The sequence below is a fragment of the Melanostigma gelatinosum genome, assembly GCF_949748355.1.
Source record: "Melanostigma gelatinosum genome assembly, chromosome: 12".
In the NCBI taxonomy this organism is placed as follows: domain Eukaryota; kingdom Metazoa; phylum Chordata; class Actinopteri; order Perciformes; family Zoarcidae; genus Melanostigma; species Melanostigma gelatinosum.
Genome location: NC_136645.1, coordinates 12,974,485 through 13,035,432, shown reverse-complemented (window position 1 = coordinate 13,035,432; position 60,948 = coordinate 12,974,485). Strand labels below are relative to the sequence as shown.

At 42.6% G+C, this 60,948-nt stretch overlaps 2 protein-coding genes across 2 annotated transcripts in view; one reads left to right on the top strand and one right to left on the bottom strand.

Moving 5' to 3' along the window:
- Positions 1-8,141: 8,141 nt before the first annotated feature.
- crtac1b (cartilage acidic protein 1b) lies at positions 8,142-25,487 on the top strand (the record flags this gene model as incomplete). Its single annotated transcript, XM_079279774.1, has 15 exons — positions 8,142-8,177; positions 10,739-10,929; positions 12,276-12,472; positions 12,837-12,973; positions 15,162-15,318; positions 17,416-17,550; positions 17,678-17,820; positions 21,154-21,290; positions 22,654-22,736; positions 22,954-23,054; positions 23,148-23,316; positions 23,888-24,033; positions 24,785-24,827; positions 24,936-25,079; positions 25,360-25,487. Exons 1-15 carry the CDS (start codon positions 8,157-8,159, stop codon positions 25,485-25,487), a joined length of 1,932 nt encoding a protein of 643 aa, XP_079135900.1. The 5' UTR covers positions 8,142-8,156.
- A 9,503-nt stretch (positions 25,488-34,990) lies between these two features.
- golga7bb (golgin A7 family, member Bb) overlaps positions 34,991-60,948 on the bottom strand; it is a gene marked incomplete at both ends in the record, with an annotated part of 27,319 nt that continues 1,361 nt past the window's right edge. Inside the window, 5 exons of the mRNA XM_079280175.1 lie at positions 34,991-35,080; positions 36,103-36,204; positions 39,816-39,968; positions 40,859-40,984; positions 45,835-45,879. Of these exons, the coding sequence (XP_079136301.1) occupies positions 34,991-35,080; positions 36,103-36,204; positions 39,816-39,968; positions 40,859-40,984; positions 45,835-45,879 (516 nt within the window). The remainder of the gene's footprint in view (positions 35,081-36,102; positions 36,205-39,815; positions 39,969-40,858; positions 40,985-45,834; positions 45,880-60,948) is intronic.

The window sequence follows — 60,948 nt, the reverse complement described above, 5'->3', positions numbered from 1 at the left end:
TATCCACTCAGCTCCACGCCTCTCCAGAAGCCGGACTTCTCCGCCTCTGCACAAATAAAACTGTCTGCCAAGTCGCATTAACTCTGCATCCTTATCGCCTTTCTGACTTGAGACATTTTATGAGCGGGATCCTTCAGCCCCCTCAGACTCCAACAACAAGAAGAGGCATGCTTTATGCACTGCTGCATCACCGGCACCACTGTTTACTAGACACCACTATCATTTAACTGCAAGTACACTACCAAAGGTCACATTTTGGACTCCAGTTTTATATCTCATAACATGATATATTTATAATGTAGCTCTAAAGCTCTTCCTGAGCTGGGGGCAGGTAGAACTGAGCAATGTTGGTGAAGTTAAACAGGCTATGTTGAATCAGCAGGCCTACTGTGGCCTCTGCTGCTGGCCTAAACCAGCTCTCTGGCCTCTTAACGTTTCTGCCCACACAAACACTGACCACACTGGCAAGGCCTTTATGCTTACTGAGGAGAAAATGACTCAATTGCGTGCCAGGAATGTGTGCATATTTCCACAAATATCTTATAAAAAGTCAAATAGTGTGAAAGTATCTCATTTTAAACCCACGAGCCAGTGCCATGTTGTATATTGGTCAACATGCTCCACCAGGACAAATTCATTTCATGCTCCTATAATTTAAATGTTTGGTCTGATAATTCTTGCTTTTTAGTATGCATCCACTGTTGCCTAGATCAACTTGTATTCATTTCAGCAACATCGCTCCAGCTTACACTCAAGTGCAGCATTAGCATATGCAAAACCTCATAATCATGCTGTGGCTTTGGCCTCTTGTGGTTTCCACAGCAGTGACTTAATTCTGCTTCACTAATCATAATAATTATAGATATAACAGTATCCTTGGTAATTACTGTAGAGCACTGGCTCCTATCTTTTAATGGGTGCTTAAACAAACAGATTTCAGACAAGTTTGGGAAGAAAACTAATCTATGGCCTCTGATGGGAGATCAATCAGGTGAAGGGGTTGGGGCTGGGAGGGTGTAATAGGGTGGGGTTCAGTAATTAATACAGAACGCAGTAAGAGATGGAACCTGGCTCTTCCTTGTTTTTCAATTTGCTTCCCTTTCATCCCTACATCCCTCCTTCCCTCTGTGCCTTTGCCACATTATTTATCTCCCCTGTCACACCATTGTTGTGATTATGGATGTCATGCAGCCGTAAAGCGCTCCACGATCAATAGGCCTGAAATTAAACCAAAAAATGAATTTCCGCAGTGTCGGCCACATGCACTCCTGAGCAGGAATTACCTTGCAGGAGAATGGCTGATTATCCCACTGAGGAGACAGCGACAGAAACACAGGAGGAGGAACAGTGCTTGACTGCGGCTGGCAGGACAGTTTTACAGCTTTTCTTTTTTCACAACTACAGCCCACAGAACACAGGGCATATATGTTGAAACTTTGTTTAGCCTCCCAATGTTAAACTAAAGATCATTAGTGTTCTCATAGGTATATATAGCGTCAAAAGGTTAAGAGGCTTTGCATATAGAGAGCAGGTTTGTTAGAAAAGTGCAGTAAAGATGTGCATGAAGTTATGTCAGGGTCAGCTTTACAGCCAAGTCATTTGACAGCTGCAGCCTTTTTAGAAAGCAACAAGCACAGTATGAAACCTGCAGCTCTCTTTGTTTTGGGGAATGTCTCTGTACCCACTTTCACTTAGCGATCTGTCTTGTCCACACCAGAACTTGCTATTTATCTTTAGCAGCTGACATAGCGCAAGGGAGAGAGAAGACAGGGATGTGAGGGGAAGTGTTTTCATGCTTTTAAAATACCTTGTATAGCTCTCTTCAACCAGCCTGCCTTCCAACATCTTCGCATCTGCACATTCCTCCACCGGAGATGGACGCATCCTTTTGTTTCTCCCTCGTTTCCCTCGTCCCTCATTGAGAATTGATTTGCTATTAATGCCAGAGCATCACAGAGGGAGGGTGACAGGGGTCGAGGTGGGTGCAGCTGCTTGACAGGCTTCTTCATCTCCGGACAGGAAGTTTGGTTTACATCAGCCATGGGGCGGGAACTGTCATCAACAGACCTCAGGGCTAATGAGCTGGATTTATGCTGTCCTCTCCTCCTCTCAGTGCAGACCAAGTTGGAAAAAGTCACTGATCTGAGGTCTTTTCAGAGTTTTCTTCCATGGGTTATGGTTAAGGTTTGGAGACAGACAACTGATGGACGATCTACTGTATGATCTTGAGAAATACTAAAATTATGATTTGTTCCTATAAATCTGATCTTAAATCCATGCACAGTTATGACTTTAATACGTAACATAAAGTCAAGTGTACTGAACCTCACCTCAACTAATTCCTTTCTTTTTCCCTAACTTGACATGTCAAGACAAATTCTATCCATCACTCCCCGAAGGAGCCTGGTGCTGGGCGATAACCACAGTTCTGTTTTCACATCAATTTGACAAATCCTTTGAGAATTGTAAAGCAGTCTTAGAGCAAAACTAATGGTCTGCCACTCTTCATTAGCAGAAAAGATGTGACTCAAGACTGACATATAACCATGTGGCTTCTGGGTTTACAGAGGAACATCATGTCCTGTCACTTATGACGTTGCGGCAAGATGTCAACAATACACAAAGGAATATACCTGCAGGCAAAGTGTATTATAGCTCAATGCACCAGCTTCATCTAACAGTGATGGAAACAAAATGTGACGTGTGCCCTGGTTTTAGTTAGTCTTAAAGGATACAAGAGAGGAAAGGTCATTCTAGTAATGAATTCATACTTTGTGGATGAATTGAATGAAGCGTCTTTAATTTGACAATATGCATATGAATCGACAGTATTCATCTTTTATATTGTATAAGGACATGCTGCTGTTTCATTCTCTTACTATTCTATTCCTGTTCTTTCCTCCTCACTCCGTCTCTCTCCCGCCCTCGTGAGCATCGCGGTGACTGAACTGATTCTCAACTATTTATTTGCTTTATTTCCTGAGATCAGCTATAAAGAACAAACACTATTAAGCCAGCCAATAAGGGAACATCAGCGCTCTTACCCCCACCCCCCCCCCCCCTCTCTCTCTCCACAAAATAGATTTATATCTTCTGCCTGAGCAACATAAATCACATATTCATACATTAAATTAAAAATGTGATTGATAGCAACGCAGAGCGTGTGTAGAAAACCTCATGATGTAAAAAAACAAACAGATATTAGTTGGGCACTGCGGAGGGCGAAGAGGAAACAAACAGTTTTTCAAGTGTAATTCTTCACAGTCTTGTGAGGATGTCGGGTTTCAGGAGATGAGTTGTTGTTTTAGGAAAAAAGAAAACTGACACTTGGTAAAACTGTAGCTGCAGAAGCAGATCATGCAAATAATTACCAGCATATAAACTCAAATATGAACTCAGTGCTGCTGAACATTTTTTTTCCAATAGAAACATTAGCTGTAGGAATATCTAAACGGCTAACTCGGGGTCTGAGAGACATTTATCTTGACTTTAGAGGAGCTGGTTCCAGCCTCCATCCTCTGCATGTCATTCTACAAGGCGAACTGCATGTGGAGAAACAGGTTCATTCACACAGTGACACTTAATGGGATATATACAGATTGTGTCATGCATTACAGGGCCCAGTGGTTATGGGAGCATTCCCGAGGAGAAAGGCAGAAAAATATGGCAGCATCCATCAGAGGCTCGACCAGAGAGGAAAAGGTGCAGGAACAGAGAGGGGACGAGAGCTGGGGGTTGGGGGGCTGCCAAGGACATTTAAGAGAGCTGTCAGGGGAGGCTGATCTATGAAGGACCCTGTTGGCTAAACCTATATCCCAGCACGAGGGTACGTGTGTGTGTGTGTGTGTGTGCTGTAGAAAGTGCATAACAGCAGCTGTAACACATGCGCTCACACCCTGGAGGGTATAGTAGAGTCGTCTCTGTGCACAGGTTCAGAGATCAGAGATGGAAATCATCCACACAGAAAATCAAATGTTTTCAAAAGTATTTTGAGCATGAAATGAAACAGAGTATGAAAAAGACTGTAGGAGGGTGATGTACTGTTCAGCAAATGTTTTCCGCCAAAATAATACAAAGTTGAAGTTATATGTGTCATTGTTGTGTCATGCAGCAGTGTCAAGTATGCACGACACGTTATTGAACAAATCAGACACAGAAAAGTCCATCAATGGGGTTATCAATGTAAACATATCAATCACACAACTTTACATAACCAGATATCAGACATTTGTGTCCACAACAGAACACCTACATTACTAATAAAACACAATTATGTAACCATCAAAAGAAATGAAATACTCCATCTTGGCTGCTTTTGAGACAAAGTAGACTTCGAGATTTCATACAATAGAAAATGGGACTCACTTTCCACTTCTGCGACAGCAAACAGCTCACAGAATCTATTTCCCTCCACAAGATTTTTCAATCTGACAACCTCAAATAGCTAGAAGGAGGAATACCACTTCTTAAAAGTGCTCACTATAGGGATCTTTGCTTACATCTAAAGGGCGCTCCCCCAATTTCATATTTCACACAGAAACAGCAATCTGAAATGAAAGAGAGACCGATTTTGTTCAGTCATGTCCCTTCTGCCAAAGAGCCCTGAATAAAATACCTCACTAGGTAATGTGTGATGTGTCTCTGTGTGTGTGTGTGTGTGTGTGTGTTTTGTCAACCAAGTGCTTTCGCTGCTTTTCCTGAACAGTAAAACGTAAATGTTGTGCTGTTTGAGAGTATTCTTAAAAGACCTACAACTGAAAGACTGCATTCCTTTGTGGGAAATTAAAGTTTCACATATGATATCAAATTGTCGAGAACACATTCTGCATCGAGCAGCTTCACTAAGCACTGCTCCAGCAGACTCTGAGGTCTCTGTGCTGTAGGAAGCCAGCAGGCCTGTTAGCCAGAGGAGTGAATGCCGGGCAAACCCTGCCAGAGGGGACACGGCACTGGGACCATTACTAAAGCTTAATGATATGAAAAGTGTTCTCCTATCCACCACAGAGGGGATTCATCATCATGCTGTAGCGCTATACACCTTTCAACAGCCCTTAAAGAGGAAAGAGGAGATTTTTTTCCTGCTGTAGTAAAAAGAAAAAAAAACTCCATTCTTCCCTTGAGCTTTCTACATTCCTCATCTTCACTTAAAGACGCTCTAGTTTAAGATCATCACGTCTCAGGAGGGAGGGGTGGCGTGACCTTGGCGACGGGCGAGGGTGAAACAAGGTGGTGAGAAGCACCGGATGAGTGTGTGTCGAGTCACAAACCACAACATCTTGCCTGGGATTTGTCCCAGTGTGCCCCGGGGGAAGGAAGACACTCACTCTCCGCCTCAAAGTCACACTATACACTGTCACCGGCTTCAGCTGAGTGCTGATAGATGTCTCTTTGTCCCCTCGTAAATAAAAACACTCTGGTCTCTGCTGTGAGAGACTGTAGATCAGGGTGTAAATAGCTGAAGGTATCATGCGCTGCAGTACGTCAAGCGTGGAGCATTTTCTTTTTCTCTAACCCTTCACATTTTGCGACCGTGTCAGAGAACAACCTGCAACCTGTAAATCACGGTGATGAACTGTAACGCAAGAGCAACGGAAACAAGTAAAAGCAGTGTTCACTTTGGAGCAATCTTAGCATAGAGATGCTTAACATATCTGTTGTAGTATTTGCATTGTTTGAGTCACAGCCACCTGCCTGTGGATTTACACCAGTAGATCACAGACAATAACAGTAAAGACAGAAGTGCGCTGGTTTATGACTTCAGCACTTTCAGTTTGAAGGCTTCCAGCACCAGTGAGTTTAAATTATGGTGGGAGACGTCCTTGGGATGTGAACATCTCATTTCACCAGGCTGTGCACAACCACACACACACACACACACACACACACACACACACACACACACACACACACACACACACACACACACACACACACACACACACACACACACACACACACACACACACACACTCTCTCTCTCACACACAACTCATTTCGTTGGGGGTCTCTGGGAGGCTGGACTCAGTAGAGCATGACATAAGGATCTGGCAGCAGTAAACCGGCAATCTCACTCTCTCTCTCTCACACTCACACACACACACACACACACACACACACACACACACACACACACACACACACACACACACACACACACACACACACACACACACACACACACACACACACACAAGAGTGTATGTGAGTGTTTCCTTTAATGTCATTAATTACTTCAGTAAGGTTATTAATACATCAAACTGAAACCTTTAGGGGCAAATATGTTGTTTTTGTCAATATAAATAAGAATAGGCAAATGTCAAGAAGATTTGACTTTCTGAAGAAGAAAAGAAACATTTTGTGTTCATAAACTGATTGTTGTTGAACAAAGTATTCTGTTTCATGCTTCATTTACAAACTACAGTGTTTGTAAGGTGGGGCCAGATATAATTGCATAACGTAAGGACCCCCTAAAACCAAGTTACGGTAACATCACACAACTGCATACGCATCAAGAAGTTAAAGTTAACGTTGTTTTTTTTACCTGAAGTTATAGTGATACGCCCACAATACTTTATTTCTTACACTTTGATTGGTCACATTTTATTCATGTGTTAATTGTTAACTATTCCTTTCATTTGTAAAAAAATAAATGGAGAGAGAGAGAGAGAGAGAGAGAGAGAGAGAGAGAGAGAGAGAGAGAGAGAGAGAGAGAGAGAGAGAGAGAGAGAGAGAGAGAGAGAGAGAGAGAGAGAGAGAGAGAGAGACGGGATTAATCAATTTGTGGCCATCATTTGATGATATATATGCTGGTCCACATGTAAATTAATACTTAAATACAAATAAATAAAGACGAAACAGAATGTGTCCCCAGCTGCGCCTCGCTGACATCATTTTAATGAGCACCTGGGGACACGCCCACCTGCTGCTATCCAGCGCTGTTATTGGCTGTGTGTTTAAATATTTCACAAGCTGTCCGGCGATTGGCTGAAATATCACACAAGTAATTTCATAAAGGAAATCTTTTGGAAGTTGTGTAAAGGGAATAAGTGGGGAAAACCCTTGAGATAACTGCGGCATCCACCGCACAATTAACTGACTATAACGTGATTTCCCTCTGCCTCTCCTGGCTGCTGGAGGATTTGTCGGAGTTCCCGAGCGTCTCTGCGTCTCTGCGTCTGTGAGTACCTGAGTTTGCTTGCTGCTGGAGCTGCTGGAGCTGCTGCCTTCCTCTGGGTCCAGGATGACCACTGCGCTCCGCAGGGATCTGCTGCAGAGAGAGCGCCGATAGAAAGTTGATCGCCGTCCGGATTTGCCTGCAACTTTCTGCACAGAGCAAATACTAATTGAACAGATTAAGATGCGTGATTGTCATTCATTCAGACAGCTCGTAATAGCCTCCTATTTTATTATCACCTGCACGGATGAATCACTGCTTCAGTGGATTTTTTTTCCCAAGAGTTTCTTATTTTCAAATAGTTGCTTTTTGCTTTCTTACTTTTATTCATTTATAATTGTGAATTTGATCTATTTACTGTTTGAAAAATACAAAAGATTATAGACAGCTAGATGTAATAATAATAATATTAATTATTAATGTTATTATTATGCATCCTATTACACCTCATACATTCAAAAGTTCTACAGTGACACGTACCACATTGGTGAGAAATTCAAGAGTGTAACTTTTTATAAAAACTCCTGCAACTATCACAACTGAATAATCATTTGTCCGTATTGAATGTTAAAAGATGTCATCAGTGTTTGGTCGTGAGGCAGTTGAGGCTCTGTAGTGAGTTGCTGCACTGTCTTTGCTGGAATGAGGTGTTTTATTGTGTGATATCCACTTTGGTAAATGATGGATGAATTGGAGCTGAACATTAATGCTCAGTGTGACTGCTAAATGTATTTCACTGGGACTGGTGCAGCACTGTGTGTGCGTGTCTGTGTGTGTGTGTGTGTGTGTGTGTGTGTGTGTGTGTGTGTGTGTGTGTGTGTGTGTGTGTGTGTGTGTGTGTGTGTGTGTGTGTGTGTGTGTCCTGCAGTGAGGGTGTCCTTCACAGAGAAGAGCCTCTGGAAGCGTGTTTGAAACTGAAGATGTGGCTCTTTGTCGCAGTGTTATCAGGATCAGAGCCGGGCTTGAACGCTCCAGGAAGCACATGCTGATGTTGCACGCTGTGGTAATGGCCTCTTAATGCCAACATAAATAACCAAATCGCAAACATCGCTCTGCTTCAAACAATGATTTTTTTTTCCAAGGCTATTTCATGGCTGTTTTACTACAAATGACTTTATTTGACGCTTCCTGTTCTTATAGTGGAACTGTTGTCGATCCCGCAGATGTAACATCCGAGTGCATCAATTGTTGAAAAGTCACATTGCAACTTTACTTGGCGACTCAAGTGGGGTGTCCTTACCTTACTGCAGTGAACGTGGGGCAAAGCGACTAAATGTCCTTGAATGGATGATGTAGTACCCCACCATTTTATCTGGCCGGTACCCAATGGTTCCAATCTGTCCTTTTTCTACATCCCTCTTCTCAGTTATTTCTTCTTATGACTGAACTATTTGGAATATTTTACTTTTTCTCTTTCAGACAGGTGAAAGACTGAAATATGCTTCAGTTGGAGTTGGTGATCACAGTCCGGTGGTTCTACATAACTAACCAGCCAATTACACAAGTTCGGTCCGATACGCTTCTTTGTGACCACGTGGACAGCACTTTAAACTGGAATATTCATGTTGACTGGGTATGTTCTTGGAAACTCCAGAGAATAGATCGCGTCCATATGGAGTCGTATGTTTTTGTCTTATCAAGCTGTTCCGCAGAATGTCACCAGGAGTGGAATAACTGCATTGTTCTGGATTCGTCATGTGTCCTTAGAATCAAAGTTATCACATTTTGGTTTAGACCTGCGATGAAAATCATTGGTAAAAAAATATCAAAATCATATTATAATTCTGTACTCAGTGTGAGCAGCCTCTGGCAGACAATACAGAGCTCAGTGCTGCAAATTGAATTGGTTTAAGAGCTCCTTTGTGAACAGAAGCCTATAAGTGGAGGGTACGCATGTTGTACTGGGGGTACACAAACTACACACTGCTGCCTCAGGATCATATATTCGATCCTTATTTGTATGGACATTCAATTTCAGTTGCCCACCTGTGACTATAGAGTAGTTGTTTGCTTATCTAATTATTCATCTTAAAAGGATTGTCCAAGTGCATCCTCACATCAACACAAATACTGAAAGAGCGAATCCTTTTCCACCACCCTTTTTCTTTTTACTTTTCCCTTTCCTTCTCTTTTAATTTATAGCCTGCAGCCCCTATCGAGCATGGCGTATAGGAGACAGTCTGTAAAGCTGCGTTCTGTAGTTGGGAACTGCCCAGCCCATTTGTCATTACATCCTGCTCTAATGGGGAGAAACTGCCTCATCCTGAGCTCCCAGTGTTGTTAATTAACCCTTGTTGCTATAACAGCCACAGTCTACACATCGCTACCAGCTCTCCAGCCAGCGTTATCACTGCGCCGCCTGCCAGCAGAGCTAGCATTAGCCCGGGCCATATTTCTGCAGGTGTCAGCGGAGGTGCTTCCTCTCCCGGGCCGACGTGCTTTTGAGAGTATTACTCAAACGCCAATGCGGTTTTTATCTTAAATTGAATTGTTGAGGGAGATGTTAAAGAGCCATACATCACCCGGACACATGCAGAAGAAAATGGGAAATTTGCAGCAGTACGGAAGCAGAGAAGGGAACGGCTCAATGGCATTACAGATGGAATGAGCGCTATGATGAGGGCTGCGCACATAAATCCACTGGCAGAGCAAATGAAGTAGTCAGCTTGTAAATGGCATTAAGTGTGTTTGAAGTTTTGCAGCGCTGTTGGTGATGAGTGTTTTATTTTAGCCTTAATGAGGTGACCTTTCTCTTTCCTTTATCCCCTCAGTCAAGTTTCTCTGCTCTCTTTTTCCAGTTTGAGCATCAGAAAGCTCACCTCTACCTGCCTGCACTTCACAAGTCGATTGGATCAATTCCTCCATGTTCACCTTTTATCTACCGGCCACTAAAAGGACACTTACACATCACACAGCCCTTTCATCCAAAAAAAAAAAAGCCTGCCCAGTTTAGACTTGGTTCTCCGTCTCTGAGGAAACAGCACCTCAGTTCTGTTATATCCCATCATTGGTTTCCTCTGTGTTCACTTGGCCTCTGGCTAATGCCCTGCTCCATGTATGGATTTCCGGTCCTGTAATTCCTCAGCCGTCTGACTGTGATGGGTTGTTCAGATCTAACCCTGCAGAACGCTGCTGATTGTGGTGGTATATCTTTATGTCTGAGTATTGGAGGAAGCTGTGCCAACTACCCGCTGATGTTTGCCTCACGATGGATTTGGAGAATTAGCAACAAGAGCATGTGTTGCAGTTTGCAAGTGTATGACTTACAGCTTCTCAGATTCTCATTTGCCTCGACAGCCAGAATAACAGTGCGCTGTAGTTCAGTCGAAGAGTAATGTGTGTGAATTTGTTGGATGGGAATTGTGATGATTTTATGTGTGTGTGTGTGTGTGTTTTCTACAGATAAACAGCAGCAGCATTGTTCTAATTTTTTAATTCAGACCTATTAGTGCTGCACTTTTGCTCTTTGTAAAATGCATTTGAGAGGTTTTTGAAGCAGCAAAATCGACAAAGGGCATGACAGTGTTAACACACTGTTAAAAACAGTGTGTTTTTTCCTTTAAGGTGAGGATGTTGTTGTGGCTGGTTATGTTCCTGCCTGCCATCTCCTCGGCTCAGCGATCAGAGCCCATGTTCTCAGCTATAACCAAGACCGTCCTTCCTCCCGACTATGACAACAACCCCACCCAGCTCAACTACGGCGTGGCCGTCACCGATGTGGACGGGGACGGAGACCTGGAGATTTTTGTAGCTGGGTGAGAAAGGGGGAGGCAGGTTGTGCAACAGCAGCCTTTTGTTATTTTTCATTCAAGCTTCGTGAATCCTAAATCACTGATATCAAAAGCACAATTATTTTTTTTCATACACAATGAGAGCAATTAATTAAGTGATGAGTGATATCTAACTCTAAATCAAGAGGCCGAAACAAAAGGACATTGTCATTTTCCAAGCTAAAGGTTGAAGACAAAGGCAAAAGAGTAAAAGACAAGAGACGGTAGTGTGCGCCGAGGCTCACTCAGCTGATGAAAATTGATGTGATTGGATAGAGCGCCATTGATGGGAACAGTTTGGCAAGCCTGCCTCTATCCAGTGAAGCGGCAATGAATTTCCAAATGCTTAACAGAATATAGATGGGCCAAAATGACCCTGTTTAATAAATGTCATTCAGCCCAGACACGCTATTCAGCATATCCTGGACAGGAGGGCATCGCTAAACCTCATAGAAGATGTCATTTCATTGGGATTAGAAGAATCATAGGCTAGAGTGTTTCAGTTTATGTTGCTCCTACACTCTTTATTATACAGATGAAGGAGGGACGAGCCACGTGAAGTCACTGTGGTCCCACTTTTGTTTGACTATTCACTCACAATCAGTCAGAACAGAGTGTTTAAAGTGTTGATGGATCAGATTTTGAAGCCTCTTTTTTTGTCACTCTTATTGTCACGAACAGATTATGTTAAACATACATTCTTGGCAGTCTGGCCTCAAACACATACTTTCATCCAGGGGATCGGCGTTCGTGTCTCGTTTGAACAGGAATTAGTCATTTTTCCTGACGACGTTATGTGACGTGATGCTATTTCACTGGCTCACATTGAGTTGTATTTATTTTTACCATGTTCTTTTTTTCGAACCCTAACCAAGAAACTTGAATAAATACAGTTGTTTGACGGTTATTTTTTCACTGCAACATGAAATAGATATTACAGAGGGAGTTATGATCTGTTTAACTTTGTAACACTCGCTCTAAGCAGGTTATAATACACAAGTACAACTATCAATGACAAGAATTTCTTTTTAATCTAAGCAAGTCATTAAATAAAAATACAATCATTTATTTCCTAATCATTTGAATTATAACCAAGTAAAAGGACAACATTTCGATATTGCTGTCAATTATATTATGAGTTTGTTTGGCGATTGTCAGTAGTGGCTCGTGTAGTCTTCATCTACAGAATAAAAAAAACATCAACATTGTTTTTAAGATTAGTCACTACTAATGATTTGTCGATCAAAAAAATTCCACTCCATGATTTAGTCTTCAAAATTCCTTTTATGTAATGCAAATGTAACAGCTGTGCCATTGGTGCCTGTTGACAGTTACAACGGCCCAAACCTGGTGCTGAAATACAACCAGCAGCTGAAAAGGCTTGTCAACATCGCGGTTGACAACCGAAGCTCCCCGTTCTACGCCCTGAGAGACCGCCAAGGCAACGCCATCGGAGTGACGGCGTGTGACATCGACGGAGACGGTCGGGAGGAGATTTATGTCCTTAACACCAACAACGCCTTCTCTGGTACAGTCCACGCTCTCACACACACACTGGTACACTTTCACAAAAAGAATGCATGTGTGCCCACACTCTCACAAGGGTCGTGCCTCTTTTCTTGTACGGTGACAAAGCAGGAGAATCAGTATGCAGATATTAAGCCTATCTTCATCAGACAACAGCTACGCTTTGTGCTGCTATTAATCAATCGGAGAGCTACAGAGTGCACACTGTCAAAACCACAACACCTCACATAAAAATGATAGAGGTCACTTTCAGCCCCAACAACCTCTTGTGTTTCCAATCACCTGAGGTTCTTGCATTACAGCACACCTCTTTACTCTCTCAACAATCTTTGCCTCTCCTGAACTCTGCCTCTCTCCGCATCAAGGTCGGGCAACATACTCTGACAAGCTGTTTAAGTTCCGAAATGGACGCTTTGAAGATCTGCTGAACGATGACATTAACGAACACAGAGATGTGGCCAACCGAATGGCTGGGCGCTCAGTGGCCTGTGTGGACAGAAAGGTACTACACACACAGACACACACACACACACAAACAGACACACATAAAAGTAGAGTATATGCAGATCCACACCACTCACACACTCCCCAGAGTGTCTTCTGCGTACATGCATGGTTGCTTCTGTTTGTTTACCAGTGATAACTCATGCCCTGCCTGCGCCGCCCTTCTCTGCATGTGCTATGACAGTTCATTTGGCGGAATGGTTGTGCCATTTTCTCTCTTCTGTCCATCGCACCAGTGTAATTACAGCAGCCAGGGCTCGTTTGTTTTATAGAACATCGTACGAGGGGAGGAGTGATGACTGCACACTACTGCTTTCTGCCCATAGCATTTTCTCTCAGTCTCTTTTCCATTGTTTTCTTCCCTCTTTACCCCTCCTTTACTCCCTTTTTTCTCTCTCTGACTGACACACTCAGTCTTTGTCTCTTATCTCACACACGCGCATACAGTTCTCACTTCCAATCACGGGACGGGATAACGAAAGCGATAGTTGGAAGAGGACAGTATGGATTACAATAGATCTTTTTTTTATTTTTTTTTAACCAGGGTCCCATCTCACTGAACATGAATAGGTTGTGCAGCTGCCAGACTGATTGGAAAGATATTTGCTTTTAATGGCATAACGCTTTTAGAGGAAGCCAAACCCCTGATGTGTGTTCTTCCATGCAGACTGACGGAAAGAGAGAATACATTTTCCTATTGCTGAGCAAGTATTATTACAACAGATTTGGAATGAGGACAGAGGGTTGCATAGGCCAAAACCGAAGCAGGTTGTACAATCGGCCAGGTTGTGTTGGGTCTTGCTTACTCATAAATACTGTGTTATCATTCAGAAAAAAGAGGAATAATTGGTCATCCAACTGTTTCATCCCTCCCAGTCTCCTTGAAAGTGACGTCCCATCACTAGTCTTATACAAAGTGATGAATGTGACATATTGAGGGGACTCACTTTGAACTGATTGATCAGTTCACTTTGCACTGGCAGGCAAGAGCGAGATTCTGATAAGTGGATTTTAAAAAGCCAGATCAATTGAAATGAGCTCGATAAGAAGCACCTTTCGAAACCAAAAAAATGGAAATGCTACATTAGAGGTAATAGCTCATTCAGGCTTCTCAGTGATAGCCGTAGAGACTGATGTAAAGGGCACACAGTCTCATAGCCCTGCACCCGCATGCACTTTGCAGGCATGCACGCCACACTATTCACAATGCCAATTCCGGTGACAGAAATTAGCCTTGGGTGAAGACTTATTGAAAAATCATTGACTTTTAAGTTTGTTAAGTAACTGGCAATGGCCTTCAGGTCTTTCGTTGTAGTTCATTCTCATGTGTGTGAGTGTGTGTGAGTGTGTGTGTGTGTGCTCCCACCTCAGCAGGCCATAATGTGACGCTTCATGACAACGAGACTCATTTACTTTTCTTGTCTTGTAAAAATACAGCACAGTTATCAGTGGACTGGTGTGTATATATATGTGTGTTTGCATATGTGCATGTGTTTGTATTGATTGAAATATGTTAGGCCTGGTGGGAAAGCTCATTGGAATCCAGTGTGTAGTCTATTAGTGTGGTTCCGTCTGTGAGTTTGTGTCTGCAGGGACTCTGACTGATAATGGAGTGTGAAATTAATCTCCAAAGGGAGGCAGAGGAAGGAGTAGGGAGAGAGACTGAGACTGAGAGAGAGAGGGTGTAAAACGTAGGAAACATGGTAAAAAGGGAGATAAAGGGGAAAGAAAAGCATTGATTGGGAGAAGGTGAAACCGTGCATAATATTCACAAACATAGCCCCAAAAAATAGATGTTCAAATAAAATAATGTAATCATGTTTACTGAGAGCTACTGAACTCAACTTTGTATTTGGCTACAATTGAATTTTCCAACAATGTATCAAACAACGATTTGAAAGCAATGCAACAAATTTGACAGAAAAAAAAAATCAGTTTTGAATGAAAGAATATCTAAGATTTACATGCTGGAGAGCCACAGAAAAGGAAGTGGAAGGGAAATGGGGGGGGGGGGGGGGGGTCACAAAAAGATTGAGATGATGTTTGAAATGAATGACCAGCACTTATACAGGCTACTGTATGAAGCGTGTGCATATGGCTCTTTGTCTGGCGGGAGGAGCTGCAGGTATTTTCAAATTCTGGAATTTTCAAATCTAAATGTAAACCCTTTTGTTTTTTCCCTCTAGGGTACAGGCCGGTACGCCATCTACATAGCCAACTATGCCAGTGGCAACATGGGTCCTCATGCTCTTATTGAAATGGATGAGGCAGCCAGTGATCTTTCACAAGGCATCGTGGCCCTCTCCAATGTGGCAGAGCAGGCCGGAGTCAATAAGTTCACTGGTAGGTATGCTGAAATGACTGTGTGTGTGTGTGTGTGATGTAGACCTTCATCCAGCACTACTGGACTTTCATTCTGATTTACACAGACATCTGTAGCGGATGCTAAGAGCATGTGCTTGCTGCACCCATGGAGTCTGAAATATAGGACTTCAGTGCAGTGAGGGTGCTGGAGGGGTGCCAGGTGAGGAAAAAAAGAAAGACGCAAGAGATGAAAGAGAACAAGATGAGTGTAAGCGTGAGAAAAGAAAGAGAGAGAGAGAAAACTGTTAGTGGGCTCTTTTGGCCCTGTCAGCTGTTTACTCCAGCCAAAGTCACACGGAAGCGAAGGCGAAGGGCGACACACACATACATCAGACCAGCTCAACGGCCCAGAGATGGCATCCATCACAGCCTGCTGTGGTTAACCCAGACGTTTAAAGGTGTGGATACAACTACCTACGTCACTACAACACAGAGTATTGTATGTGCATGTCATCAGCTCAGTCAGTTTGAAAGTGTTCCGGCAGAGATTAAAGGTTTTTAATGTTGACAGGAAGTGGCTGATGTTGTGTCAAAGAATCTCTCCTGACCCTCCTGCTGATTGGTTTGAGTCGCCAGTAAAATCACTGGTGAGAAACATCCGTCCCTGTCGGACATTTCTAGTTGACAATTCACCCGAAAAGCCGTATCTATTTGAGCAAGTTCACATAATCCTCTCTTTAAGGAAGATACAGGCGTCTAAAAACTAAGTGTAACAATTTCATTTATTCCATTTGCACACATGCCATAAACTGCCTCTCACGCCCACCGAAACCTTTGCACCATCATTGATCATTTGTTGTATTTTTATTGTTTGCATTGTCATCACTAAACTAACGGCTGCTCTTGTCTAAAACGTTGAATGCGCTTTAATTGTTTTTTTACGATGCAAAAGCTCTTGTTTTTGTGAGAAAATATAAATCTGAACTGCCATTTGAATGCTTTTGAAACTAAATGGATGACCTTGAAATAGATTGTTTTTACTTCACACATAGCACTGAAATTCATCACCGCACCTCTGCTCAGTTGGATCAACATTTCACTTAACCCTGTGATGGATACCTGTTTTGGTATCGAAAAGGAGAACAATAAATGCCAAAATGAATGATGTCACTGTGATTTGTGTCTTTGATAATAGCGCTGCCGCTGTGACACTTTATTGTAACCACTGAAAAGTCCTTGACGCTGATGTCCAAGTCAATTTTGGAAATGGGAGACGACTTTGTATTTGAGCATAACAGAATCAATCTTCTTCATCAATGGATCGTTTTACATTCAAGATGTCATCGAAGCCACCAGAGGGGCAGGGTGAGCCGGCCCACAGTTGCTGTGAATGATGTACGGTGGATGGCTTTGTCATCGAACCGCCGTTAATCAGAGCAGAGCGATAGGCAGCGAAGTTGCATATCAAATGGTTACATATCTCTGGAGGGACATTAGTGGTTTATGGCCATAGGGGGCGAGTGATATTTGTCTGGGCTGATGGAGCGGGCCAGTAAATCAGTAGCGAGTCCTGACTCACAGCACTGACTCTGCATACTGGAAGGGCAATCAAAGCCCTTTCAACTCCATAATTAGACTCCGCAGGTCCCAGATGAGACACTTTAGGGAGACACTTCACTTCATAGAATGTCATTGGAAAAATCCTGGAGCGATATTGAGAGTGTAGAACAGTCACAAAGATCTTTTCATAAGAAAATTACTGTTAGCTTTTGGTTAACACAAAAGATTCTCAGCATGTGTCGCGTCTTTACATTCCTTTTATTTGTTTGCGCTTGAGCCGAGACGTGTTGATCTGTGTGTGTGTGTGTGTGTGTGTGTGTGTGCGTGTGTGCAGCCTATCAGAGTCAGTGTCTGTGTCAGCAGAGACCTGCCATGCTTAGAGGAAATGGTCTGGAAAGACATGTAATGATCTCTCGCTGTTCACTTTTGTTGTGGTGCTGATCTCTCTCCCTCTGTTCACTCCATTGTTTCACTTATCCTGCCTCAATTTGACTGAAACAGTCCGTTCACACTCCTTTTAACGGACTCGTTTTCTCTCACCCGTTCAGCCTTGTCCTTCTGTCTCCGTTTGTGCAGGAGGGCGAGGTGTCGTGGTGGGGCCCATTGTCAGTCAAACCCTGTCCGATGTGTTTTGCGTCAACGAGTACGGTCCCAACTTCCTGTTTAGGAACAACGGAGATGGAACTTTCGCTGATGTGGCGCAGCTGGCCGGTAAGAGGAACATGTACAGTTTAACAGATCATAGCCTTGGATCAGTTAATCACAGACGCATGCTGCAAAAAACAGAACACGAGGTAGGCTTTATTGTTTGATAGAGTGTATTACCATAACCCTGTAGGCGTGGAGGACCCAATGCAGCATGGCAGAGGGGTTGCTCTGGCAGACTTCAACCGTGACGGCAAGACAGATATCGTCTATGGGAACTGGAATGGACCTCATCGCCTGTATATGCAGCTGAATAACCGCAAACAGAAGTTCAAGGTGGGCACAGTCGATCCTGGGTATTTAACAACTGCTAATGCACAAGACGCCAATAGTTTAACGAAAACGTCTTGAATCACTATCGCTCGACGGTCTCAGTATGCTTTCAACAAACCCGGCTGGGTGATGCGCCACAATTGTCTTTGTTCCAAATGTTCACATTAAAAGGCAAGGTGACAAGGCTGCCGGTAATACAATAATGAAAAGGGATAAGGTCTGACAACTTCAGTTGCACACGCAATAAATTGACGGAAGCAGTTATATGAAGAGTGAACAAGAGGGGCTTTAGAGAAAAGTTGAAACTGTAATAACTCTCACACCTTCACACACCAGACCAGTAGCTGCGTAGATTAGGCATGATTGTCTGATTGTTGGTTTTGGAAAAGTTTTAAATTCTTCAGATGCAAATTCAGACGTTCAGAAGCACGTTGTTTGAAGCATATTGAGGCCTTTATTACAAGTTGACCCAAATTACCAAATTGTCACACACCTGACAACTGTTCACAGGTCGTTCTGTGGATAATCACGAGTAACCAGCACTCATTTAGAGTCCACAGTCTTTGTGTCGAGTGATTCCCCTCTCAGGATATCAGGCAGAGGCATTTCAGAGTGAGGTTGTGGTTCTCTCTCATCTTCTCTGTCCAGAATCGATGTCTAATCAACAAGCAGCACAAAGACGGCAAGCCCCACCGATTAACTCTGAGAATCACGAGAGTTATCAATGCTAACGGATGGCTTGTGAATTAGCCCGAGCCGGTGCTGGCTCATTTTGGGATTGAGTGGGATTTAAAGAGGGCTGGATGGTGATTTACTCAATCAACTCGACTGTAGACAACTCCAGTGAGACAGCCAGCAGTGTGCATGTGCTCGTGTAGTACGGTTAATAGCGTCTCTGCTGCGTAGGTACATCTGCGGAGGTTTCGTGCTCGGTGATTTATCTGTCAGCAGCTGCGACTGCATCTTTTCCCAAAGAGATAAACGCCACACGAGACATCTTTATCGGGGTCAAATAAGGCGTTAATGTGTGATGCTTAGCCCAGAGACAATTCCATCAGCATGACACACGCACACACATACACACACACACACACACACACAAAGACAACGCACTCGAATACACACACAAACACACAAAAGACAAATTGAATTATCAAGCCGATGTTTTTTTTTTTTTTTTTTAAACCAAGATTGTTAAATCACAAATCCACAGCACATTTAAGACCCCTTCCCCCCGCACAAGCTGACACTCCTACCAGCCGTGTTGACCTTTGGCATCTATAATGAAGCTGTTGTATCACTCCAGTAAACCGCTAATTAAATTGGGCTGAAACAGCAGCTTGCCTGGGCAGTATAAAGTGCAGATTAGGCCTGTTTGTGCTTTAATTAAAATCTATTGCCGAGGTTTACCTTGCAGTAGGTTTAACACACGTACAAAAGCACACCCACACATATAGTAAGTATTTAAAGAGATTATTCCAAATAATCAAACAGTAAGAAAGTACTATATAATACGTGCATGCTTTCAAATAAACACATTTACTATATCATTTATTCATTTAATATTAAAAAAAATGTTATTGGAAGAAATCTTATTTTTATTCTGACACCATCTCCCCTCTTTAAATTCTTTAAATCTTTGGCGAGAGTCCCTTTCTCTTTCCTTATGGAACATCTATTCATCCACCTTGTAATAAAGTAAATGTAGAGCTGGCCCTCCCTTGTGGCCCTCAGTTGGCCATCCCCTCTCCTTCACCTGAGAAGCAGAAGGTCACTGAGAGCCCTCCCTAGCCCCGGCTTCATGAGCCTTATCATTAAAACAGGGAGTAAATACTGGAGGGAGTGAAGGGCTGCTCTATAACTCTTCCCCGACTTATCACCGTGTCACTGAAGCGGAGAGATATCCGTTACTTTCTTGTGCAAAAACTCCTCTGCTGAGGAGACTTTTTCGGGACAGCAGCCTTTCTGATGCCAAAGGATGTAAAAAGAAGACTTTAGACTTCATCAGCCAGGGTGACTTACAGTGAGTGAGTGAGCAGATGACAGATCAACGTCAAACTCAAGGACTGGACCCTGATTATTGATGGACAATGTTGAGGAGATTGAACTTGTGACCTTCATGTTATGGAACGGTCTCTCTCGCCACCAATGCTGCTCACCCTACGGGTGACATAGCAAACAGGCTACAAGTCATTTTCAAAGGAAGCCGGTGACATGAAGCTGCAAGCTGACACCCGACACATGACGGGCGCGCTACAAAACAAAAGTTGTGCTGGTCTCAACTTTTCTTTCGCTCTCCAATATGATTTTGTTTTACCCCGTTCCATTCCATCTAAATCCATCTCATTCCATTTAGCTTGTTCCCAGTGCAACACAACGACATCAACGAGCGCTTGATAAACGTTTCAACGGCAACTTGCAACAATGTAGCTGGCCACGCTAGGCGGATTTAGTTGCTTTTGTTGCTTGTAGTGTGAACACAGCACTCAACTAGCATCACATAGGATGCAAGCTGTAATAATAACAGGTTCCAGTGAAAATCATCCGATACGTGAGAGTCTCTGGGATGGTCTGAAGCTTCGGTTTTACTTTCCATACGGACATGTGCTGACGTGCCACCGTGACAGGAAACTTTGGGATCTTTGGAACTCTGTGTAGGTTTGTCCTCACGGCAAAGTTCTCAATTTTCTCCCCCCATTCACATCCACGTAGTTAGAAATTGTTAGATGTGCAAATTCAATAGACCACAAGGAACCCTCGTGGAGGGCCGCGTCTGTAGGAGTGACGTGGACACTTGCGACACTCGTGGATGCAGCAAGCATAAATCTCACTTACACCCTGCGTTACACGTTGTCTATGAACCTCATCTTCCCCAGTGAAGAAATAAATACTAAAATAGAAGTTTAGAATATGCTGTCATCAGCATATAGAGTAAGAAAAAGGAAATTTACTGTATCTTTATTTTAAAGCGTTGGATTATTATGAAATAACCCGAAACCTTTCTCGAACACCAAAGCGATGATGATATATATTTAATTTACATTCATTCAAAAAGGGGGGAAAAAAAACAAAGAAACCAACTGAATAATATGAGAGAAACCAAGAAGTTTAGGTGTGACGTAAATGTCCTTATGCACAAATATGTGAAGAGCATTGCGATGAAGAAACATTTTGATGATTCATACACCTGCAGTACAGGTCAAGTCTGATTAGAATTTGGTTGTTGAAAAGGCATTTCAAGAATGAATAAAAGAACTAAATGCATGTGTTTGGCTTCTGTAAATGCACGTTTGTGTGTGTTTTACTGATGTACTGTGCGTTTTCTTTCTTTCTCAGGACATTGCATCCCAGAAGTTTTCTATGCCGTCCCCGGTTCGCACCGTCATGGTTGCTGACTTTGACAATGACAACGAGATGGAGGTCTTCTTCAATAACATTGCCTACAGGGGCCCCTCCGCCAACAGGCTCTTTAGGTTCTCACACAGAAATAACACAACACGCATACATGTATACATACACATGTTATACAAGTGCGATACTAAGGTTTAATAGCTTGTTGATCATGAGCTAAATGGACTGCTCTTGTGTCTTGATTTCATATTCTAAAACATGGCTTGGAAGCTGAGAAGAATTTAAAATTCCCAGCCAAGGATATTTATCTAGTCTGGCATCCCGCCTCCTCCTCCACACATGAATGGATCTTTCATTAAGACAGTTTTAGGTCTCTTTTTGGATAACGGTTTGGCTTCCTCGCCAGATGATATTAAAGAACTCAGCCTTCAAAATGCAATACAGTACATGAGATATGAATTGTAAAGTCTTAATAGTATTATAAACACATCCTGTCGGAATAAAAATCTGATCTGGCATATTTTTCTGAATCGGATGCAGAAGCAATGATGAAAGTTGCTGGTGGGTCAATTCATATTGAATATCAATAATCAGTGTAAGCCCCAGAGGTTTCCTGGATCTGAATATTCCTGCCGGCGAGGTCACTGGTGGAGAATTTGTCTTTCTGGACACGATGATGTCCGACAGGGTTCACTGCTCCGCAGCCTGTGGCTCTGTAGTGTGAAGATGAATCAGCTAATATAACTCTGCTCCTGGGCGCTGGAAAGCTCAAGTTATTGTGCCCAAGCTAATTAATACAATACGACGAATCAATATTTAGCTGGGCTGAAGGGTTTAACAGGCAGGATCAGCACATTATTGCACTGTGAAATGAAGTTATATAACTTGAGGAAACTTGGATATAGACATGCTTTGTCACTAAAGGTAAAGGTACTCAAGTCAATGTGTATGAATTCTTCCAACTAATGTCTGTCTGAAGCAATTTAAATCAAAGGCATAACTAAAAACAACTTTTGACCAAATGTTTTTTAGGAAGATGACAATTACAGTCCAATAAAACCACAAACAATATTATTGAAAAATAAATGAGTAAAAAAATCAATACATCAAAATCAATACTTATTTATTTAAGATAGCATATTTTATCAAGTATGTATCAACACATACTAATAATCATATAAGAAGTGGTTCCTGGTGGTGTTAAATACAAAAGAGACAACAAATGAATGTGTTTCTGATGTGAAGAGGACTGAAAATATTAAAGTATTGTCAGCAAAATGTAGCGCCCTATTAGGTATTATATTATTATAAATGGCATTAATGGAGGATTAGCACTGATGCATAAACATGAAAGCAACAATTCAATGTTGCAACTCATTGAGGGGAACTCATTTGACCAACTTTAGGTTTTGTTTGGTAGTTTACTAACAGTTTATTCTATTTTGACACTGTTTTGATGAGTAATTGCTGTGATATATTTGATAGGGTGAGCAGGCGAGAGCATGGAGACCCCCAAATAGAAGAGTTGAATGTTGGGGACGCATCAGAGCCTGAAGGACGAGGAACCGGTGAGTTGCAGAACAGAGAGCCGTCTTACAACAACCTCACACTTGCTATTCCAACACCTCACCGTTAGATGGCACCAGAGCTCCACTGGGGCTTCCGAAAAAAAGACTTGTTCCACATAATTAGTTCTACGACTGTTGAAACATTATGCTCCCCTGCATAAGGACAATAAATGTTATGAAGGTATGTTTCCTGAAGTGTTTAGTTGCATCGTTTCAGGGGCTGTAGCTACAGACTTTGACGGTGATGGCCGCCTGGAACTGCTGATTTCTCACGGGGAAAGTGCAGCACAGCCGCTCTCTATCTACAAAGTCAACCAGGTGAGTGTTTGTGAGACAGTTTAAAAGCCTCAAAATCAGCGTAGTGTAATCTTACCCATAATCCTCCCTTTTCTCATTCGGTCTGTGTTTTAGGGGACTACAAACGCCTGGCTGCGAGTGATTCCCAAGACCAAGTTTGGTGCTTTTGCCAGAGGAGCTAAAGTGGTGTTGTACACTAAAAAGAGCGGCCCGCACACGCGGATCATCGACGGTGGCTCGGGGTACCTGTGTGAGATGGAGCCTGTCGCCCACTTTGGCCTCGGTAAGTTTTAATTTCAACAAATTAGAGGACACAAAACTGTCCTGAACCTGCGGCCTATTAATGACATCTTCAGATTGCGTGTTCTTTACAATCATATCAATTTGGGAAAAGCAGCAAATTGCTTTCGCTGTGTAAGGGATGGATAGAAAAGTGAAATAGACAGAATGAACAGAGAGCAGTCTCCTGTCCCTGTTCTGTATCAGGACCGTCCAATTGGAGGGCCCTCAATTTTAATGCTTGATGAGTCCTCACAACAGAGGGTGTCCCACGGGTGCAAAACAGGTGAATTATTCTTTGGCTCTCAGGCAGAACACCTGCTGTGTAGATCCCTGCCTGGCAAAGGTAACTCGAGATCTGTTTGAATTAGAAATGCCACTTTAATTAAGGGCTGCCCTCTGGAGAGGGGCTGTCTCTATGCCTGATTAAAGTAGTTAATGGAGAGAGAAGAGTGCCGCTCTGTCTCTCACTGTGCTTGTGTCAGTGAAAAAGAGAGGACGCTTTATGAGCCCTTGAGAATGAGTCAAGGAATGTTCCTCTGTGGGTGTTGCGTCTGTTCTGTTTGTCTGACCAGGTAAGGATGTTGCCACCAATGTCGAGGTGTACTGGCCAGACGGTCGTTCAGCTGCGCGACCCCTGGAGCCTTCAGACGTCAACACGGTGCTGGTGATCCACTATCCAAGAGATGAGGAAGAAGTCACTCCCGCTGTGGAAATAGAGGTAGAGCGGTTATTCATGGTACTTAATTCTCATCATCTCAAAGATCGTTTTGCAGGTTTAGCCACTATGTGCAAAATCGGAGAATGTGCTTCTTTGGCACCACTGAAGCACAATATCAACTGACATGGTAAGTGTATTATCTGCTTTATTTACTCTTGTGTTGAACAGAATCCCCGAGTCAAAGTCTAGTTTTCAACACCCTGATTATTTCAGGTTTGTTCTCATACTATGTGTTGCATATTTCCCACTTAAATTGTGTTAAGTCAAATCAGGTCAGGAGTGCTGTCTTAACATCTCACGCCAGAATCTCATATAGGTGTTGAGTATAGTTGGGATCTGGTGACTGAAGGTCATGGCATGCTTTATGAGTCACACAATTTCCATCCTCATCAAACCACTCTCCTCTGTGACCTCTCCTGTCCTGTGGATGAGGGCATTGCCATGTTGGAAGGGAGCACTCCCCTCACCAGGAATATTTCATTGTAGGATTAAGGTGATCCCTCATAATAACTGTGTTGATCTCTCTAAGGGCATAAGTGGATCCAAACAATGCCAGCATAAGCCCCCCCCCCCATCTGAATGAAAGCATCTGCATTAGTTATGTTTCTCCACTCATTTGATCAGCTTTTCCATTTATTTGTCACCCGTCTGTATAATCACATTAAAAAAAACGATCCATCGCGAGTTTTATGGATTTTGTTTTTTGTTCAAAAACATTCTTGTTCCTAATTAGACTGACTGTGTGTTACAGTGTGGTCACGGGTTTGCACTGAATGAGAATGGCCGTTGCACAGGTAAGACACAAAGATGCTTCTGTTGACCACTCTATGCTCGTCTCCTTGTTTTGAATCAAGACAAAAAGCGTCTTTCCCTCCCCTCCCTCCCTCCCCCCCCTCCCTCAGATGAAGATGAGTGTACCCAGTTTCCTACTGTGTGCCCCTCTGACCGCCCTGTCTGCACCAACACCTATGGCAGCTATAAGTGCCGCGCCAAGAGGAGATGCAACCAGGGCTTTGAGCCCAACGATGATGGGTCAGCCTGCGTGGGTGAGTGGTCCTGGCCGAGTTGACGTAGACTCAGCTGGATTACAAAGATCGGGAGAACAAAGCAAGCACTGCCAGAGAATGAGATGCCTTAAGCTGCCTTAATTACTCTGGTTTTGAGGAAAGGCTTAGAGGTGCTAGCATTCCTCTGACCGTGTCCCCTCTCTGCACCCCGCTGTCTTGCATGACCAACTCCCCCATGTGAATGAGCTCTCTTTCAGCCATAACGACGCAGATGTTGGCTAACTTTCCCCTGCCCTCTGTTTTGCCTCTTTCTCTACAGCCCAGGTGGCTTACTTTGGGGGGACGCGGTCCTCTGGGGAACGCAAGCGTTCAGGCCTTTCTTTCTGGATGCTCCCCGTCTCTGTACTACCACTCGTCTCTACCCATCTCCAGACTGGACTACTGTAGCCGTCACTCTCTCCTCCCCTTCCCAACTCTCTCCACTGCTAAATGGGGGATGTACAAAAACTCTCGGAGCAAACTTTTCACTTCCACATCTACTCCTTCTCCTTTGTGGATCTCTGCTATTGTTTTCCATCAGTTATTTACGGCCTTGCCCCCCCCCCCCCCTCACCGCTGCTATGTGTCACCTCTTGGCTCCCGGCCCCCTCTGGACTGTAAAGAAACACACAAGGAGCATGCTCGCTGGGAGCTACGGGGTTCAGAACTATCTGTGTCACACCCGCGGAGCCCTCACGTCATCACCTGGCACTTATCTTAGTGGGACCTGAACTGAGGCCAAGTCAATAAGTGGAGCTGGAGCGTATAAACCTCTGCACATACAGTACAGCAGACAGATCTACTGGCTCCACAGACCACATTCATTAGAGACACGCTGAGACCCCTTCTGTATGTCCACAATGTTAATCCTTACAATGTCCCTCTCATTCTTATTATGGGCTTTTTGGGATGCTGAGGAAGACCAGGTCTCCGAACTTTAGGTTCTGTGTGTGAGTGTGCTGTGCCCAAAGAGGCAGTCGGGTAGAGGAACATATGCCAGACCATCTGTCTCCGATGGTAGGTAATGCTGTGTTACCTATTAACAATAATTCAGCACACTGAAGAATATAAACACACGTGTATGTGTGTGCGAGCACACGAATAGGCAGGTACAATTCTATTTGTTTTCAGTACAGTAGCCGGAAGGTGCAAACATAATTTATTTAACAATTTTTAAATAATTTGGGACAAATTTTAGAAGTGTATATTTTAAAAGAGCATCGGCTTTCAATATTTACTGCGAATATGAATTCCGAATTTGTCCTTTCGTACTTATTTCACAATTTACATAAAAATAATGGGACATGGCCAAGACGATGTGGGTTTTAAAGGACCATGATTTTTTCTGAAATATTTTTTTTCCCAACATCACATCAGACTTTAAAGGATAAGGCTGGTGATATTCCATATTATGTTATTGTCAGTCTCCTTCATTTCTTATCAATGATTTCCTTTAACTGGGCACTGTAGTTTTTAGCAAATGTTACTCAAACAGGAGTAAATTGTGTTTTTATTGGGAAACGCTTTCAACTGCAAATTGGGTGTGCTACTACATTATACTACATCATCCAAATTCATTGTCATGAAGACACGCGTCACTCACTGTGTTTTTAATGATATTTGAACAACAACAGAGGTCTGTGGCACAGCAGGGTCAAGTCATTGCAGATTTAATTTTTTTACTGGAAAATATCACCAGATTTATCCTATGAAAGTGTAAATATTAAGTAAACATCAACTAAGAATATTTCATGTTAATGATAAATTGACGGCCCTTTCCTCTCCGCGCTGCAGAAACTGCACAACACAATCATCCCACCCACAGTTAGACTGCCACCGCCGTCATAGCCGAGGATAGATTCATCGAGCGTTGGCCGAGCTCTGACTGTGTGTGATGATTTATGGATTTCTCCCTATTCACTCGCTGAGGCAAGTGTTATATATTTTTGAAATATTTGGCCAAAAACCTCACACATTCCACTTAAGAAACAGCACCAGACTGACATCAGTCCCCGAGCCTGCGAATGAGCTGGACCGAAACCACAGATGCCACCTGTAAATATCAAACACTCCAGTTGAGATTTAGAGACTGAGATGTTTTGAATGAAAACCGAGAGGCATCAGAGCATGAAAAAAACTACTTAACAAACAATGATGGACGTGTTGCAGCAATTAAAATGACTCACTACGGATGTCTGTTGGATGCACGTCGCCGATGTTGTCATGCTCTCTGTGTCAGCCAACGACTCTGTTGAGGCGAGAGCGAGAGAGAACAAGATCACGGCCAATATTTGTCAAATATTTGAATATTTACGCAGAATTGTTCACGAACAAAAATGTCAAAGAGGTAGAACTGAGGTGGCTGTAAAGATGTTATTGTAAGGACAGAGCGGAAACCTTTTTTGTAGTTTGAATCACACTCTTGGGTCAGACTTGAACTTATTATATGTAAGCTCCGAGTTTGCATGAACAGTAAGATCCACAAGTGTTTCTCAAAATTGCACGCTTTAAAAGCACATAGCTGTGTTTTCGACCCTATTGCTTACATTCACCTGCTTAATCTCCACAAACCAAATAACAACGCAGTCATCTATTGTCAAAGACATGGTTGTGTGAGTCCAGTTTGTATCTTTTCCGATACATTGTGTGTTGAAATGGGTTGTGGCATTTCAGCTATTTTGAAGTTTGTACAGCAGAGAAAGGACCCTACTGAAGACCGCTCACTATATTTGACAACTCTTAACGACATGTTCATGCCATATGCAACCAAACATACTGTTTACAGTGTTTACTGTCTGGCCATTCAAACGTGGGGTCTCTGAAATCACAGGTCATCATACAATTCAAAATATGAAGCTTTTCTGTGTCCAGTGAAACGCTGAAGAAAATAAATGAAAACACAATATTCACAGTGATGGATTATTTTGCTCAACCACTTTAGACATGCCGAGAAGTAGAGTTACATGTTTTGGGGATAGAGTGGAAGTAATAAACGACATGTTTATTAAAAACCACAATAATAGAATAGATGTCACTGAGAGCAAGGTAAGCTTTCCACTCGAGCTGCAGGATGGATGCTCCGTGTGTGTGCGTCATGGTCGCTGCCACGGTAATGTTTGCGTCCCAGAGGCTCCAGCTGTGTTCCTTTCTGCCGAAATGAATCGCAAGTGGAGATGTCCCTGTGTAAAAAACGAAACCTGGAACACAATGCTCAATGTGTGTGTAATCAGGGGGGTTTGGACCAGTGTGTGTGTGTGTGCATGCGTGTCCGCAGTCTGTTTGTGTTTATGTGTGTATGTGCTCCATGTGGAAAAATAACTCAAATGCCCTTTTTGTTCGTGTGAGCTTCAGACCGCTAATTCCAAACTGCTCCCACAAGCAGCAATTGCACAATGTGCACACGCCACAAAGCATTCACAGAAAATGACAGAAGATCAGATATACAGAAAATATGTGTACCTTATGGAAATTACCAGAAAAAAGGAGCGGAAGGAGACGAGAAGAAAAAGTTGAATGGATGTGGATGTATACACTGTACTGTCCATTTCTTTTAGCTGCAGCCAAAGAGTATGTATGTTTACTTTCTCTTTAGTTTTGTAAAAAACGAGCTTGTCCCTGATGCAAACTACAGAGCAGCTTTTCCTGAGCTTCATGGCTGGAGTGGTGCAGTGTGCAAACTCTTGTCTCCTGTGTCTTTAGGCCAGTGCAGGCCTAGTTCTGGTGATGCATTGGGGTTTGCTGTAGCCTGCGATCAAATGAACGCCTCATCATCCCTTCCTATAATTGCCTGAGCACATCTTAAGTCATATGATTTCAATTTATTTGACTAATTCTATTGTGCCTGAGAACTAAAACAAATCAATGGCATTACAGATTAAGCATGAAAGGCATCACACACACACACACAACAGTTGGCTGGTAAGTAGGTTCTAGGTTCTTGTAATTGCTGCTAATTATAGATTCATCATATTAATTTGCTTTACCTACAGGGTCACAAGAAGCTGGAACAAATCTCAACATGGTTTTTGAAACTTATTTTTGTTGCTGGCTATCATTTCTATCCCTTATAACAGCATTGTACTCAAGAAAGTAGCTGCTGAAACCTGGGAGCCTGGCCACCAACAGTTTGCCCATTTATCTAAACATCCAAAAATGTTGGTCACACTCACTCAGCAACAGATCTAAGACGAAGGGCACACAATGACCTCTGTTTCACAATTACCAAGGTGATCAGAAGTGACATTTTAACTGTAAACACACATTCCCAGCCCTGGATGCTTAACATTGCGTTTTAATGTCGTGGATTTCTGGGCTGCACTGGGTCCAGTGGCAAACACAAGGGCTGTCAATCACACAGAGGTTGAACGCAATGAGCGGATATTCCTGCCAAAGCCAATAGGCAGGGCAGCGGTAGAGCAGGGGGAAAAATTGGTTGAAAGGAGTCTCCAAACCCAGCTTAGCACAATGAATCAAGTGTGGTCAAAACATGAGCGACAAATCATGGTTGCCACCATGTGTTACCTTTTTGTCTCTTAGAAGAGCAACTCAGTACTAACTTCAAAACAAATGTTGAAAATCAAAGGGTCTGTGTGTGGGTGGGGTTCTGTGTACAGACTGTCTGTGTTTGGTAGCACTGAATCTCTCCGGTTGTTGCATCACAGTGGTTTAATGCACAATCATAACTCAACCTGATCTTGATTTTGGGCAGATGTGGATAAATGTTTGTTGGGCCTGAGTGAGCACAGTCAGTTCTGATGCCTCATGAGACTCATGCGGTAGAGTTAACAAATCACTCTGTGTGACTGAATTCCTGTTGTTTTGTTCGTTTTTGTTGAGGGAAGTGAACCAAATGCGTATTTGAGAGCGATTCCAGTCACAGGTGCGTGTCAAGAGTAGAATATACGAGTAAACATCCTCCTCTAATGTCACTACAGGCCTGACTTTTCTCCGATGCCAACTGCTTCTCCGGAGGAGCTTCCTGTTTAATGCATTACATGCAAGCACACAATTGCAAACGTCTCTATAATGACTGCTCTACGTTTGCCAGGCACCGCTGCCAGTTAAAATATTTCTGGAACACAGAGGCAGCGGTGGGACACTGATTTTCTGTCATTTGCAGGACTAAACATTTTAATCAATCAATACCAGAAAGTGACTTTTTTTCCCCCTACCGTGACTCAGACTGAAAAGAAATTGTGGAAAAGGTAAAACAGGCCACTTTTTTTTTTTTCCTGTTTCGAGAACAAGGAATGTAAGAGCAGGGAGGCAGTAGAGGAAGCAGAACAGACAGAGAAAGTGTGGTGCAGCCAAAAAAACGAGGAATTTTAAAACTTGGAAACTCAAAACAATTGCAGCAACAACCTGCAGCAGACGGCGAGGGAAAAAAAGGTTTTCAGCAACAAAAGAGGTCTGTGTAGAGGGAGAGAGTAGCTCGTTAGCGTGAGAGTGACCTTTCCCCACAGGTGTTGAGATGTTTCTTCACTCCTCTGCTGTCTTTGAGAAAATATCAGTTCACTCTCTCCACTCCTGTGATCAACACTAAGCCTCAATATCTGCCAGAATGTTATCGCTCATTTTTGGCCTTATGAGCAGGCTATGATGGATCTGCTGTACACCTCTTATACACACATGCTCACACATACACACATGTACAAAGAGCAGTTTGGACGGGCGGCGCTGCAAAAAAAAAAAAAGTTCAATGAAACAAGTCGGTCTAACCTCAACCTACATGAAATAATTTGTTGGCTACTTGCGGCCAGTGACATTAACATATCATCACCTTATGAAGTTGATATGGCCGTAGTGTTATTTGCAATTGCACATCTAGCAAACATGGAACAGCCTTACTATTTACTCAGAGCTGTTTCTGTTCCCCTGGGGGGAGCACTACAGAGCAAGTTCAACATAGCTGGGCTTTCCTTGCTTTGGCTGGCCTCGACAAAACCTGAAACTCAAGAATTGCATTTGGGGCCGACACTGTGCCACAATGAAGCACTTATGGAAATCAAGGCCAAAATTTGGCCAAATGAAACTGACATTTTATTGATTGAATATTATCGATTTTCTAATCTGTGTGCTGTACCAGCTGGAATACCAGATGTGTGAAATGGACCTCAGCTAATCAGGACCAAGCATAAAAACATGATCCGAAGTGGAAGGATGCAGTGAAAAATATAAAGTGCATTAGCAGCAGCAAACAGGCCAAAAATAAACAATTTGCGTCAAACTGTATTCTTGTTCAGATTTTCTGCATCACCAACTGTACACATGTAGGTTAACAACCTCAAAATTGAGGCCCAAGAGTTTACCTTCCAGTCCTGACCACCTGGACATTCCGCCTTCAGGTGATACAACTTGGCCTCGTTGTGGAGTTTCCTTCTGTGGACATCCAGAGAAGTGTGAGAGAGACAGAGAGAGAGAGAGAGAGAGAGAGAGAGAGTGAGAGAGAGAGAGAGAGCGAGAGAGAGACGTAGCGTTGCCTCACATGAACTCAGAGCAGAGACTCAGCTCAGAGTTTCTAAACACTATCAGATGAACATTGTTAGATACCAACAGCCGCCGGCAGTCACAATAATTCTCTTTCCACCGACTTCATTACACTTTATTCATCTCTTGGAGGCAAGTGAAACTCCTCTCCACAGCCTCTGAATAATAATCAGCTTTGAGAAACAAATACATGAATCCAATTCAATAATATGTGAATTATCTGATGTAAACACATAAATAGCATCAAGATAAGATATGAATTCCTCTCTCTTAGCAGCACAAACCGAGGGACTTCGTTGATGAGGGATTTCACTTCTTGTCTTCTGGCACTCGCTTTGTTTACACACACATCATGCAGCATCTAACATCAATGCAATTTGTGTCTCCCCACGGACTGAAAGCAACTCAAAGACGCTACACATCATCATTTACATTTTTAGGAAGACATCATATTGCACTGTGAATGATCCCTCACTTACAACAGCATAACATACATACAGTACTGATGACGCCACGAGTCGGAACGGACTTGCTGCACTCTCAAATACAGTACAAGATAAATATAGGAATTTATAGGAATAGAAATATAAATTTACACACAGAAATGGACTATACATCATCAGTTGGCCAACAACTTTTATATGTCCGCCTCTCCTCTAAACTGTTGGCACAAAGGTTATCTCAACAGTCAGCATGATAGAGGCTCAAGGACCCAACGTTGAATCTTCTCTGTGATCGTACACAAACATCTCAATTCACATCTGTTTTTACAAGAATACATTTCATATCTTAATCTTCGCTCCCTTGGTTGTCATCATTAATCAAAGAAGTCGTTCTTCAAAGAACAAGCTACATAACGCCTAATAACTTGTCACACAGTGCTTCTCTTTCATCTTGGCCTTGACGGATAGATACAGTAAACTACTCACACACACATATATTCATTTAAAGAGCCATTGAACGAGTTCTTCGTTGTTGTAAACATTCCTTCTGTAATTGTACCTCCTCTTTCAATGTATATTTGGAGTTCAGACCAACTGTGCCAACATTCGAGCCGTCAGCTTGGCTAAAAATGTGAACGTATCCCTCAAGACCTTTACCTTTGGCACATTTCAAACTTTCCCCCTGAGCATCATCATCATCACCCCTCTGTTTACCTCCACAATAATAACTGGCATTGGTCTGATTACTTACAATATCATAAGCTACATTATCACCATTATTTAGGACAGAATTAAACATCATCTTCATTTTACAGAAGATAAACAGCAACTCACAGCTGTACAGACGATACGCTTTAGCTGCTCTGTCACATGATGCCAAAAATACAGAGGATCTCAAAACGTTAAAAAGGTATTTAAGGAACAAAATTGGGCAACAGTGACGATTTGAAATTAAATAGCATTATGGCATTTCCATCTTCTTCTTTACACGTCACAAACTCAGCATGAGTAATCATTGACAAGCATGTACAGTGCAATTCTTCACCTGTACACACTCATTCTTTCCTTTTTCTTTATACATTGTCCAATGAGCTCCTTTATCCGCTAATTGGCAGTGTTGAGTCAGTTTATAAGTGGTCAGTCCATCAGCTCCAGGTTGGGTATCCATTTCCACTGGGATGAAACATGAAGGCATCAAAAAGAACAGGAGGCTGAACACAAGCACAACTAAACTCAACTGCTGTGGTCTTTGTCAGTTCCTCTCTAACATCCAGGAAGTAAAAACTCGAGTTGAAATTAAACTATGGCTAGTTGCAAGGCAGAGGCTCTGCTGAGGGTTTGACGCAAAGCGAGTAGTTTTAGATGAATATAAGGTTTCACTCAGGAGCTGGAAATGATATTAGTCTATTGTCTTTGTCTTTACATTGAGCATTTCTAATGATTTTACTTTCAGATGTTCAGAACTTCCTCAGTCTGACCCTAGAGGGAGCTACAACTGTGTTTCACTGACAAAATGTCATGAAAAGTCACCCCTTAAATTTCTGATGATAGAAAACGATGAGATGATGAGGCTTTGATGATCGAGACATTTCAAATATAAAATCTTCTTCTGCAACATCTTCCTGTATTTCCCAATCCTATTGTGTGCATGTCAAATCATGTTAATAATGTTCCAGATGTCTATTTTTTTTATGTCTAATTGAGGTACTCTCCTACACACTCCAACAGTCATACTGGTAACATTCATTAGACAGCTGAAGAGATAAGAGCACCCAATTTTCTTTCCCCGAAACCAAATGTGTCAGTGTGTTCAGTTCTCATTTTGGACACTGACACATGCTTTTTGACGTGTCCTTAATAATTAGCAAGCTCTCACCTCACACTAGGAAAGACAGGGATTGATGGCACAGACACATACACAACACACTGGATACATGTACATGTTTGCTTGGGTTCTGCTTGCATTCCCAATGAGCTGAGACCACAGAGAATATTGTTTGGCTCGGTCGACTCCAACTCCACGTCTGCCAGAATCTGTGTGCAGGAATACATGGCCACCAGCCACTGGTGTGTGTGTGTGTGTGTGTATATATATATATGCATGTGTGTGCATAGTGTTGCTAGTGTCTGTATGTGAATGCCTGTATACCTGGCACGGTTCTGTACATTTGTGTGTGTGTGTGTGCGTGTGTAGGAGTGTGACCTACAGCTGTGATGTGGATCACTAGTATCCACTGCTGTGAATGAGAAGGATACATCATCCACGGTGCTCTCTGTTAGCTGTTTGATATTGAAGCCAAATGCATGTGACCAGAGCATAGAACTGAGCGGTCCCACAGCGCGCCCAATTTGCCAGCATTCAAAGCGGCTTTACCCCAACCACCTGACATAAGTGCAATCATTCAGCAAGACCTGAGAACATTGAGTCTCCCAGGAGGCTGGGTGTCTTCCTCCTTCAAGACTACAGCCTGCCGATGCGTCAGCAGATAGACATAGTGACAGTGACTGCCCTGAAAACAATCAAGCACAAATATCCAGTCTGATCAACGGTAAGCCGAATGAATCAGCCATAGGACGGAAATGCTGTGACTCATGGAAACAACAAACTTGATGGAATGAGAGAAAATGTGAACAGAAGAAATGGAACAAAGGAAATCGTGATTATTTTGGTTTGGATAGCTGTTGGAGAGTGACATCTATTCCCTCACAGATACTCTGGCTTGTACATGTGACTGCTGTCTATGTGTGGGCTCTGTTGCTTATTCTGTTATCCAGTGTGTTTGTGTAAGCCAGCTCCTGTTCTCGAGGTGGTATACGTCGTAAGCCCCAGCAGGGAGAGTGTGAATGCTGTGGATCACCTCCTCGCCTTTTTGCTGTCCACTTGTCTTAGAACCTGGTGCTCTCATGTTTCAGCATGCGGATGTTGGTAAGCGTCCCGCTGCCCCTGTGGTTGTACCCGTAAGCCTGGCGCTGCCCCTCCAGTCACCGAGCGCCGCTGCCTGCCGACGACGACATGCTGCTGCTGGGACTGGAGCTGCCTGAGCCCCGGTCTTCAAACACATTGATCTCCAGCTGAGGACACGGAGAATGTCAAGGATCATCATGACAGAGCGAGTATTACAACACAGGGTTAAGAAAGTGCTGGCAGATACAATTCCACAATCCCTGACAACAGTCTGGATCCTGTCATATCCAAACCCTCTGCTCACTTATAAGCTTAAAGCTACAGCAGACTACAAGACTTTCAAACCAACCAGTTTCTGTACTGCTCACGCTTCATTTTTCATCCCAGAGTGTTGTCATGTTAATCTGAGGGTGCGCAGCCGAAACAACTGATCTCGGATGAGATGCACTCATGAGATGTTCCTACTTGGAGAGATCAGTGACTGGCGTGAATGAGCAAAATAAAACAAAAACACACAAGAAGTCACTGCGTCTGCTGCCGCTGCTGCCGTTTCCTCCCTCTGCGTCACAGGTTTCCGCTCATCCCGTCTCAGTCTTGTCTCCAAGGTGCTCCGAATACAATTGCATCTTCTTTTCGCTTGGAGCTTGTTCTTTGCGCCAGATCTGTGTGATGGTCTACTGGACACATTCTCTCTCTCCCTCTGCCTTTTAACTCCATGAAGAACTGTGCTGGGATCACTCCGACGGACAAGGAGAGACATATATCTGGCCTCTTCTGGCTAGATTGTGATAGAGCACCTTAACAAGGCCTCAGCAAACAAGGGCATACACACCTTCATCTGCTGATGTATTATATCACCCCGTTTCTTTTTTACGGATCATGCATGTATTTTCCTGCCTTGTCCTGCTTCAGAATTCCTTCTGGGAACGACAGTTGGCCATTGGACAGCTCCTCTGCAGCAGCTGGAGTTTAAGTGCCTGATTCAAGGGTATCTTGATGGTAATACACGAGGAAGAGGTTGTCGTCATTTATTCAGCCAGATGTTTCTAAAAGTTCCAGTGATTCCGACTGGTGAAGCCTGGTTTCTGCATCCTCTAAAGTACGGCCACCTCCTCTCAGTATTTTATAACTATCCTTCATCCTTTATCTATTTCTTACACACTTATAGCAGCAGATGAGTTTAGGATACAACCCTCATTCCTCTCTCTATGGGGTCTGTGAGCAGCAGACCTCTAGGAGTGTAGATCTTCTCATTCTGCTCCTGGATGTAGCCTGATATCTTCTTCAGCACCTGGAGTAAAACAGGGGGGCCGGGAGGGGTTAGAAAAGGACAGAGGTACATTTGGAGATAATCCAGATTTGATAAAAACCATTGGAGGCATTATGAAAACCTAAAAACACAAGCAGAACATGTGATTCCAACTGGGGATCTATTAACTTCATATTGCTTCAGAAAGTGCACTTTGCATTACATGTAATAACCTGAAATAGTCTAAACAAGGGCAGGGCTACAGCAACTTTAACCTCCTCTTCTGTTGTCTTGGGTGGAAAAAATAAAAAATGGAAGAAATGAGTTTGAAATTCTTCAAACTGAGCAGGACATCTTTATTTTTCCTGAACATTATAATCTAAACTCAAAGTAATTCCATTATGCTCTAAGTACGACAGTTATTTTTACACATAGTTCCAATCCACTCATGTCACGCAAGGCTGTATGAATTGAATTACTAAAATTGACGAGCACGGGCTTTTCTCTTTCTGAAGTTTTCCATTTGGAAGCTTTAGTTCCTAATTCCAAAGATGGCTCTCTCAGGCTGAATGTCTCAGGCTAAATGTCTCAGGCTGAATGTCATGCCTTGGTTAACTGTCGGGGCAATTTGGAAACAATCTCAAATTTGAGGTGGACAGTTTATTTGGATTGCGTTGGCACTGGAGTTATTTCTCAGCTTTGCAAGTGAGTATTGCATCAAATGTGCTAAAAACCACAAAGCAGCGATGGAGTGAAGCTAAGCACTGAGTTCAGGCAATGCCTTGACACACAAATTCAAACAAGCATGCCTGTATACGTTCTCCCACGCATTACAAATGCACTCCAGTTTGCCCTGGAAACTAGAAGAGTGTTTAAGACACCGTGATGTCGTCCCATGGCGCTGCTGATAGCAACCAAATGACTGCTGACTGATGCCGCTGATGCTAAATGGATAGATATTAGCGAAAGCGTCATCATTCGAGCAGTTTATTCAGCCTCAGCTACGCTTCTGTGGACATGGACAATGCTGATGTGCCATGCCTCTGCCTAACCATGTCAATCAGCTAAACCACGCTTCACTGGGCCTCATGTACACAGAGAGAGCTGTCACCACTCCAAACAGGAGGCGCAATCTTTAGTCTGCCTGTACTAAAACAACACACATTTGTATCACTTAAAGAATTAAAAAAACAGAATCACAGCATTACATACTGCATGGATATTCTACTGTGTAACGTTGGTCTTATTTTTGTAGCTTTAGCACATTCGGTAATTGTTGAGGTACGAGAGTCCAGTTGAGCTGGAAACAAAGCAAATATTTACCCATAGCTACACCTGAGAGTCTGGCTTTTTTTTAACCTGACTGATTGTCTCACCACTTGTGCCAGACTTCTTTTTATCAATGAATTGTTATAACCACAAAAAATAAGTTCCAAGTTTCAAGCTCCAATTATCCTTTGAAGTTTGCTGTATTGAGATGTCACACCTTTGCATCTGATTTATTAAACATGACAGATTCACTTCCCCTTTTGTAAGTTAACTAAAGGTCAGTGCAGCACTCAGCCTTGAGAGATTAAAACAATAGAGACTGAGCAACACACTGAGCAGCGCTCCTCTGGGATGTCAAAGGCCTGTTACAGCTGCAGGCACAGCTGCTAATATAGTGACCCCTGCTAGTGGAGACTACACCACAGATGAATACTTCTGCCTCCCACTGGAAGAAGAGGAAGGAGAAGAGCCGTTTCCAATAAAATGTCTGGATGCTGGTGCAATCGGGGAGCAAACAAGACCTCAACAATCCCTCAGTGAAAAGCCATCAAAAGGCTTTATATCAGTCAGATCTATGTCAAGTGTACCTAAGCAGAAAGCAATCAATATTCGTCTTGGAACTATGACTGTATCTCCACAAACACAATACAAACTCCATCAAAGAGAAGAATAAGAGACACACAGGACTCATGGGGTCATTGCGGTCCAGGGAAAAGGCCAATCCTTTCACTGCGAGCGAGCTCTCAGGGCAGCGCAATCCTCTTCAGTGCAACAATATGACAGTCAAGTATACAAGCTGTGCCGCTGCTGTACTGGCATGTCTGTGACAGCCCTTCTGGAAAAAAGCTACGTGAGTGTGTGTGTATATCGCCTAAGAAGCAAAGGTGTCACAGTCTGTTTCACACACATGCCAACCAATGTTTATTCCTCCGCTACAATGAAAGTTGTTTACGTCACCAAGTGCAATATAAAGGGAATTATGTGTGTGTATACATGTGTCTGAGTGAGTGGCATATGTGCAGGCACATTCTTGTGAATAATAGAAGAACAAAACAAATAGGAGATGGAGGGCACATAGTGTGCGTGAGGGAAGTTTTATAAATGCTTGTGCGCACATGTATCTGTTCTGACTTGCTGGGCGCAATCAGTGTCCTTTGATAGGGTGAGATGTAAGCATTGGGAGCTCCAGTGAACCTGCTCACTGATCCAGGCTTACTAGTGTGTGGCCTCTTTATCAGCACACACACACGTACCTACACAAACAGCATCAACTTGGGTGGGTGCATTTGATCACCGTCAGTCATCATCCAGCCAAGAGGATCAAGTTAAACAAGTAAATAAACAACCCTCCTGTGGGGTTGATAGCATCTGAGCGACTCAATGAAGCGGCACCCAGCTGACAGGGAGATGAAAGGAGCCCCAGACCGGGCCGTTTGTGCACGGCTTCGACACAGCAGCAAGGCCTTTTGTGCTTCTCGCTCAAGCTCCCTGGCAGTACCCCTGTACTGCTTTGATTAGAAGAAAAAAAAGCTTACGAATCGCAACAAGACTAGGGAGATGAATGCTGTGGGTGACAGAGATCCGAACATAGAGGCATGCTGGGACTTCACGCCACACTAGTTTCATCTAAAAACTCTGGCAGGTACCCACACGGTCACAAGAGGATTAATCAAACTCACTGTATGTGATTGCGATGTGCATGCTCTTGTTCCATCTCAGGGAGTGACAAGCTGCAACACAGCCACACGGAGGTTTAATCACCTGCCCTTTCTCAAGATGGACACCTTGGTTTTGCTGAAGGTGAATTCATGTTACAGTTTGCGTGCTGTGCCTTGCCCACCGGCACGCAGGTGCGGGCTTAAGATCTGGTTGTAAAAGCTAGTGGACGGACAGCTGAGTCGAAAATTGTACAAGAGAGAATCAGATCTTATCTTCTGTTCTTTTGGCTGTGCTACTTGTGTCAGTGGGTGTAATTAACTATGTGTTCTGACCTCAGGGAGCCATAGTGCATTAGAACACACAATTTAATGTTGATGGTCTAGAGAGAGCAGGCTTCCATAAAAATGGACGGTAAATTGAGGATGGGCGGTGGAGTTTATAATAACCAGCTGTACAGTTCATGCATAGTGGTTGAGCTGAAATATCCCTACGACGACGCACGGTAAGAGGATCCAGATCCATTCAATTACCTTGATATCTTTAATATTTCAACATTCAAATGATTTAAATATTTGTCGAGCCTTTCTGTGTGGAGTTTGTGTGTTCTCCCAAAGCCTGCGTATGCGTTTCTTCTAGGTGTTCCGGTTTGTCGTAAAGAAGAAAACACTGAGTAACCATACAAAAACACTCCAAAAACAAAAAAAAATCACCATTTTGTTGTTTACCTTCTCATAGCGCGTCTCCATGCAGAGGAAGACGATATAAGCTGTTGCACAGGCCAGACATCCCTCCAGGTACGACTGACCTCCGATTCTTTCAGCCTCCACATAGTAAGAGTTCAGCGTCTTCACTGTCTCCTCGAGCAAGGTTCGCTCAATCTACTTACAAACACAAACAAAGATCCAGGTAGAGATATGGAGGCATGCACAGACCATAAGGGCCGCGAGAGTGGAAAGTGTTCTGGCATAACTGTGGGAGCAAGCTGTTCAGCTATAAAACAGCCCGCCAAACACACCAGCTGCATTCTGCTCAACCCAAAGTACTCCTACTTTGTCAAACCATTTATTAACACACCTCTCTTGAAGACTAAGAAGAAACTCGAGGCTAAAATGGAAAATGACTCATACGTGTGCCAGCAATGGGTAGTTTGAGCATCTGACAGAGAATATTTATGTTCAAAATGTGTATTCATGGTTCTCTGTGTTTGTCTTTGTGTTCGTGTTTCTTTCTGGCTCTGCGTGTGGGGACTGCCTGCTTCAAATGCTGATTGCTAGACACATCTGCAATGATACCCCTGCATACCATCATTTGCAGATGCTAATACAGAAAGGTGAAGAGAGCAAATAAACAGTGAATTCTCTCGCAGTTCCCAAAGCAGGAGAGAGGAAATAAAAGCTTTAGGGCTCATTATTTATTGCTTCTGAGCACTTACAGAAGACTTTTAATAAAGTTGTAATGCTTACTTATTCTGCGATACAACTGTAGGACATGAGGCACAAAAGTTTGTATCCATTTGTGGATGGAGAGGAAAGACAGAGTGAATTTACCTACAAGTAACTTAATGCACAAGTCCACAGCCATCATTCACATGTGTTCTTTCATCCAGGCTGCACCATTGTAGTAATCATGTTACCTACACTGAGCCATCACTCGTCCTGTGTTGGAAAGTGTTGGTGTCAGGTGAGTTGGGATTTTGTCAACATATCACATTTGCCTGGATGTGTATATGTGTGTGTGTGTGTGTGTGTGTGTTTGTATTTGTGCTCACCCTGTTGTCCAGGTCTGAGGGGAACTTGGTCTGGAAGCGGCAGATGGTTCCTTCGCTGTAGTCTCTCTGAACAAACACCTTTGTGACCAGCGACGCACTGTGCCTCAGCTCCTGAAGGTGATGAAACTGAGCAGTTACACAACAGAGGAAACGCACACGTTAAATATGTGGTCCAACATACATTCACATGCATGACTTCATAGAGTAGCAGGTCTCTTTGATTTAGTGTTTCGTAGATCTAGTACAGATACAAAATTCCGAAACCATTTTACTATAAGTTATCAAATATTACCTGCTCGATCTGAGTTGTATTTTTAACTGGCAACACAGGTTCAACAGGGCTACACGGTGAGAGAATGGTACTCTGTTAGAGAATCAACAGCAGCGCTCTCACTGCATCCCTCCAGCATCAATAAGCCCAGTAATAATGAACACTTTGAAAGACACCCCTTGACAGCACTTTAGTGTTTTTTTGAGTGGTGTGGTTTACACCTAAACAGTTATTCCCCTGAGTAGAATACAGCAGCGTGCAAGTGGGCCGGTGTAACTTGCCCCCTGCTGATCTAAATTGCTCCCCTCAAGAGGATGGCAATTAGAGATACAGCAGGAGTGTAAAGGTAGGCCGAGAGGGAGGGGGAGAGAAAATATCGTGAGAAACAGAAAGAGAGGCACGTTATCATTTGAGAGCCTGTAAATATGAAATGAAAACGACATGTTTCCCGTGTTCGACCTTATTTTATTCACTAAACATGGATAGTTTGGCTAGCTTCTGCAGTGTTCTAATTGAAAGCAAGCAGAGTCTCTGCATGTATGAGCCCGAGAGAGAGTCATTTCCAAGTAAGAAGGCAGAGTACAGTGGCTGCCTTTCATCTCTTAACAGGGAATATCACTCACAACCAAGAATAGCATCCAAGCTGCTATTTCTGTCAGCCAAAAGCTAAAATCACCTCACAGCCACTAGATCCTTCTGCCTGCCAGAGCTGTTAATATCCTTCTTTTTGCCTTCTCCGTGTCTTTAACACTGCCCCTCCCCGGCTGTCTTTGTGCCATCATGATGAACAACGAGTCACTCTATTAATAGAAGCAATGATCACGATCGAGAAACATTTATCCGAGAGTCAGAGGTAGATTCATTAAGAATATAAAGGTTCTTTGTTCGTCACTGTGAAAATGTGTGTAGGTGACTGTATGTATGTGTGTATACATTATATACATGGAAGTATGTGTGCAAGCAATACGATATTCTATACAATATTCTTTTAAAAGGAGAGGTCCTGCATTCAAACTGTACTTGAGTAGGTTCAACAAATATACTTCTAATAGAAGTAACAAATACTCAAGTATCTGAATTATCCGATTTTATATATCAAGTTTTGTGTATTTACATGCTTTCAGCTTGGTTCAATAAAAAATAAAAGTAGGTCAAATGGAGGGGCGGATATATGGAAGTAACCAATGAAGGAACGTGGTAATAAGTATGATAGATAAGGACATAAATAAGGACAATACAATGAAAGGTAGAGGAAAGGTAGGTAAGACAAATGTAAAAAAGTGATGGAAGAACAAGATCATGAAAGAGAACAAGAAAGGATGCCGGTGCTTTCGTTGCTATAGTCCAGTTCAGAGGCATCGGAGTGTCACATGCACTGCATTCAGGCCAGTGGGACATCACGGTGTGTTTTGGCTTGTTGTTGACCTACTGACCTCTGTCTTGCATCTCTGTGCTACATGTAGCTCACAGCTGAGCAAAGCAAGCAGGAGTCATGTGTCTCTGTGGCAGACAAACACTGAGTCCAGTTATTTGTCCAAACATGCGACCCCTGAGGACATCCACTCCCCTGATTTCAGTGGACTTTTGGTCCAGAGTTTAAACTGATTGATCGAATGGGGACGTTGTGACTAAAGGTCAAAACTGATGCATCTGACAGACTGAGCTTGTACCCTCTAACAAGTTATTTACAACTGCCAAAGTGCTCTTTCTGCTTTGATGATAGAGGACTTCATCAAATATTTATTTTGTCACGTGGTGTTGCTCTTAGTGGCAGAGCGGTCTTGTCTGTGTCCATTTTAGCCTTTAAGATAAATGTTTTCTGCTGGCAGAGCGCTGATGTTTACTTTCCTGCGTGGGTGATGGGGGTTCAAATCCAGTCTATTACTGTGTCTAAATATAGTACACAAGCAGATGTTAAAATGTCATACTGATCACACAAGACGCTATTAACAAGCTCTGCCTCATGCTGCACTGTCTGACTTCTGCTTCCACTCACACACGCTTTACTTTATGTTCGATTTTTGTTTGCACATTGATAGAACACAGTGGAAATGAGTTAAAGAGGGAAAGTTATTACCAGTTAAGAGGCTTATTAAAACATATTACATTCAGCAAACTAAATATAGAAACAAAACAGAAAAGTACAGAAAATGATCCGAATAGTCACTGGCTGACCAGACAAATAAAAGGTGAAGAACCAAAGTACCCTACTTCAATTAATACCAGAAGTAAAACATGACACATGATGTATCAATGACCTCTCATGACCAAAATGAAAATAAAAAAAGATTCCCACTTTTGACATATTTTCTGTGTCATTCCTGCTCTGATATCCCCCCATTACGCATTTCCTCCAGCTCGGATCTGTGGGTCTGTGTTTCTCTCACTGCCATGACATGTTTCTTGAGTGTCACGCCGACTCAAGGAACACACCCAGCAGGGTGAGTGCTGCCAGTGGGCAGACGGTGCAACGGGCACACACACACAGTTACAGCATAAATACACTCAGAGCTTCACAGCCCTTTCAGCATTTTTCTTACTTTCAGTCTTCTCTTTTCATCTCTTCATAACTAGTTTTCTGCCATTGGGAGTAACATTTTTCATGTTCGCTGCCAAGCTGGGCTAGCCAGAGAGCTATAAAGTGTAGACAGTGTTGACAAAACAGTCAAATTTCCATGACATCTACGTGGAGGATCAGTGTCTGTGAGGCCAAAGCTGGAAGAGGATATCTCTTTTGGATAAAGGTGGAGCATTGCTCCAGTGGAGAGCTGAGCCTGTCCCAGCCCCTGAGATGATTGCTGTGCTTCGACACATTATTCGTCAACAGTGCAACACTGGAGCCAGGGCTAGCATACCGACTGAGAGGAGGATCTGGAAGTATGTGGACTTAATGGATCCAGAGATCGTCCATGCAGCACAAACAGTCTGCAGTATGAGATGAGTGGTACTCAGTCGCTTAGCATATTCATTTTCTGACTTGGAATACAATAAAAGTCATCGTTCTCACATAATATGAGACAGAGAACAAGAAAGAGAAAGAGAGGCGGTGGAGGTGGCTAAATCAAGGAGAGGAAGCAAACTGTGCTGCTCAGCTCAAACTCCAATCACTGACGGTTACAAACTGCAGCAGCCTCTTTGCAGGTAATATGCCATAGATAATTGATGGATCATGGACATAAAACCTGCCCTGGCTGCACACACATGCATTTCTGTGCACGCGTATGTGTGTAATTGATGGAGCTTGGACAGGGATGCTGGCACACCACCACAGGAGATCAGGGTCACTCTGTCGATGCCTTGCAGGCTCAGAAAACAAAAACAAAAAAACAATCATAAATCATGCCCAGCTTACTGCAGCATTCATCTTGAACTTGAATTCACCCCCTCTTGTAAATTGGATGCTTTCAGATGTATCCAAATACATATGAACACACAAACATACACTCATGCCTGCACATATTGCTTGCACGAGTGTAAGGTGGCTCCAACTTGCAAAGTAATGGCTGTCTCCTCTCGTGAGATTAAAATTATGATAACTAAGGCAGCTATGTCTCCAGCATTATGGTGACATCACCAAGGACACAAAGAGGGGGAGGAAAAGTGCTGGCCTGAGAGCTACCAGGCATTACTGAGGCTGAAAATACACCAGAAAACACTCTTGGTGCTGTTTGGAGTAACTAGTTTTACGATGTGACACTGCCTAAAGAAGACCACGACTGTCATGGAATTCTCTTCTGGTGCATCTTCTGCTTATGCTTAGACTTTTCTGTTTGCTGCTGCCTTTAATTGAACCACATTCAATTTATATATTAATCAATTTCCTGCATTTCTGCATTTTACTACTGTATTTTATTTCTCACTGTTTTTTAAAAAATGTTTTAATGCAATGAATGTTCTTAATTGTTTTTAAATCTCCTTTTATTTTGCCTTATGTTTTGATGCTTTTAATGGTTTTATGTGAAGCACTTTGAATTACCTTGTTGTTGAAATGTGCTATGGACAAATAAACTTGCCTTGCCTTGCCTTATGCTGTAAGTTGCCAATCTGATTGCATTTAATACAGGCATGAAGAGAGCCGGGTATTGAGAGCTGATTCAGTATCATTTAAAACACAAGGACAAAGCCTTGTCAAGCTAATTTAAAGGTGACAGAGGGAACGACAGAGGGAACGACAGAGGGAGAGACTTTCCCTGTCCATGGTGCTGACTGCTCCATCATCACCATCATCATCACTCTCGTCAGGCTTCAAGGCTTTGAGCCTACACTGGATATTCTCCACATTAATGACATCGTTTTTGTTTCTTACTAGAAAATGCATTATTAAAAAAAGCACTTTGTATGGTACAAAAGAAAAAGAAACTCTGAGGATATATGCCTGTAATTACAGAGCTCATAAAGTGAGATGAAAGTTCATGAAATTGAAGCTCTGGATGAAACATATTTCCACACGTGAAGATAACGTGACATCACTCTCTGCTATAAGCCGGGTCCAGTCGGCCGATTTGATTGAATTAAGATTCAACATTCTTCACAATAAAACACATACATTAGAGGCACAACAAGCAAGACATTCAGTTTACAAGACTGCGTTTCTCAACCTGCATTTAGAAAAAAGAAAAAGAACAAACCGAGGTACAGAATCATTTGCCGGCTTTCTTTATACATTCCTAAAAGAGAAAGGCAGCGGAAGAGCTTCTTTTCATACCTCTGTCGCCATATTGTAGTAAGAGGGTGCAGGATCAGTCCCGTGCTGAAAACGACAACCGATTGCTCGTGCTGTGTGGGACAACGCGACTCCGGGCTTTGGCAGCAAGACTGGAGGCACGAGCGCGCGTATATGTGCGTGACTGGGCGCGCTGCCTGCGAGTGTTATCGCGGGATGGAGAAGGGGGGGGGGGGGGGGGGGAATGCCAATTACATACGATTTTTTATTAATGCACAAACCGAAAATAACTTGCTCCGAGATTCAGTCCTCTGAGGTCAAGCTTTCAGAACGCAAATTAGTGATTTTCCAAGCAGCTCATCGTGTTTCCTTCTGTGGGCTATCAATAATGCACTCAAAGGCAAGAGATGAATGTAACGTCCATTATTGTGGAGCTTTATTACAGTAATATCCTTTGTTAGAGTAGAATCAAAAGCGCTATGTTGCTATTACAGCTCGATAACAATAATGCAGAAGTGCTACACTAATTTCCATGAGATAAAGTGACAATGTGAGCCCCAAGGAAATATTGCAGTGAATTTACTTTTAAGCATTAATCACTTGTTACTGCCAGCATGCAGGGAAGATTACATTTATTTAAAAATCAATCAATTTATTCAAATTGACCTATTTGATCAATGCTGAGCCATCCATTAGTTCACTGCAGCAAACACCCTTTTGGTTATGGTGCAAAGTGGTCATGCTGCTGTGACTCATACTGTAGCCCATATTTAATGCACCATTAGAAAGTGCTCATATTAAACATTCATCAGAGGCCACTCGGGTGTTCTATATTGGCACGTTTTCCCTTTCACGAGCCGTTCAAGGTCTTACTTGGGTTGAATGTTTTACGGGGTTGACTTAAAATACACAAATATGACTGGAAAGAATGTGGCAGCCAAGATAAAAGCTCACGTTTTTGTGATCTTGATGCTCCCAAGAACAGGAAAACGTTTTTGATTCGATAAAAAGGACTTGGGAGAACAGACTGCGAGTGAAGTCACTTTGATGAGGCTATTTTGGGGGTAAAACTGTTTTTTACTTGTTTGACATCATGAGTCATGACATGTGCTCAAATTAGCCACTTTCTCTGTCACCACAATACATATTCCCCGTGGTATGCGTAGATCACATCTCTGGCAGGGATGCTCAAATGCACACAAATATATCCACAGCGACACGGAAGCGTCCAACTCTTATGAATGGAAACAGAATCCAAAATAAGATGGAAGAGCTTTAACAAAATGAGAATTATGCAGAACTAATATTATTTGCCAGGATCCTGCTGCTCAATCCATATTGCATGAAAAGATGCGGTATCTAATCACACGTTGGCAGAGATTCCTTTGGGTGTTTGTATTTATTCTTATAGAGCTCATTTTCAGTGTTCATTATATGTGCATAATGTGTAGGAAGAGGAACTAAAAATATCGAGCATCATATGAGGCTGTAATGATCATTCAATAGAAGAAAACTAAATTACTGGATTTATATTAAACAGTAACCATAGATCACTAGTGGGGCTACATCTTAAGAACAAAATAACAAAATATGCTCGTCATTTCCTTCCAAATATGAATGGTTTCTGATCTGACGCTCATATCAACGACATCTGTCTCCAGTAACTTCAAAAAATTAATCAAATGACTGTCATGAAAATGTTTAATATGAGCATTTACTGATCTATCACCACCTCGTCTCCATGGTTGTCAAAGATGATCTACTTGAGTTGGTTTTAGAAAAAAATAAACCACCAACTCGTCATATACAGATGCTATCAGGACCTTTTCCCACACTTCTCAACACACTGGGTGCCCCTTGGCATCACTTATGAGGTTTAGACAACAAATCTACTTGCTAAAGCTAAAAGGTTGTGTTTGTTTAAACCACCCATCCACCCCGTCATCCTCCGCATGCAGACTTTATCGCTCTTTACACTACAACTGACTTCTGGATGCAGTTGCTCTGAGCGTCTAATATTGCCGCAGGTGAGTTTTACATCGGAGTTATTGAAAGCCTGGTGCGTCTCATATCTCTGTATCAGAGAAGGTCGTTAAAGAAGTTTGATGTTTGGCGCTCTGGGAATGAGTTCGTGCTGGAAACTCTTGTTGTCTGTTGGTAGGAAACCGAATGTGTGGAGTCAAATGCCAAAACCACAGACATTTTTGACCCATCCATCCCCGACCACCTCCTTCAAAAGTTTTACAGCAGTGTGATGTCATGCTACATCTGCTGTTGCTCACATCAGACAAACTCATATTTCACATGGCCACGAGAGGTCCTTGTCAGGTAAATCTAAATGTACAGGAGGTAATGTTGTGCATTTGAACACTGATTCTGATGATTTGTTTTGTGTGAGCATTTGATCATATTTACAGGAACACTGCGTGCTATTTTAGTGGTAATCTCAAAGCAGCTGAATCAACAAATCAATCGACAATAATTCTCAGTTTAATTGGTATCCTGTCATCAAATGAAGTCCACAAAGACATTAGGATGTTACCACTGGGGACCATGAATGTCTGAACCACATATTCATACAATCAATCCAAAAGTTCCATCCAGATATTTCATTATGAACCAAAGCATTGAACCGACAGAACATCGCCAGAAGAAGGAAGAATATTGTAGAACGTCAAAGAAGCAGCTGGAGTCTGAGGTAAAGCTGTAGCTTCTGCTAGTCAGTCTGTGTGTGTGTGTGTGTGTGTGTGTGTGTGTGTTCACAGTTGTCAGAGATATCTATATTTGGTCACAAGATTGATACAGAAATGTATATTTGCTTATACGTGTTGACTGAAATGGTTTTGGGTTGATTGCATTTGGGGTTTCCTGTGGATCCAGAAAATGACTGGGTTTTTACACTCAAACTTCCATCATGGCTGAACATGTGCATTCCTATTCATATTGAGAATGTAATGAAAGAAGATGCCTTCATATTACATCTCATGTTGGTCTTCCAGTGTGTGTCTGAATCTGCACTTCAGCAGAAAATAATAACTTTGCCGCAGCCTGAAATTATCATAATGACCCACAGCACTGTACACTCTCACATACTCGGCACACAAATATTGCCTTTTTGGCATTTCATACTTCATGAAATATTTATTTCAGCAAAACATTCTTGGTTTCCACTTCACTCCAAAAACTGCCAGTTTGTATTTGAAGCTTGTGCTGTGAAATGTTGAAGACGGCGATACAGACGAAAGAAAAAAAAGAACTAAAAAAATACATGAACTGTAACTGCGGTTTCTCTTCTCTCATGTCCTTCAACTTTTACTGTTTTAGGTAGAATTAAGTCAGAGTTTCTGGGTTCATGGGGTTTTGACTTGAGGTTAATCAAATCATCACCTGTGCCGTGTCCCTACTGTATATTTCATAAAACATTTAACTTGGAGTCGTTGGGACTTCCGGTGGTCAACCACAGTTTGAATGACCCTGCTTCTACATTATGCAAGTGTGAATGTGTCTGCGCGTCTCATAATGTATCTGTTTGTGTGTGTTTGTTCACATGTGTGCATTAGATGTTCATAAATAAATGGGATCTTTGACATTCCCCACAATAACACCAATGTGTTTGTTTGTGTGTTTGGTTGTCGTCATGAACATTCTTGTCTTCGTGCGTGACTGTGCCGTGCTGGAATGCTGACCTGTCCCTCTTCTTGACAATCGAATCCGAACTGAAAAGGTTTGGAGCAGATTGTATTTCCTGGGAGGTTTGCAGACTGTCCTAATGCTCCTCTGCTGGCAAGATTTAAGCACTGGAACAGTTCTGTTTATGTAGTGCAGCTGGTATGTGTCTTACAGTGTCATCAGCTTCTTCTTTAGCATGTACATGCTACCTGTATGAGGGAGTGATGCATGAGATTCGTGTTCATGCGTACCGTGTTTTCTATCTCCAAGTTGTCTGGGCAGTGTGCCACAGCAAACACCCTTCTCCTATTGACTTAACCACAAGTTGAGAATCTCTCTCACATACAAATACACAGATACTGTCAGAGGAGCACATTGAAAGAGATCTTGTTCTCTTCCAACGTGACAGGAAATGAGAACTCTCCAACCCAAAAAAATATGTGAACTGGAAATCTTTAAAAGCAAATAAACATCTCCTCAAATGCCTTCCAACACTTTGGATACCAAAGTCGAACTAAATAGAACACCACGAGTCATCAGTGGGTCTGTATTTTGGATCTGTCTGCCACACTTCCTGCATCTTTCATGAATATAGGCTGGATTATTTTGGGTCTGTTGGTGGACTGTACATAAAAGTGAAGCAAGTGAAAAGAAAAAGAAAAATCAGGCACTCACCTGAAAGAAAGGGAGAATCCTGAACTGAACTGCACTAATCCAGCAGTATAGACATGTGTATTCATTCCAAGCAGACTAAAAAGTACTACAATGCTTTTGAATAGGACAGCTGGAATGACAGAGTTACGCCCCAGAGGCAAAAGAGATCTTTCTCTAATACATATTAGATCAAGGGAGAGACACCAGAAGGGTTTAGTTCCTCTGGGCTATCACAGACAGTGGTTGCAAAGGATTGAAAAGGGGGGGGGGGGGAAGAGATAAAAACAGAAATATGGAAAGACAGAGAGGATGTGATTCGCGTGCACGGAATCCCTTCTGAGCAATAATATTGTTAATTTAGCGGTGAGGAGAATAATAGCGTAAAACAAACGAAATTCCCTCGTCTGTTTGAGGTGGTTTGTGACTCCAAAAGGAACAGACATTATGCACATTTTGTCAGAATACACAAAGTAAATTAGGAATGCTTTTGTCATGAACTGACCTCAGTTATAGGCATAAAAAAAAGATATTAGGCTTATAGCATCTGTTGCACATTGCACCATGAAGGTACGATTTATAAGCTTGGCATTGTCCAATAACAAGCAAGGGTTATGACCATATTTTGATAGAGACTGAGAAAATGCCACCCATTGTATTGTTGCAATCACATTAAAGTGATGGTTCACAGGCTTTTCACTGTCTTGCTGAATAGTCATCTTCTCACTGTATGCTGTGGTGACAACTGTGGTCCTTCAGTTTACCCACTGCCAGAAGGAAAGGGATGAGATAAACGAGATGAGCCAACAGATTCCCGCCGAGATGGTTCATATGCACACGGCTGCACTGCCATATAAAGACACATTCTGTTTTGTTTAAAGAGACACAGAGAACAGCTGCCCCTCCCTACTGAAACACAGTCACAATGTTAACATGCGAGTCTTGGCTCATCATTATTCAGTGCCTACGTTTATCCGGCATTCATCTGGAGCTCTGTAAAAAAAACATGAAGCTTGATTTGTAATGCGTACAGGAGAGTGAAACCCCAAATCCAGGGGCTTGCTCTCTCACTATAGGTCATTAAATGATGATCTCGCTGCAGCTGCATTTTCTATTGTGGCTGTGTTAAGAAAACAGCTCTTTAATAAAATGAGGTCCATCAGCTCTGGTAGGTTTGAGATGGAGACATACGGAAGTGCTTTTATAGCAAAGAAAACATCCCAGTCTGCTCACATAGCTTCCCCCTGAGCTAGTGGAACTCACAGCCCGCTGACATACGTTTGTCCGGTTTGTTGCTATGGTTTCACTCACCTTAAAGCCTGCTACTGTGTCTTGTAAAACAAGAAATGTCCTAAAAATAAAAGTTATTGCTGAGGCATGGGGATTTTTCCTTTAAAAAAAAATCTGCAGTGGAAATATATTTGCGAACAATCAAAAATAACTTGTTAGAAGACCATTCACTGTTGCTCTGCGATTTCACAGTGTTTTTGTCTTGTTGTATATTGTGTTACAATATTTTCAGCACCGTTTGATTTGAGCCAAATAGAACACATGCTTTGTGTCTGCGCTGCCTTTGCTGGTGTAGTGCTGTTTGATCATATGTTGCACCGACGTCCCTCAGAGCCAAGCATCAAAGTTACTGTGATCAAACAGCAGCCACGGGCTCACAGAGAGCCACATTAATGGCTATCATGCAATGATGTGATTTCATGCTTTGGTCGGGGGTCTCTTAAGCTTGTAAATGCTAATCAAGGATTCAGCAAAGAAATTATAATTGTTCTTTTACGCATGATGTCGGCCAAATCTGCTTTTTATTTTCAAAACTGTGAGATCTGAAGAAACTGTATCATTGAAATGAGTCCGGTTGAATCGTTTTGAATGTCTGTGCAGCGAGATTATAAATAGACGTCGAAACATAATTAAAATACTTAAATGAATTACTAAAAGTATGCGCAGAAAGATTTGTGAAAACCAACAACGGCTTACTGTATATAAACTGTTTGCCTTCTTTTTTACACATATGAATAATTTTAATAGAGCTGAGCGATTATGCTCAGAATTGATTATGATGAGAAGAAGTGCGTCAATTATGCAGACACACACACACACAGAAGTGAGAACATGACAGGAAAAATGGCTCGAGGGTCGTCCTGCCAGGAGGCAGATGACGCTGCATTAGTCGAAGAGATGGGACAGAGAGAGGGGGATGAAAAGAGAAGACTCTGTTCTTCTTACATAACAGGTGCTTTTACAAGCTTGGAGAGTCCCAAGTCCAGTTTACCTGAAATAAAAGCGCTCTCACTGGGCTGATGATAGTCGTGGCTTGAAAGCATTTTGTGTGCATATAGCTTCTGTCCTGGTTTGGTGCTCTGAAAATATTGGCAGCACACAGCGAGACACCAGACACAAACGGTTGACTTGTTAAACAGAATTCATGAGCTTTCAGGACTTTGCACAGTGAAGCCCTGTCAGTGATACTGCAGCAATGAGTGTGAAGGCTGTTGGATTGAGCCTCATGATAGAGTGCTCTGTAATGTAGTGGAGTGTAATGATACCACCAGCAGCAGTCGTCCTACTGAGAGAAGAAAAATGAGCCCGTCAGGGGAAAGAGAGGAAAAAGACAGAAGAAACAAAAAATCCCCCCTTGAAATTTTGATATGCTGTTTGGCTGTAGATCTGCTTTTCACAGCCAAGTCTCCGCTCAGATTAAAATGCACTTATTCCATCAAACATTCAGCGAAGCAGCCTACCAGTTGTGTGGCTGCTGTTTGTTTACAGCGTGAAAGGATCCCGAATGAGGACTGAGCGCCTCCAACAAGGAACACCAGGTGTACAGCTATAGATCAGAAGACATTTTCTATTACTGTCATGGTGATGTTCCTTTCACTAAATGAGCCTCATAATTGCAGGTAATCAGGTTCCAGAGAAAAGGACTAACGCACGTCTTCTACATTAAATCAGACAGTAACACAGCTCTCACTCTGACCATATGAAAATGACTGAAATCATAAATGACCGTGAGGGTTCGGGCTGTAAGCCAAGTGTGCCTTGTTGTAGCGCACAGTGAGAGCAGAATTTCAGGCTGCTGGGAAGCTTATTTCTTGCTGTGGCTGAAGTACAGAACAGGCTGGTGGAGTCTATCGTAGAAGGTAAGATGAAGCCAGCCAGTTTCCTGCCTTCAGATGGCAGAGCAGATGGCAAGAGTCCCGACGGCCGATAAAAAAGCCTGTCATCCAACTCTACGGTACATCGGCGGCACTCACTTCCACGGAATTTAGTAAATATAAAGCACCAGGCATGATAAAGACAATTCTGGCAGGTTGAAGTAAGTCCCTTCCACTATTTAGAAGGTATCTCATCTTTCATTGTACGAAAGAGTCGCACTTCAGATCCACGGTCCTCCAAGAAGGACAGGGCAGCCAGAGGCCAAAGATCAACTGTGTCCACTGCCCCCTCTAGTGGGCCCACAGTTCAATGTAATTAAAAATGACAAGAGTTGGGAAAAGGAGGACAAGAGGTGCAAGTTTATCCCATTTCCTTTGAGCAACAATAATATTTAGAGTCGTGGTTTAAGTGTTTGTTCAACAAAATCTTCAGATAAAGAGAAACTCAATCAGTGATTGATTGTCTGATACTCAATATCTGTAATCATCTTTCCATGCATCAGCGTTTGGGAAATGAGCAACCCAAACAAAAAGAGCAGAACTTGAGACTAATAACGGAAAGAACAAAAGGGCTCATATCATTCTATCATCTGGGGGAAAATGCAGAAGTAACTGAATATACCCAGATGGATTTCTTTTGGTCTGTTTTTAATAAAACACCATCTTCTGTTCCAGTGCTACAATTAATGTTTTAATGATAAATCAAAACATACAGAATTAGAGGGAGACAGCACTTCAGCTCTGAGGGGAAACAGCAGAGCATGTTAGGCAAGGACACTGAACACTTTGTTTGACAAGTCAGCGCATTAATGCTGTTAAACCTGGGACGGTAGAGTTTCACCTTTGTTGAACACAAGCATAGAGACACTACTCTGAGGTGATGGATAACAACAGCTCAAGGGTGCATGTCCAAGTCTCCTAAATTGCATCCCTGTTTCCTCCATCCTCTTTTCCTTGCATCTAAGTTTCTTCTACTGGACATACATGGAGAGACGCAAGGAAGCCATTGGAGGAGAGAAGAAACCAGGAAATGCATTTGTCAAGAAATGTGTCCTTTCCTCTGAAGCATCAAATGAAGCGACATCTGTTTCTGATGACAGCGGCAGGAGATCACAGCTGTCAATCGGCTGAATTACATGTATATATATTTAAGTAGTTTATAGAGATAAGTAATATATAAAACTTGATTTGAATCTGTTATCTGTCAATGAATCAGTCCGATCAGCTGCAGTGTCAATCAATAACTGATATGCCATAAGGGGGGGGGGCGTGTAAAATATTTCTATGTATCCTGATTCCTCACTTATGGCTCCTCAGGGATCCCTCCTCGCTCCTTAGAGCAGAAATAAGAGCTTCAAGAGGGCCTTCAAGATGGTGGACCAGAACATAAGAGACTTGGAATGCCTCCAATAACTCATCCCCCTCTCATCTAAGATAACAGGAAAACAAAAAAAAAAACGATGAACCACAGAGAACCAGCAAAGTAACAGCAGCTTCCGGCAGCGTTACAAATGAAATAGTGCACGAGTGAATGTGAGGCCTCGTTCCACACACACACACAAACTCGTGAGCACAAAGAAATTAATGAATAAGCGCGTACAGACACACAATAACGCATTAACCGGGTTTGTTTTATCACAGACACTTGGCTGCAGCCACACAGAGCAGAGCACTGCCCACTGCTTCCCAGAACTGCTGGCTGCTTCATTTGAGCTCAATCAGAGGAGCTGAAGCGAGAGAGACAGAGGCAGACAGAAGGACAGACGTGCGTTTACATTAACGGTCATTTCAGTGATTACTTATCATAAAAAAACATCGATACGTGCAAGAATAATGTACCAGAAGGCTTCCCCATATCATATGAATACCAATTCTCAGAAGAAATGTAAAGAAACCCGATAATAATTTAGAGAGAGATATTCCACCTCTCTCTCTCTCTCTCTCTCTCTCTCTCTCTCTCTCTCTCTCTCTCTCTCTCTCTCTCTCTCTCTCTCTCTCTCTCTCTCTCTCTCTCTCTCTCTCTCTCTCTCTCTCTCTCTCTCTAAATATTTTTAGAGACCACCTTAGACTCAGGAAATTACACCGTCTCCTGTTCTCTGACTCAAAGGAACATGAACTCTCCTCCAAATGACCCATCACCTTCAACAGTGAAATAGAGAAACTATGGGCACTCACCACCTATCGACAGAAATCTTTTCGACATTTTCAGGGGAGTAAAGTCAGGGAGAGAGACCACAGTGAGAGTGAGAGGGTGAAAGAAAAAACGGAAGGGAACTACAGTGAGGAGGAGACAGATTTGTGTCATAATGTTTTGGCAGCACAGTGTCAAGGGTCCACATGTCAGAAAAGATGGTTTGCATTTTATGGACAAGAGGAGCAGGATTATGTGTATACTGTTGGAGCCAATACTGCAAGCACTTCATGTGGAAACATGGATACATACGGAGACTTTAATACATTTGTCTGGGATCTTGCAGAATATGAAAAGAGGTTATTGAGTGTGGTTTTGAAGCTGCGCAGGTGTTCACATGCTGCCAAGACTCCACTTTAAAGTGAAAGACTTGAGTTTTTTTAGAGGATTGATCGAAGCGATTATGTTTTCCAGACAGTTGTTAGAATCTAATTGTCTTTTGGGGTTTATGCGACTGTGAAACAAGAATGAAAAAGAACTTGATCCATGTACAAAAGGTATTTCTGGTTTATTTTTAGGTCGAGAAATGTTAGCCTTGATTTATTAATGGGTTTATTTGGTTCTGAACATATGAAAGACAGGACAAAGTGGTTATTGTATGTTCATAGCTCCACAGTACCATAGCTAATGTATAACATACCATATCCAAAGGAAACAATTAGTGCTACAAAAAGTCATACATACAGCATGACAGCAGTCTGGTACAGGAAGGGAGGAGTTTGTGCTCTGGAAATTACAACTGTCAAATGGCACAAAGTGTAACCAGACTGCAACAACAATCAGAGCAGTGACCCAGGAAGCGAACGCCGAGACAGAGACAATCACAGAAGGACGGGGTTAGGGATGAAGGTGAAGAAGGAGATGGAGAGAGCGCTTCAGAAAGAAAAGGACAGAGAGAGTATCTGTCAGCACCCGGACTGGACCTGAATAAATGGAGGGAGGAGAGCAGCTGTCTTGTGACTCAAAGCCGGTCCTTAAATCTGCTGTCACGGGAAGAACACTTGTACCGTCACTAAAACGAAAGAGAGGATGAGGAAAAAGGACCCAAAGGAACCAGCGTCTAATTGCTCTTCCTTGTAGTAGATGAAACTGAAACCATTCCCCATCTGGATGGATTTAGATTAATTACAGTTAGCAGAGCCTTTCGCCTGCCAATCTAAAATGACACGGCATAGAGAGAGAGAGAGAGATTCTTAAACATTTGTCTGGGATATGCCAACAGTGCCACAATAAAAGCGACATTGTAATTCCATCCAAAAACCATCTTATTTTGTATGATCGTTGGAGATTCAGAGACTCTGTTTGTACTGTAGAAAAGCCACAGCTGCTCAGGTTGTTTTCTCACCTCGCTGAGAAAGGTCTGTTTACAACCACGACTTCTGGTCTCACAAGCATTAGAGCCGGCAGCTCTTTCTCTACATCGACACACTCTGTATGGACACATTGTGGTGACTTTCATGACTGTGTGCAAGGGACAGTTTTTTTGTTAAACATAATCAATCATTATGGCATCATAAAAATTAAGATGCCATAAAATGTACTGCAATAAAACCTGTTTTAGAGTAAACCAAAACAGTAAAGTTATGGGTTGGACAGTTAAACAATGAGCCCGGAGGAGCTGCAGGTTCAGGTGATAATTTACTGTATAGGTTCAACACATTGAGCACACACATTATTTTCTCTTTAAAAAAATGTAATGACTTTCTTTTCCTTCTCTTTTCTATGTGGTGAAATATTTCATGAAAAGGACCAGAATGACAAAAAAAACCCTGATTTTGAATCATGTAACAAAATGCCATTTGGATGGAAATATAACAAATGTTTTGAATAAATGCCGGGTTTTTTCTGTTTCTATTTGGCTTCTTTGTTAAAAAAACGAGTTCCTGTAGCGGCCTATATGATAGATATTTAAGTATATCTGAATGAGCCATGGTGTCGAAAAGTTTAAGAACCCCCGATGTACTTTATTGCATTTTTATACTCGACACTACAGCTTTTGGGCTTGTAAAATAGACCTTTCCGCGCTGCTTAATCCACCCACAGATCATCTGAACGGCGCAATAATGTTTCAAGTTCTACTTGTTACACATGTTTGCACCTGTGAAATTGGTTGGGTTGGTGTGGATTACCTTGAATGGGACTTCAGTGAGCGGAGCAGCAGGCGCTGCACTGGAGCCGGACCAACACATGCCTGTCTAATGGCTGAGATATGTGAGCGGCACAGAGCACGCTGCACACTGCGCCTCATTGATGAAGACGGGAAGATTTTCCTCTGACCAGGCATGGAAGAGCAAGGTGGTCCGCCCTTGACATTTTTCATCTGGGCAAATTGGTATGTGTGGGGTAAATGTGAGAAAGAGGGAGACAGTGAGTAAGTGAGAGACAGAGAGGGCGGAGAGAATTATGCTTTTCCTATTCCAAAGTTTGTGTTGTCCAAAACCAGCATAGGTGTATGGTAACCACACTGGAAGTGGACAGATGCAGTGGTTTGGAACAGCGGCCTCGCTGCCAATGTGAGCCTGCTGTTCTTCCATGAACACAGTACAGTAGCATGTCTGCCCACTGCATTACTGAAAAGCTCCATTGTATTTAACAATTAACGAGCTTGTTCTTGCCTCCATTTATCTGGGCAGAGTATTTTCGGGGCACATGGTCTTACGCAATATGTCACATTCTTTCAGTCATGCCAAGTTCACTTGAGCTTCACTCGTCTGCTGCTGCTGGCCTCTAACAGCTCCAATTATGTGCTTTGCTCAAGGGCCGCTAAAATATACAGTGGTTGCTATAAAAGAACATTAGTAATGGATTAATCCCAGTCTGGGTCGCCCACTGTCTAAAGAATGCGCGTGTTATTTATAATATTCACACATTCGGCTTATACTTGTAATATCAACAAATTGATTCATTCATAAACGTGTACAAATCATTCACAGCTTAAATCAAAACTTTTATTTATCTATTTAAAAATACTGAAGACATACAGTATAGTTCTATATATATATATAACTATATCATAGTGTGTGTGTGTGGGTGTGTGTTGTGAAACGTTCCTTAACAGTTTACACACCACTCAATCATGCTTCATAGGTGGAGTTATAGTTGTTAAGACAATAAACAAAGCATTTCCAGTTCATGATGACATCCAGCTCTTGCTCCTTTTGAGTTTGAATACACTTATTATTTTAAGCTGCCTTGTACAAGTGTCTACCGAATGAATGTACCGGTAATGCAATGTAGTTCAATAGTTATATGCTGCTTATGAATGCTAAATAAGAGGGGGTTCAAATAAGGTGTTTCAGTCGACCGTAAGCTGCTGTTTTGACTGCCTGAGGTAAAACTGACTGAGTTTACATTTTACACCTAAATGAAGCTTCATTGTATTGTCCTCCTGAAGTAGAACAGCCCTGAGTGGCATCACTGTGTCAATGGAGAACGTACAGAATGTATATTGTGATGGTATCATGAAAAGAGCCCTTACGTTCTTGTTTTTAACTTTGTGTCAGAGATGTTCACATTGATAAATGTGAAAGGTTTGTGAAAATAACCTTGTGAGGGCTGCTCTGCAGATGGCAATTCAAATAAGAAACGTATCATAAAACGTGGCTGGAGGAAAGTAGAAATATGCAGTTTCACAATGTCACTGACCTCGACGATGTATCAGACAAGAGGATGTTGTCACAGGCCTCCAGTACAATAAATACTTGGTTAAGTGATGCTAAAGTTTGAAGACCGTTTCTCCCATCAGCCAAAAATGTTATCATGCGATCTTTCACGGAGATATGGGAAAATCCTTCCCTGTTTGTTGAAACTCCTATCTCTCTATTTCTCAACAGAGGTGAGGTCTGATCCTTAACTGATGACCCCGGCTATTACGGAGACGAGCGGATCGGGCATGTGGACACACACACACACACACACACACACACACAAAAAGATGAAGAGATAGCGTGAGGAGGAAAAATGGGTTCTCACTGTCCTCGCTGACATATTTGAGATTATATGTTGAAAGACAAGCAGATGGATCGATAAACACACACACACACACAAACAGATCAAGTGACAGGAAAGTGTTTTATAATGAAGTCCACGGCTCATGAATTACAGCAGACCTTGCAGTTACGGCCTAAACACACCACTCACTCACAGTTGGGTTCAGATTACGAACAGCAACACTTGGAACAACACCAGAGACCAAGAGCTGAGCTAAAATACTCCACTGTACAGAAGCTCACATACAGGTTGTGAGTCAAATGGATCGGATCAAAGAGGAACCTGGAGAGCTTCAAAACAGTCGACATCCTTTATTTAAATAAATCGGCGTTTCAAAAAGCCCCACATTTATTTATTCTACATTATGTGAATGTAGCTGGAATTGCTGGGGCTCAGCCTGACCTGTGGTTGCTTTGAGCAATTAACTTTAGGTAAACTCCCCTCCGAAAAAACTATTACAGTACAGTAACATTGAGCTTGTGTTGAATCAAATCTCTATGTTAAGCTGATCCCTTCCCATTTTCTTAAAAATGAAACAGGATCAAACAGTAAAAAGGTCACAGGGGGAAGGTTCCTACTTCATCCAGCTTGTAATGAAGTTGGTGACATTTTAAGTGGACTAAATGTGCCTCGACTGTCCTTTGTTGTCAAGAGATCTGTGAAAAATGATTTTCTTCAGGGGATGTATAGTCGCCATTGTTCTTTTAAACTTTCTTTACCTTCTCTCCGCTCCCATCTCATTTCCTGTTATACCAGCTGACTACGCACTTAAGTACGTGCATCCGTGCACACATGGACCAAACAGGATCAAACATTCAACACATGGTGCTTGAAATGAGCTGACTGACGAGACTGAAGCTGACACTTACATACCCCAGTTTGAGGAAACACGTTTTTTTCTCCATGCAGAGATATTGAACTGGATATGCAAGCGTGCTCACGCTTACACACATGTACCGATTGTGTGAATTCTAGCACCGTGGTGGCAAGTTTAACGCAAAATGCTGACGAGAGCCATCATCTCTGGCCCCGTTACAATAACAGGCTGTGTGCTGCTTCTTATGTTTATGAGCCCATGTGTGTCACAAGATTCAGAGTGGGTTTTCCATCACTCAAAGTTTTTTCCTGGAAGCTGACTATAGATGTTGGCCACACACACATACACACTGAAAAAAAGAAAGCCCTCCACCCCAGTTTGGGTATCCCTTTCTCCTCTCTGTCGCTTTACATTGGGCTCCATGACGGTGATCTGGTCAAAGCGCCTTTACAAAGACTTCGATTGGGGGAAGCTAAAGCCAGTGGTCAGGGTTTAAGTTGACAGTGCAGGGAGGTGTGTGTGTGTGTGTGTGTGTGTGTGTGTGTGTGTGTGTGTGTGTGTGTGTGTGTGTGTGTGTGTGTGTGTGTGTGTGTGTGTGTGTGTGTGTGTGTGTGTGTGGCGGGCCGGCAGAGGGAGGAGAAATTGTCACATTGTCTGATTGTGTGACTGAATGT